Genomic DNA, 60,948 nt, shown 5'->3' with positions numbered 1-60,948 from the left:
ACTCTGTGTCTTAGTACACTCCCTAGACAGCACAAAAGGCAAAAACCTCCCAAATGGCAATCAGAGGAAACACCAAAAGGCACCTGCTAATTAACTAAGTAATGCGAGCAAAGAACAAGTGATTTCAAGATCATTACAAATGTACTGATTGAACTTGGATACTTAGAATAGCGACAATCTGTTAAACTGATAAATTAAGTCACTTCTAAGGTATGAGGAAAATAGTAACAAAAATAGAAAAAGTACTCTTCAAGTAAGAAAATTTAAAACTTTAAGATATCTATAGCAGAACAGCTTATGCATCAGCTTTCAAAATCTGAGTGGTTCACTTTCTGTTGAAAACATGGGGGGGAAAAAAACAGTGAGCAACTGGGACTGTTCTGCAAATTGCAAGAAATAAGATTTTTTTTTTAAAGATCGGGAAAAATGTCTGATTGATTTTAATGATTGAAACCTGAGTCAGTTTGCTGAGGTTTCAATCTATTCAAGAGCTCTGTGAGGAATGGGCCGCTTCGTTAAGCCCCGCCCACACTCCCGGAACAGGAAGTACCTGCGTGTTGCTGCTGCTGCTGACGTTGGTGCTGAAAGTGACGATGGCGTCCACAGATCAGTCCCTCCTGGACCTGACAGAGAAAGAAACCCGGGAGAAACTATCGTTCTGGGATCGCCGCACTGACGCCATGGCTCCTCTCACGGAGAAACAAATGGACACCGTGCTGGAGATCCGAGCGGCGGCTGAAACGCTCTCCATCCCGTCAGAGGTGAGCTGTGAGTCCGCAGCCAGCTAGCTAGCTAGCTAGCTAACAGGGCTGCTAACTTACTTTGTAAACGTCAGTTAGGTCAACTAAAACCTGAAGTTGCCTCTGTGTTAACTTAGCTCGCCTCTATTTTGTATAAACATGGTATTCAAGTCCTTATATTACTAAATGTTAGGCTAACTATCCGGCTTGCACTCCGCCACGTCGAGCTGTCAGCTAGCTTCATGTGAAGGCTTGTTTAGAAACAGAGAGCCCTGCTTTGTTTTGCAGTTGCCCATTGAGGACTTGTGCAGCCTTTCGTCTAGATCCTTGCAGTCCCCCTTCACAGCGACTGTGCCCGCGTCAACAGAGGACGTCCTGCTCAAAGGTTTCCAGATGCTTGACATGGAGAATGACAGGATAGAAACAGCACAACAGGTCTTTGCCTTCAGTAAACAGTGTTACAGCCAGTCACACATTATTCATCATGATAAGATGCATGGCTTTAATACGGTGTAATTCTGTGTTGCAGTTTTTTGCCTGGTTTGCCAAGTTACAAGGAAACATGGACCAGGATGAGAGTGCAAAATACAGGTGCATAAATGTTTGAAGTGCTTTACACTGTGGTGTCATGCTCAATTTTTGTGGCTGCTTGTTTAGAGCAAGGCAGGCATAAAGGGTTAATTATAATTAGGGGTAGAAAGATTTGGCATGCAGGTTCTTTTGCATTATAGGTTCATATGTCTTAAACATAACCGCTCACTTCAGTTTTTGAATAGGTCCTAGTATTTAGCAGCGAGTACTCCTTTCCATAACCTCAAATTTCCATCACATTTTCCCCATCAACACCGGGGAAGGCAGTTTGAAACACATGCAAAGAAAGTATCAGCATGGGAGGAACTTTTACTTTGAAAAATCTCAGGGAGCAATTTTTACTTATTCATTTTTATTAAAATTTTCACTGAACTTAAAAAAAAGTTGCTGGGAACATGCTGTATGTGATGGTTAAAGTTTCTGATTTGATTCAACATTCGCTAAAGGTATGTAAACAAAGTTTAGATTTGGAGTTTGTTATATTCCTAATTCTAAATTTCGACAAATACTGTAAGTGCATATTGGTTACAAATATCCATTATCAGTGTCATTAAGTACTAATACTCAGTATTGGCCCTGTAAAACCAATATCGGCCGAACCCTCATCAAAATTATACCACTTGGACAAGGCAAGTCAGTGTTATCTACAGTTAATAGCAACATCTTATGGCCAATATTCTCAGTGTACTTTACATTAAAATGTCTTTTCATCACACACCAACCCACTCAAACCCAAAAACCCACATCCACTCTACGCATCATAAACTAGCCTGGACTCAGACCTCTGAACTGGTGCACATATCTCAGATTTGTTCTGGTAATTCAGTCAGATTGTTGACATAAACCACAGACCCAAACATGCACAGGCACAGACACACAATAAGTAATCTTGAGCCAACAGAAAAGTTTCAAGATTGCTTTTATTTGACACAGATTTTATTCAAGAAACAAAACAAAGGGGACATTACCAGGTAATATGACATGTCAGCTTTTAATAAAGTTTGTATCATTTACCCCAATTATAAAAACAGACAGTAAAAAAGGGGAAGATTACATTTCAAGTAGTGAGAACGGGCGAGGCGAACCATCCAATACATATCTTATTCCAAAAAATATGATTTCCATTTTTTCCTTCCTGTAATGTAATTGTCCCTCCACAGTCTTAATAGGGAAGTGATTATTTCCTCTCATGAATCTTTTTGATAATTTCAAGCCAATTATCTCCTGTAGGCTGGTTGGATTGTAGCCATTTACAAGTGATCGCTTTTTTTGCCACTACTGTATACGATGTGCACCGTTTTTCTACATTATCCGGGTTTAGTTACCTTTTCTCTCAATCAGTGTCTGTGTCAAAGGTGTGACCCTGTCTCAGCAGTGATGTGTATGCAAACCAAATTCTGTTACTTTTTTTACTTACTATACATGAAAAAAAAAATCACACTCGTTTAGGTAATGTGAACATATGTTTCCAGTTGCCAAAAAGCCCCTTTGGAATAAAATGAGTATTAAAAGGCAGTATTTTTGTAAAACACAACAGGGTGTTTAATGCACCACCGTTTCTGCTTCCATAAAGATTTTGCTACATTTGGTCGGGTGTGTACACAGCTCTGTTGGCACAGATCTACTGGTCCATCCCTGTTGAAGGTTTGGTCAAAAGTGCATCACGTACACATCCTCTTTTCTGCACGGGTTAAAATATTATCAAATTGCTCTGCTAACCAGTAGATAGCGTCACTGCATCACCTTGTATTTGGGTAAGCACACATAGTAAATAATATGTCTGCTTTCCCTTCAGGAAAACCAGAGATGATCTAAACTGTTACCAGGAGCAATGCGATGCCATCCTGAAAGATGTCAGTGCTGCTCTGGAGCACTTGGACTCCCTTCAGAAACAGTACCTGTTTGTGTCCAATAAGACTGGCACCCTGCATGAGGCCTGCGAACAGCTGCTAAAAGAGCAGGTAAGCTGCATGCTGTTCTATCCACCTATTAACCCAAGCCCTATAATAAGCAGATCACTGAGTATTTGGTATTTGCAAACATGAATGTCACTCCCAAAACTCAGAAACTGCAGAATTAGCTGTCTGTACAGTCTAAAATCTGGAGCTGTTCTGAAATGTGCAAAAGCAACTGTGGTACCACCCAGAGGAGTCACCGGAGATGACTGGAAATAAGGGCGTACACTGTCTTGTTCAGAGCAGCATGACATAAATAAAAGCTTGTCAGATTGTAAGATTGCAAGCAAGCATTCTGCAGGTCAAGAAAAAAAATCAGTCTGCTTCTCGTTCTTTCTGTGGCATATTTAATATCTTAGCGCGGCAGTTTCATTCTTTTTTTTCTTGCCGATAACTGCTTATGTTCACAAATATATGTAGATTGGACTATTCGAGGAAGTTGAGCTGAACTGAACTTGAACTGAACTGAAATTAAAGTGTCATGTCGTATTGTGTCAACCGTGGTTTGTTGTTTTCTCTCTTCGCAGTCGGAGCTTGTTGACCTGGCAGAGAGCATACAGCAGAAACTGTCATACTTTAATGAGTTAGAAAACATAAACACGGTAGGCTGTTTCCTTTATCGTGAAACATTTGATAATGTTGTTGTTAATTCATTGCTGATTAGATATTATTATTATGAATTATTTTTAAAATCAGCAGTTATGCCCCATTAAAAACTTTATTTGGATAACTTGGATGTTAGGTTCATTTTCTGCTTATTTATTTCTAAAAAGGTTCCATTAAATGTACTTATTAAGTTAAGCTTAATCTCCTAAACCATTCCAATATCAAAGTAAATTCTGTAAAACTGGTTTTATAGATTTTACCTTGACAGTGATGAAACTAAAAAAAAAGGTGTTTTGAGTATAAAGCTGAAAGATTATGATTGTTTTTGTTTGGAATTACTTCAAACTTAGCTTTTCTTTGTCTTTGCAGAAACTGAACTCACCTACCTTGTCTGTAAATAGCGAAGGCTTTATTCCAATGCTGTCAAAATTGGATGACTGCATCGAATATGTTTCTTCACATGTAAGTAGCTTGCACTCTCTAAAAAAATCCCTTCTGTTTGCAGATCTCATTTGACTACCAGTGATTGCATATTTTAACATTAGGACATATTTTTAATTACTGTAGTACAATAAACATGTTTGAAAGCCTTCCGTGTAAATAATACATGTTTAAACCAAGACACTCAGTATGCCGCATAGACCTGTTTTAACTGTGTGATTGATGCACTGCAGCATATTATATGTAATCACAACTAAAGCTGTCTAACATCTACTTTTTTCTTTTGATTACAGCCCAATTTCAAGGACTATCCAGTGTATTTGGCCAAGTTTAAACAATGTCTTTCTAAAGCTATGCACTTCATGAAGATCCACATTGTGAACACTATGCAGAATCTCACAAGCCAGCTAACGAAAAGGGTAAGAAAAAGTCACATTTTCTCCTCCTACGCAGCCAGCAACAGTGTATAGAAGCATTTATGCTGTATGTGATAAACAACCAACCTAAAAGGCATAAGGAACTACCCCTGCGTCATGTACATAAAATTTAAGTGCTGTCTTAACAGGGCCAAGAAGCAGCTAAGATATCAAGAGACAAGGGTTAAGAGGAGAGGGTTTCAGGTTTTTTAAATTTCCATGTTTTGTTATTTCAAGTCTATACTTATCATTTATCCAAAATACATGTCTGATGCTTTTGCATGTAATCATAACAACACTTGAACTAACTTTAGGTTGGAGACCTAATTTACCTGTTGGGCCACAGACCAGCGAAAACTGGAGCTTGAGTTCATCCTAAACTAGCAGTTAGTCCTACTGGCAGTGAGTTGCCACTGATAGGTAACTAGTGGTAGATTTAGTTTCTCAAAGATGCTTGCAAAGACATGCAAAACATAAAATAAGCTCTGCAATAACTTCAGAAAGTTCAGACCATCATGTTCAACTATATCTTTACAGTTTTGGCTGAAAATGAAAAAAGAGAAAAAACATGTTTGCCAATTTCTCCACGATTCAAATTTAATTGAAAGTTGTCCTCCCTCAAGTGACTGTGTTTTTGTTAGCATGACATCTTGGGGATTTTGCCCATATATGTACAAACACAGACATTTCCAGTCCATTAGTATCCTGTATCCTCTCTAAGATTTTGCACCAAATCAGAAAAATTGCCATATTTGGGTAGTTTTGCTTTGGATGTTATTTACCCTGGTGATCATATTTTCTAAAGATGCAGACTCTGTCATGTGTCTAAGCCACTCTGTAAACCAGTCATACTCAACTTACAGCGTTCTGGCAAAATCAAATGGCCCGCAGTAGTTGCCAGATGGCGACCCAACCATTTTTTAATTCACCATGGAAGTAAATTGATTCATGTTGGGATTTTTTTATACTTAAATGTAAATAAGCCAGAGTACACAAAAAGCATAAAAATAGAGCTTGTTTATTAAAAAAAATGTACCGTAGAGGGTCCCCCGGAGCCTCTGACAGAGGTGCGGGCTTAACCCCAAATGCCCTCAAATCCCAAAGATTTACCTCAGCGTACACCTGACCGCAGTGGAGCTGCTGTGGCTGGCCCCTGGCATCCTGTTATTTTGCAAAAGTGGCCCCTGGGTAAAGCTGTTGAATTTCCCTGATGTAAACTCTGGCCTATATGGGCACTTTCAATTGTGTAGATGGAGCCTGGCCACTACAATAAAAACTGTTACAGTCAGTCTAAACTTTGCTCTAGTGAGGCTTGGTGGCGCAGGAGGTTTGTCCCCAAATTACTTGATTAAAACATTTATTTATTTATTTATTTGTTTCCCAGGATCCTATGGGCTTGGCCAACGCAGACAACGCCTTTACTCTTTACTATGTGAAGTATAGAGCAGCTGCACCTAAAGTCAGAGTGAGTATTATGTTTCTATTACCGACTGAAATTATGCATAGATCATTTTAGGGATTCACGACGATATCAGCATGTCATCAGTGTCGGCCGATATTGGCTTTCAAATTATATATTGGATTCAGCCAGCGTGCTGATTTGTGCAAATATCACAAACTAATATTTGTATTTTAGCGAAAGTGACCATGTACAAATTATCAACCTCAAGTTGCAATATTTTTCCTTATTTTGCACAATGAATGAATATAAAAACATTGAAAAGCATTGCATTTCATGTCTCTATCTGCTGGTGGGCCATCAGTATGCATTATATGATGTTCATTCCACTACAAAAGAGACTTGATGATCACTAAAATCATATTGGAAAAAAAGTGGATATATCAGTATCAGTATCTGTTATCGTCCATATGAGTTGTTTTAAATCAGCATATCGGATATATGCAACAAATCCTATATTGTACACATTATTATTGACATTTTTTCTTCTTCCAGTCACTGATTGAACAGATAGAACAGCGAGCAGAGAAGATACCAGAGTGAGTATTTATCATTTCTGCAGAACAAAGTTGCAGCATTCCCTATACAATTGTTTTCCGCAGTTGTGTCAAATTAACTCATCCCTCCTTATACTGACGTGAGCAGATACCATCAGCTCTTAGATGAAATCCATCAGTGCTACCTTGACCAGAGAGAGCTGCTTCTCAGTCCCAGCATTACATCCACCATTACAGACCTGACCAACCAAAACAGCAAAGACCACTGCGCTCTGGTAAGGCAGGACTTTTTCAAAGCAGAATTGCCCTTTAGAGAGAGTAAGGTGACATTTGAGCTTGCAAAGAATGCACAGTGGGGTCCCTCTGGGATATTTTCTGGAGTGTGTGGTGCAGACACAAAGCTGTGCACATGATAAATGAGATTGTGCACCCCAGGGATCCAAAGCTTACTCTTGTTTTGTTCACAAGTGAATTACTGTGCAGAGTGTTGTTTGTATACTCTGCGGTACCTCATCTATAAAGCGGAGACTATTGCGCTGCATTCCTCTACTGTTTAAAAATTTAACTGACCTACAGGTTGGCACAATAATTCATGGTGAAATATTTTTATTCTGATTTGGTACTTCAGAGATAATTTTGGCACCCTGACAGACTAAGTATTTTGAGGCTGTTGTGGCATTTAAAAACACTTCACTAATTGGCTTGATGGGGATGCCATAATTAAAGGTCAGAATTTCATACAACAAACGTCACAACAGCCGTGCCACCTGTCCGAGATTTTTCTTTTAATGAAACTTGAAAGGTTATGCATCTTGTTAATGATTGCCGTAATGGGTGCCTGCATCATTTATGTGGGAGGATGTGTTTGCTTGTTTGAAGTGGAGCCAAAGCAAAGTATTGGAAGGAGCTGCAGCGGGTGATCATTATGTGTATTTGTGCAGGTTCGTAGTGGCTGTGCCTTTATGGTTCACGTCTGCCAGGATGAACACCAACTGTACAATGAGTTCTTCTCTAAACCTACACCTAAACTAGAGTGAGTAGCGCCCGCCTCTGTAGTAACATGATCAATGAACACACACAAAGCCATTGTCTTGTAGCACACATGCAGGATGTGTTTGTTTAAGGTGTGATGCTTCAAATCGCATGAGTTTGCTTGACATTTTTAGTGTTTGAAATACCAATTTACACAGCATGGGTAGACAATTTTTATGACTGAAATTATGCATAGATCATTTTAAGAGCAAAACATTTTAACAGTTTGCATAATTATTTTTAGTCATCGCTTTATTTCTTAACTTGAAGGAAAAGTCAAAGCTTGAAATGAGCTTGAAGTGTAATTTTAGTCTTCTCTTAGTTGCACAAAGCAATTAAATGGTGTTTAATCTTTGACAGCGAGCTGCTGGAGAAGTTATGTTTATCCCTGTATGATGTCCTCCGGCCTCTAATCATCCACATCATCCACCTGGAAACTCTGTCTGAGCTCTGCAGCATCCTCAAGAATGAGATGCTGGAAGACCATGTTCATAACAACGGTAGGTTAGCCCTTTTGTTCTCCTCAAAGCTTCTCACTTGTCACATGGGGTGTTAAATGTAGAGTTACTAAGATGCAGCTCAGCTGGAGTTTTGGGACTGATGTTTAACCATAAAAAAGTTTGGACACCCTGCGACTTTTGGCATAGTTTGTGGTGGACTTTTGAATAAATCCATCTAAATTCGTTGCCTGGAATCACTAAATGTGCATACACAAACCCAAGTGTTTTCACAGTGGGTTATATATTGGACAACTTCTTGGTCTCAGGACCAGTTGCCCTGCAGCTAGTAGAGACTCCTGGATAATAAAACTCCCAAGAAATAGCTTTGCATAACCCAGGCAATTTGTATTTGTTACTTTACAGTTTTTGTATGGCTTGAACAGATAAGATAGAGCATGTTAAAGGTCCAGTGTGTAGGATTGAGGGGCATCTGTTGGCAGAAATGGAATGTAGTATTCATAAATATATTTTCTTTAGTGTATAATCACCTGAAACTTAGAATCCTGTTTTTGCTTTCTTTGAATGAGCTGTTTATATCCACATAGAGAGCGGGTCCAGTGAGCCCTACCAAATTAGAATCTATGTCTTGTCATTCTGTGTTCCCTCTCTAAATTCTTTCATTTTTGCGGGTCCATAACGGAGCGTAGACGGAACTGAGTTCTGTTTTTTTTCCTCAGCAGCTCATAGCTGATCAAAACAGATTGATGGGCTAGAGGAGCAGCTTCTGCAGCTGCGAGTGAATGCAGACTTTTAGACTTTTAGGGCAAATAACGTTTCAATTTCACTGTATCTGCAGTTCTTCTGCACCGTCTGTGCCCAGACTATGTGCTACGCTCCAAGAGTGTGGTGCAGTGAATAGCCGAATGGTATACATATATTCTGTCAGCACCTTTAATGATAGTTCAGCTCAAAAAGTAGAAAATCACCATATAAAATCCAATACTGGTCGGGCTGTTACTGCAGTTATTATGCAATGATTTTAATGGTCCAGCCCGCTTGACATCAAATTTGGCTGCATGTGGCCCCACACTCAAATGAGCTTGACACCCCAGGTGTAAGGGCTTTGCCGCTGCAGTTACTATCCCCAGTTGTGATAGATGGTGAACAATGAAACAACCAAAGTATCTATGGAAACTTTGGTAGTCAGGCTCTTAGTGAAACTGAAACAGCCCAGTAGTCTTTGTGACAGCAGCACCAACAATGATACCGCTTGAAAACACAAGAGGAGTAAAAGTTGAAAAGTTTCCACTTTAAGATAGTACTGAGGACCCCTGTTGTGATTTTGATATAGGTTTAACTGTTAACTGACCTCTGACCTCTTTTATGTAGCTTCTCAGCTGGGGGCCTTTGATGCAGTGGTGAAGCAGATGCTGGAGGATGTCCAGGAGAGGCTCGTCTACAGGACTCACATTTACATTCAGACTGACATCACAGGCTACAACCCAGCTCCAGGGGATCTGGCTTATCCTGAGAAACTGGAGATGATGGAGGTAAGTCTTTGTAACATCTTCGGTAACAAAAGCTCCACTAATTGTAATCAGTTGTGCTTTTTCTCAGCTGGCTTTAGGCAGCATGGATGTACTGCTGCAGAAAGTATCGATTCTTTTTATGCCTCCGTGCCAACTATAGCCATGACCAGAGGCATTATTTGGGGTCGTCCGTCCAGCCCATTCTTGTGAGCGCAAATTGGCTCATACATCCACTTTGAGTCACGTATGAACTGATTAGAATTTATTAGTCAAAGGTCTAGGTCACTGTGACCTTGTGTTTGTCTCATTCTCATGAATGTGATATCTCCAGAAGGCCTTGGGGGAATTGTCTCAAATTTGGCTCAGACATCCACTTGGACTCAACAATAAAGTGTTTAGATTTTGGTGGTTAAAGGTCAAGGTCACCGTGACCTTAAAAAAACATGAATTAATAGGCTAAATAATGGGATAAAATAATGATTATATAAAGTAATGACATTTTATATCCAAAAGGTCAAGACTCCTCTTCATTGTGACACCATAACTTTTCTGGCCGTTATTCAACGTCATAACTCAGAAAGAGAGGGCAAGACATTTGGTTAGATACTAAATTGGTGATACTAAATGTGAAAGCATGGTGACTGTATAGATTTGTTCTGCTGGGGGAAAGATGTTTGTGGGGCATCCATAATGTCTGACATTATGTCAGTTAAAGTAAATTAAAGCCATATAAGGTCCTCTGGCTTGTGAATGTGTGCACATGCATTGAAATATGCCTTTGAGTCTCGACTATTGTTATAAAGCTCTTAAATGTCTTCAAAGTTCCCACAGTCATGGAAAACCTCGAAAAGTCATGGAATTTTGCAATCACATATCCCAGGCCTGGAAAGTCATGGAATTGGAAAAAAAAAGTATTGAAAGTTTTGGAATTAAATCTTGTAGTGTGAAATGAATTTTTACAGTTAAAATAGTAACCTTTCATGTAATGTAACATAACATCAAATTTATTTTCAGCAGCTGACGTAATGTAGCTTGAAGATGCGTAAATGAAAACGGTTGTTAAACATCACATGCATATCTTTCTTTTTCTTCTCTCATTCTGTCTCTTCATCCGTGTATGCCTGCTTGCTAAAATTAGTTGTGAATAGATTTTGAACCTGATAAGTTTGAAAAATGCCAGGCAAGTGGAGTAAGGGAAAAATGCATGATGGGTCCTTGAAAAGTCATGGAAATTGTTGTCCATGACAGTGTGTGGGAACTCTGTGTATTGCGTTTGCACTATTTTCTCATTGTTAAATCTCCTTGTGTACTGGTCAAAGTGAAGCAAGGAAAGTTTTGCAAATTGAGTTTAATTCTCTGTTAATTTAGCCTTGAAGAAAACTGTTGGTAAAGCAAATTGAAAACAGAAGATTCTAACACTTTTACCTTTTAACTCTTGCCAATAGAGAATCGCTCAGAGCTTGAAGGAGGAGCAGATGAAGCAGATGTCTCAAGAGTCCATGTTTTCTGATGTTCAGCTTGAGGATCCTGATGGTAGAAGAAACAGCAATGCTGGTCGGTGTTTCCAGATTGTGACACTTGTTTTTTGTTTGCTTTTTTTTTTTTTTTTACAACTTTTGGTGTTACTGTTGCCTGATGGCTGTTTCTCCTTTGTACAATGCATGCAGGGAATGTAGAAGCATCACGCCTACAAACAACGGTCTCTCCTGCTGATCTGCACGGCATGTGGTACCCCACTGTCAGACGAACATTGGTTTGTCTGTCCAAGCTCTACAGATGCATAGATGTGAGTTTTCAATTTTTTTATTTGTCACTAATTTTTTAGTCTTCTATTCTAAAATATGGCAGGGTGTGTGATAAAGTTTTTCCACTTTTGCATTTCTTATTCCTGTGTTTTTCTGACTGACTTGGTGTTTTTCCAGAGAGCAGTCTTCCAGGGTTTATCTCAAGAAGCCTTATCTGCCTGCATCCAGTCCCTGCTTAAAGCTTCAGATATCATCCTTAAAAACAAGGTTGGCACACACGGTTACGAGCAGAGTATGGTTTTGTATTTGTATGAACTTTTCAGGTTTTTATTGTTATAAAAATAGCTGAAAAATGTGCCTTTTTCTTTTGACATAGTAAATAAGATCAGTTCCCTCTGAGATAAAATGTGCTCTGTTATTCAAATTCCTTCCGGCTACAGGATCCTTAACTAAAGCAGCTGGGATGTAATTTAAAGTTTATTTTAATGGGTGCTTTATTATGCTCCGCAGAGTGTTCAGCGGACCATCCTTTATTTATGGGCTTCTCTCACCTTCAAATTTGCTGTCTATCTGTGCTAACTGGCCCGTTTCAACCTAACACTTCAAATTAAAGCAGCAGCATCAATCTCAGAGGACGTGTTCCCACCCCATGTTGATGATGTCTTTTTCCAATGTTTTAGTCGCTAGCTGAGCAATAAATGGTTTCAGCTGGCTTTTTTGTCACCGTTATACGTCCCTCTCCAGCTATGGTTAATCAGCAGTTATCAATTAGACATATTCCCCTATCGTCTCTAAGCTTGTGCTTTTTATGTTCTCTGTAGCTTGGGTAGTCAGCAGATGCCCTTTTGTGTTGGCAGCCTGCAGTGTGGATTTAACAGTGTGCTATCACTTTCCGTAGACACAAATAGACGGGCAACTTTTCCTGATCAAGCACCTGCTGATAGTGCGTGAACAGATTGCCCCATTTCACACCGATTTTGCCATCAAGGAAATCTCACTGGACCTGAAGAAAACGCGAGGTAAGATAATTAAAGGTGGAGGGAACATTGGTGTTCGGCTCTATAAAGCCAGTCATTACATTCTCATGCTCATTAAGCAACTTGTGCCTATCACATGCACCGGTGGCAACAATTAATGTGGAAATTACAGTGTAATCCAACACCATAATGTACATTAACCAATGGCTCACAGGGCAGATTCGCTCCTCCTATCGCCATCATCTCAGTCAAGGTCATGTTAAATTTATAGCACTAGAGGGCACTCTAATTCTACACCAGCTCAGATTTAATCTCTCTGCTTTTGTGTGAAGATGCTGCCTTCAAAATCCTGAACCCTAAGGCTGTTCCCAAATTCTTCCGACTTAACAGTCACAACGCCATACTTGAATTCCTGTTGGAGGTAGTGTTTTTATTTTTTTGCCTGTTTTATTAAACCTACCATACACTTTATGCACTTTGATAGCACCCTGCCTAAGGGAAATGCCACTTGATAGTGCTAAACCCTTCGTCTCTGTGGCCCTTAGGGAACACCAGAGATAAAGGAGCACTACATTGACTCTAAGAAGGATGTGGACCGACACCTGAAGTTCAGCTGTGAGCAGTTCATCCAGCAGCAAACTCAGATCTTTGTGGGGAACCTTGAGGAGTTTCTCACCAAGGTAACTGTTAGAGCAGTTAGAAGGCAGACTTCGCCTCAGGCAGCGACGCCTCATCCTGACCTTCATTTTTTTTTTCCAGCGTTTACCTTTAAAAAAACCTTTAAAAAAAATCATTTGCTTATTCACTGATCACTGAAGGTCTCGGTACGCTTCTGACAACTGAAAATAAAATGAATGTTTTTCATCTAGGATATTTAATTCTCTTGCAATGTATTAGTGTGTATATGCATGTTTGGTTTTCACATTTCGTTGTGTTCTGAATCTTTTCAATGCAATGCAGTTGTGCTGCAATAATTTGCTGCCAGCCTTTTTTTTTGCCCACTTCACCCAGTTTTCTATTATAATTTAAGTAAATACTACTCTTTGTCGAATTCAGGGGTTAGTTGAATTTGCCAAATTGGCACCTTGGCTTCTTTGTGCATGTGTGTGTGGCTTATAGTAACACCAGCGTAAATGAAGTCTTTTCAAACTCAAGAGGTTTGACTGTGTCTGCACTCAGGTTGCAGCTCTTAAAACTATGGCTATCCAAGGTGGTCCCACGTACAGTCTGTCTCAGCAACCTTGGGCACAGCCAGGTAAGATTTGTCTCAGGAAATGCCACTGGCATCATACTGTAATTCATCAAAACTTGTATAGCGCATGCTAGAGGGCATGTCAATGTTTTTTTTCTGCTTTTCCTTAGTTCTTTTTTTTCCCTCTTTTTCAGCAAAGATCAACGATATAGTGATGGCTACCTACCGGGTGATGAAGAGCAAGCTGCCAAGCACTTTACAGAGCATGTCCTTGTACTTAGCCAATAGAGACACGGAGTTCATCCTTTTCAAGCCTGTCCGGGTGGGTGGCAGATTCGCTTGGATGTAGCATGTACTGCATGAGGCAGTTTCTTATTCTTATTGTTAAGCAAGAATTCTTTCTCCTGGTGTTTAGAAAGCAGGAATACCATGCACTTGCACTCAAAGGTCAAATCAGTAATCTTCTGTTAGAATAAAAATTAGATGTTGTTCACATGTATCAAAGAGGAGTGCATGTGTTTATCTGCCATTATAGATCTTGAAATTATAGGTTCATTGTGCAGACATAACAATGTAAACAAACCTTTTACAGCATTAGAAATATTTCATTGCTTTGATTTACTCATTAGCAAGGCTCACTCACTGTTGTAAAAGGCCTGTCAATCATTTTTTTTGAAAGAGATAAAGATAACAATCTCGTGTTTGAATTTAGTATCAGGTTGACCCTCTTGTTTAAATCTGGCTTTGAGATTGTGCCTTTTAGCTATAAATTATCAGTGCGATTGAACTCTAATGGAGAATTCTTTGTGCTGCCTGTGTACTGTTCATCAAGGTGCCAGGTGAAGCTGAATGAGAGGGAAACAAAATTCTGCGGTTGACATGGAAACAAGATAGCGAGGGGACATAGGCCAGATGGAAATGTAGCATTAATTTCCCTCCAGCACTCAGTAATAGGATGGCTTTTTTTCCCACAGAATAACATCCAGCAGGTATTCCAAAGACTGCACGCCTTGCTTCAGGAGGAATACAGCGGAGAGGACCTTCAAATCATCGCATGTCCATCGATGGAGCAGGTACAGTAGTGTGGAATCAGCACAGCCCGAAGGCACCTGACATAGTTTTAATAATACCGCTGCAACATCCAAAACTGCTGAGAGCAACTCAAGTGGAGAAACGTTAGATAACGTATGCCAGTTAAGTCACGGTAAGCACTCATCTTTTTTTACGGCTCTCTTTCAGATTAACCTACTGCTGTCTGTGAATAAGTAATGTCCAAGTTCAGTCTGGCGGTAGCTGGTGAAACACCCTCTGGATAGCAATGGGATGCTGCAGACTCTACCCATGACCAGGAGCTGTGAGGCTGAGTATGTGAGATGACCAGCTGCACCTGAGCTGCAAGTTTGACCGGGAGTGCTGAACAGACGGCGGAGGGAAAAAAAACAAAACTGCACAAGGCCAAAGATTCCCCGATGGAGGTCTCAAGTAGCTACAAGTATGCTGAGGTTCAGGTATTCATTTTGAAGTCCATAACAAACCGGGAAGTTGAGGGTGTTATTTTGGGTACTGAGTTGATCATGTTGTTGACTTAAATTGAAGTTGCTGTTGTGGTTAGGGTTGTTTTCATGTAGGAAAAATCCATTTTAAGGGGTGGATTTGTGATCACAGTTGCATCTCTCATAACACCAAATTGTTTTGAATAAAATAATTTGCACACTAAGTGAGGGGGGGGGGTGAATTGTGTTAAAAGTGTTGAGTTAAGGACACTGTTGGGTGTGCAAATCGAGGCACTAAAGGGTTGTTCATCAGCCAGGTAGCTAATGGCCAGAAAGGGGGCTTGTATTTAGATGCCTAGATTCCCTCGATGGGTTTGGAAGGATAATAAAATGCTGAGAAATGCTGCATAATATTTTATTCCTCTATTTTAAAAATGTAACAGCCTTTGTAACATTTAGTGGAACTCTATGGTGGCCAGATGTGCTACAGGACGCTCAGGTCCAATTAGGGCGAGGTATTGTTAAAAAAATTATAATAGCAGTACCGATACCAGTATCCTTTAAGTGATACCGATACCAATGAGTACTTCATCTGATACCCATTTTAAAGAAAAAAATAATTTCAATTGATAACCATCTTATGAAAGGAGGCATTCAATTGCATGAAATGTCACCACCACTCCTCCCCTTTGAGATTTGGGATGCACTGATTTATTCACCGAACACTTGTATGCACCGATATTCATCTTGTTTACTGTAACTCGCATGTTGGCAAATGAGATGACATTCAGCGATGGCGGTGGTCGATGTTTTTCTGTTGTCTCATCAGCTTGTGCAGACTGAAAAGCAGGGCGCGAGACTAACAAGGTCCCGTCGTCCTGGGGACAATAGAAAATGTGTCTGGGACAAAGATCTTCCTCAGGATGCCTTTGGGACAAAAGGACGCAATAAATTAATTATTGACATAACGCTACACAATGAACAACAAATCGGTGTTAAACTTGGCATAAGGAGAGCTAGTGAACATTAGCTGTTAGCTGTCAGTATCCTGTGGGTAGAACAGTTCATGGAGGTTGTGCTGAGTTACATTATTGTGCATTAACGCTCTGTTCAGTCAATATAAGTATTTGGCAAAGGTAAATGGTAATGTTCTCATTATGTGTTCAAAAATAGAGTATTTGGCTAGGCACTTGCAACAACAACAATAAAAAATAGATATTACTGAGCAAATTATGATGTGTGTGTATATATATATATATATATATATATATATATATATATATATATATATATATATATATATATATATATATATATATATATAGTAATAAGGCTTTTGAAGCAGTTGCTTTTCAAGGATGTTTTTTACATGAAAGGTAACGCCAATTTGTATGACTGGATTTGAGCTCATCTAAATGTAGTATACTGAAGGGCTTAATTACTTTAAAACAGTTCTGCTCTTGTTTATTTTTAATAATGAAGAATTTTTTATTTTTCAGGCATGAAAAGGGGAATAGATAGGCTCAAAATTTCACAATCAGTGCATCCCTAATCCAAACGATTTTTACACAAAACCATTTTCAAAAGTGTTCAAATTATTAAAACATTTACCGTCAGCCATACTCTAAACAATTTGGTGGCATCAGCATTAAATCTAAGAATGCTTACGGTGATTGGCTGAGAACAAAAGCATACCAGTAATCATTTTTTTCTACATCTTGGAACAAAGAGAATCAAATGCAGTTATCGCTTGACTGGAAAGAATCAATACGACTTGGTACAGGGTTATTTCGGCCAAAACCTTCAAGCTATCAAGTACCAATACTCAGCCCTAAGTCCAACAGGATTTCCGCTCTGATCATAACACAATCCGCTCTGCTGTTCTTTACTTGTCGGATGTTTTCTTAATGATTCTTCCACGTTCTTCTCGTGAATGTTTTGTTATTCTGTTGAAAATATGTAAAAAGTACAATGAAATCTTATGTTTTATACTTTCCTTTTTATACATAGGTTGGTTACAACTAATATGCTTTTACTCTGGCAAAATAATGGACCGTTGACTTTGGCAGTTTTGCACTGTATACTATGATTTATGGGTATGTTTCCTTGTGGTCTTTGCAGAGTAACAAAAGTAAAAGGACACTGACAATGTGACATTTGCTTTGACGTGTCCCATATAAAATGTACAGTTATTCTATTTATGAACATTCTGATTAAAAGAAAAAAGGTTAATTATGCTCTTTGTTTTTATTGCGAGAAAGCACTTTGTCATTGAATTTAAATTCTCAGAATGCCACAGCACGAGTCACTTCACACAAATGAGAAACCGCCACTCAAGGACACCGTCGGCTTTAGGGGGTCTTCTTGGCAGACCGTTGCTGTTTCATTGGCAGCCGCCGTCTTTCCATCTGTGTGATGAGGCTTTGCTGGGGCTTGACCTTCCGTGGACTGACAGTCTTTTGATAGGTGATGAGGGACTGGATGTTCTGGAGCAGGACATTGATCTCTGCACTCTTCTGCTGCAGATAGCTCTGAAGCATGTCAGGCCCCGGCAGCGTAAGACCTTTGCCTTGATTCGGCTGCGACAGCAAGGAAATATAAAACAAAGCAGAATCAGTGATTCAGCCTAAAACTGTGTCTGCTCTCTCATCACTTGTATTTCTGTTATTTAATTGTATATTTTATTCTGTTAGTTAATATCACAAGTCACAATTACTTACTTTCATTTTTGCCCCTACATTAAGCCGTACGCAGTGTTCACCAGATGTGAAAGTGATGCAGATGTGCTCCTGGGATTGGATGCGGATGTTGAGGTTAGGGCTCAGTGTCAGGCCGAGGGGCTGGTAGGGCGGAGCGTGAACGTGATGCTTGTTTTCCAGCCAGCCCCAGTGTTTTTTCATTTCTCCTGTGTCATTGCAGTAGGTGCCTCCCCACTGAGTCAGATTCACCCTAATAACGAGAAGCAGCTTGTGAACAATAAGCCCTTCAGGGGATTTATTCTCTCACCCAGGCAGGTCATTTCTTTCTGCTGCCAATTTTATCAGTAAATCAACTTGAAATGCTTCTGCAAAAAGCCGTTGGTAATGCGATGGATATTATTTAGATAATAATATGCTGATTTTATGTTAGTTATATTTATAAGATATTGGGAGTGATTATATAACCAGTAATACCAAATGCAGCCGTTGTTGTGATAACAGGTACCCTGTCCTCTGCTGGTGAAAACTGCCTGGATGTGAGGCTGCAGATGTTTGTCCTCCAGGACCAACACACAACACCAGTCAGCTGACTGTGCAGCAGATACAAGAATAGCAAGCCTTCCTGATGGATAGCTTTTAAACATGATTAAGGTGAACAATCAATTTTTAAAGAGGTATTGCACACTACATCACACATCAGCCCCCTCTTTCCTGCTAACCTTCGCAGCCTCTCCCAGCTAGTAGGTACACTTTAAAGTCCAGATGAAATGGCATTTTGAGAGTTTCTAGCATGTCAAATAGACTGGAGCAGGAACGAGTCCTAAAACACAAAAATTAGTTAGCATTTTACCACTCCCGGTTCCCTCGTCTCAAACTCAATGGGTTTTTTGAACAGGTTTTTGGTTAGATGCCTGAAATAAGGTCTGTGGAAAACACAAGCTTTAAGAGGCTTTCAGATTTTGTTCGGTGTCATAAAATATGTCAGTAAACTCCAAACTCATGAATTTTGAAGTTTTTATGTGTCTTAAAAAAGGCGGTTGCAAACAATGTCAGAATATCATAACGCTGAACACAGCTTTACAACCTTGTTGTGTTGGCTATGTTAAGTCATGCAACCTTGGTGTAATTGATTAAAAACTTAATGTTAGCATTTTATTTCTGACAAGTGATGCTTATCTGTGAAGATTAACTTGCTGAACAAAAAGTGTAAGCATAAATGTTTATGTACCACAGAGCTTATTTACTGCAATAATTGAAAATCCACAGGAAAAATTTCATTGTTCCAGGTTTGAATCTTGATGTAAAAATACAAAAAACAAGATTTTTCTTTGTTTGTTTATATTTTTTATATATTTTTAAAATCTAACTTTGTGAGACGGACAAAAAAGAGGCCCTTAAAAAAAGCAAGAGAAAATCAAATCCACATTTCTTTTTTTTTGTTAACACCATTACAGAAGTGTCTAATAGACCCATGTAAAAGGTACAGATAGAACAAGAAGTGTTAAAATATGTGACCTTTAAAGGATACCACACTTGCCCAGTTCCATCTGGAAAAATCACGATAAATGTTTTACCGTTGTTGTAGTGTTTAACAAGTGGTGTCCTCCTCTGTTGAACCAAACAGATTTTTAATTAGTGTCGGCTTCTACGCTCTCAGCTGTAGTCATGAATGCGTTCTGCAGCGATTTTAACATATGACAATACCTTCTGTCCAGCATTTCCTCCATTGAAAGAGAAAGTGTTTTCAAAGTCCATGATTTCTATTTCAGGGCATGAAGTCCAAGCATCATGTGGAAGTGGATCGTCTCGGGTGTGAGAAACTTGTCTGTGTCCTGTAATGTAGTTAAAGGTGTCACAGTATAGATGAACAAGAAGGAAAGATAAGTAAATTGAATCTGCATGACATGTATGTCTGTGGTAGATGGTGTGTGTGTGTGTGTAACCTGCTTTAGGGGTTTGACGATCTGAGCTTTCAAATTCCAAACCTTTCAACCTGCGGCGTATCCTGGAAAATGTAGCATCAGAGATTCAATGGCATAGAAATTTAATTTGAAAACCATTTAATGGTGGGAGCCAAATAATGGAGGAGAGCGATTCTGACCTTTGATCTTTCTGCATCGCAGGGCCCCTATCAGTCACGGTTTCTTTAGTGATAACCGCTGCACCCTTCAGCAACATCTCTGATGATTTCCATGCCTGCTCACAGCAGAAAAACTGACACAAAGAGAGAAAAAAGGCCAGTGTAAATGTAGAAATAGTACAAAAATTGGAAGTTCATATTTATTTTTACTCATCTCTATGAAAGCAAATAATGTCATAATTGAAAATCTATCCATTATTGAATACTTAATGTAAACATTAAGTTACCATAATTTTATTTTGCATTGAATTATGTTTTAAAAGTAGGTCGTTTCAAGTGGTTCTTGAAAAAAATTGATTTTACAATGTCAGTGTTATTTATATAGTGTTGCAGGCCCAGCACCATACCCTTTAATGTAATTTACAGACCCAAAAAATCCCCCATCAGCAAGCGTTTGTTGATGGTGGTGAAGAAGAATTTTCTTTTTAAGAGGCAGAAACCTCAAACAGAGTTCATATATTCAGACTGAACGGTTTTTCTGGTTGCTGAATGAGTCAAATTCACATCTAAGAAAATTAAAGGAAATAAATAGATAAATTTAGTCAAATAACCAGTTTGTTCAGATACGATTTGTGAATTTCAGACTGAAAAATACAAGTTAAAAAAGAAGTAGTGCTAAGGATACTTTTCTTCCTTTGATTTAAGCAAGTCAGATGCTCAGGGGAACACCTGATACATTCAGGCTTGATTACTTATCCTGTAACTTGAGTCACTGATTGGATGTCTACAGTCTGCAGCCAGTTTAGAGGCTATACCAGGCACAGCTGTGCTTTCAGTTAACATCATCATGCTAAAATGCTCAGAATAACAATGCTGCCATAGCCGCATTTAGCAGTTAAAATCTTGGCCCTTCTCAGGGTGCCGGGTAGCCCCCTGGCCGTTTTTTTAATTCACAATAAAAATTAAGTGATTTACACTAGGAATTGTTTTTATATCTTACGTTTACATAAGGTGCCAGAGTGAATGAAGCAGCATCAAAATAGACCTTGTTTATCAAAAAAAGGTGCCAGTGGAGGATCCCCCACATCCCCCACCCCCGACAGAGGTCCTTGCTAAGCCCCTAATGTCCTAAAATATCTTGAAATCCTAATAAAGTCAAAAAATCCTAAACATCCTAAAATCCAAGAAATGTCCTAAAATGCCAGAAATGTACTAAAATCCGAGAAACGTCTTAAAATCTGAAACGTCCTAAGCCCGAGAACTGTCCTAAAATCCTAGAAACATACTAAAATCTTAGGAATTTCCGAAAATCCTTGTAACCCTTATGGGGCTCCTGGCCTCCTGGTGTTTTGTAAAAGTGCCCCCCAAGCAAAGCACTTGAGCATATCTGGACTATGGTAGACTGAAGTGGTTGACAGACCGACATTGCCGGAATAATACGCCCCGGGCATTTCAGAAAAGGACATTTAAGGACATTTATTTTTTAAATTCACACAGTCTTGGTTATAAATTAGTGACATGCTATAAAGTTTTGTGTAATTTCGATTTCCACTTGAAGAAGTCAGTTCAATAGAGGTTTAATGTCTCAGGTTGCTCATAAAATGCTATGAATTATTATAGCTACTATTTGCTTCCATAATAACCATAAGTCCAAGCTGCCCACACTGGCATTAAATGTAACTTTTCATTCAGTAAAATGAGCAAAGTCACACTTTTTTCAGTTCCATCAGTTTTTATTTAACACAAGCGTGTCATCATATCAACAGTAGTGTTACTTGCACACTCACTTTCTCACCTCTTTTCGGTCGACACTGTTGGCTATCTGATCATCGGTCACTGGGGGTTTCTTCAGCTGCTGGCAGTGCTCACAGCAAATGTTCAGCACAGTCTGCAGCGACTCCTCTGATGAGTCTGATCCACTTGAGGATGAGATCTGAAAACAGTGGTTGGCGTAGACACTTATTTCTTTTTTTGAAATCATATTTTCTTTCTCAAAAAGACACTGTCACAAATACATAGTATCCAAATATTCCCGTTAATGAGGTATTCAAAACCCATGTTACAGTCTGGCATGTTTTGAAATGAGCAGCAGCAGTGACAGGCAAGTTTTGATACTAGACAAACGCAGACTAATTGCGTGTTCCATAAATGAATTCATATTTATACGAGAAAAGGAAAAGGAGCAGTTTAAAAGTGGCATTTTCTTCCATACCTTGTCCAGATTAGTTAAAGACTCCTCAGTTTCTCCTTGGCAGGCTGCGGGAGTTTGGGGAGTTTCCTTGCTGAGTGAATCCAACACTTCATTATCTGGGGATATCTCCAACTCAGACTTCATGTTTTTAGGAACGCTCTGAGGAGAAAAAACAAAGACACTTCATAATTTATTAACTTCTTTGAGGTCTTTAACTTGCGCTTCATGAATAAATCAAAACCATATCTCTGGATACCATGTCATATCATCTTTCACAAGATAAAACTTACACTGTGACAAGGATAGACAAGGCTATAAAAACTTCAGCATTTCTTTGGCAACAGTGAAATTAAATCTAAAACACACACAAAGACCTCATATGCTAACTGCATTCAGTCACCATTTGTCTAAGGTCTCTCTACAAAGTGCGTTTCAAATATGAGTTTAATGACATAAAGAGTCAAGTTCAGAGAAACCGCTCCTACTGAGTGTCCTAGCAAAGCTTTCAAGGACATCATCACTGCAGTTAGGGGGTGGAGGGTGGAGGGTGAGGGGGGGGATTATAACAAGAATACCTCACTGCGAGTTTGTAGTTGTAAACCATCTTCTGGGTATTTACCACACCGTGACACACTCATCTGCTCAAATGTCATCAAATTCATGGGAGGAGCTTTTCTTGTGTCTTGGTTTTGGTATTTATAGTCTGCAAATGCAGGAAAAATATAACCAGTAATTGTTTTTGACATTCCTTAGTTTACAAGCCAAGGTCAGACATTGATAATTAGCATGAAATGTGAAAAAACAGTACCTTGACTATACTTCTGCTCTTGTCTCCAGGCAGTCTGTGTACCAACGCTGATTCTGGTGACAACTCTCCCGTCAAACGCATGGATCGTCAGGTATTCAGGTGAGCTCACACTGGAACCAATTCTTTATTATCAGCTTAATTAGCCGAAAATATACACACAGAGGTGGATGCAATTGTTTAACAACTGCCTTTCGATGAGTGTTGTATGTGAATCGTAATGTTCATAAGGCGGGTCATGCTGGTGCTATCATAGGAAGCCAAATTTGCGACCAGGATAACCAAAAGTTGCTGATTTTTCCTTTGTTATTTGAATGTTGCAACACTTTACAATTCCTTTTTTTTTTTTTTGAACTTACTTTTTTCTTTTTCTTTTTCTTTTTCTTTTTCTTACTTTTTCTTTTACACATACAACCATACATACATACACACATAAATTTAACAAACACCACGGAGATGTATATTATATAAAGTTACACTTGCTTGGGATCCTTGAAACTGAAAGTCTTTTCTTTTCCTTACAGAGTACGTGTACTTTACAAAATAAAACAACTGTACATATTACAGATACTTTTCATGTGAGAAAAACAATACAACGTACGAGTACTTTACAAGTGTGAAAAACAACGCTCCTACAATTCCTTTTTAATAATGTGAAAAAATTTGTTGAAACAAGTTTGAGACAGAATTTGGTGCCGCGGGGCGACACTGTAACACATGATAACTTTGTTGTTTCAACTTGTCTAAAAACTAGTTCCACAAAATTAAAAAAAACAAAAACACATTACTTTTTTAAAAAAAAATCTTAATGTGTGTGTTCAGTTTTCTGTTATTGTTGTCCAAATAGATCATGGGTCTGCCCAGCAACTGCATAATTCACCTCAAGCCTCCGTTTGCTGCAAGAAAGCTACGTATTGAGTCATGACGAAATGGGGCGGGTTAGACATTAGATAGGTTCGGTTAACCAGATTAGAAAGTTACCAATTTACCAATCTCTTAAGTGATAAAGGTCCAAATGAACAGAGGCATATACAATTAGGAGATAATTTTGTGGCCGTTTTTTTCAGTCGACAGTGAAACAACAAACATATGTGTTGTAGTGTCATTATCAGTGCCCGCCCCTTTGACTTTGATAGAAGCGGCACCAAAGTGTGTCACCAATGCAAATTTCAAACGCTGTCACTGATGCCATGACCTTAACTTCTTTTTTAGTTTCATTGGTCTTATTGACGCTCAAGACAATTGTAATTGGTTTCAAGAAATTCAAATTTCCACTGTAGGAGGGTGATAGGCAATTTCCCCTCGGGGATCAATAAGTATTTCTGATTCTGATTCTGATAATACGTGCCACCCGTTGAAGTAAATGTACTAACTTTATTTCTAAGGTGCCTACGGACTTTTCTTTGGTGCTGACAAAGTGCTGTGGAGAAAGGTCTGGCTCCACAAGACCAATGATGCTGTGACTTAAGCCAATTTGTGACATTTTTCTTTCCAAACCTCTGTTTTTTTACAAGTCCAGAATCCGTTGCCGAATCCATTTCTGTTGATTTGCCTGGAGAGTCAAATGTTTGAATCTTCGTCACTTCTGGAAACACACCACCACCCTCATCAATCATCTTCTTGATATCCTTGACTCACTGTGAATCACAGGTGAGCAGATAAACCACAAATACATTAATTAAAGAAAAAAAACAAAAAAAAAACCTTGGCTCAGATACAGAATGTTTTGCTGCTTGTGTGCCATAGCAACTAGAACAATAAGCAACTGTTACTGTGGCACAATCATTAACAGAAATGGAAAAGGATGAGAAAACTGTACTGAGCTGCTGCAAAATCCGCCTGTTTTTTTCATTTGATCTCTTTTCTTCTCCAGTTCTCACTGCTGCCATAACATTCGGGTGTTCAAGATGAGACTTTTATTATTGAGATTCAGGTGCTGCAGCAGTTCAAGGTCAGAAATAAGCGCAGATAAATAAAGAAAAATAAAAGATAACTGATTAGAAGTGTCATTAAAAATAAGAATGAAAATAGAAACTATACAAGAGCAATGTAACTCAAAATAACAAGGCAAGCAGTACACATACGTAATGTCCAGTGTTAAATTTTTCTGGCACAATACCATCTCGAATGAAATGACATGGTATGATCCATATGTCAGTATATGACTTTGCTTATCATATATAAACAGTATATTTTTTAATGTTTTCAATGAGTCATTTTACTTCTTTAGATAATGTTCTTACAATTTGTTACCTATTTCTAAACAAAAAAATAATACAAATCTGGATTATCATACTGACATTGCAAACCTTGTGCCTGGGCAACACTGTGTGTAATTATGCTCATACCACTAAAGCAAATGTAAATCTGATTCAACAGAAAGCAAGAGAAAAGCAGGAAAAGAGAATATTATTAATATCCCTGCAGTGTTTTTTCAGCATCTGCAATTGCTGTTAAAAAAAAAACAAAAAAACTTAAGTGTAAATCAGCCACAAACCCACATGCAGTTGCCACATGAGCTCAATAATTTAAAAAGCCTGGAAATAACTCTAATTAACAGTCTGCCAGTGGACCATATATAGTAACTAGATAATGGAAATAAATCATTACAGTAGTCTGCTATTGAACCAGAAAACCAGACCAGTTATAGGAGAGTAGAAGAATGTTACCATCAAGTAAATTAAAAATGTATTTCCAGATCTGCTTCTTTTCATTATACATGTCACTGCAGGTACCTTTTGACACAACATGAATATGGCGAGTTAAAAGCCTATGTGATGTACACCATGATGTATCTGTTATATTTTAATAAGGGTACATGCTTTATTTATCACAGGAATCCTGGTGTTAATCTCTCTCTGTTTCTCACAGCTGTTACTTCTTCTCGACTGTAAACTAATTAACGGCATAAAAGCCCCAAACTTTTGGTAGAGAAGAGTATCACAACGTACCGGTATTGACAATAGCCATGATATTTAAAAATGAAATATTAATATCATGTTAATAATACACATGTGATAATATATGTCCTCTTATATCATTTCCATTTCTTTCTGTTCTTACTTCATCTCCCTTCCCCAACGCCATCTGCTTTTCTTTTCACCATCCATTAAGTGTAATTGCTCTCTTTGCTTAATTTTGTACAGCTATGGTTACAGATTCTTTCCATCTCCCTTCAGGCACATTTTGAGTTTAATTTATTTTCCAAAAAAGAGACAAAAATCACAGCCAACAAAAGTTAAATATGTGAAGGCATTACTGTTATTTTCAAACTTTCTATAGATATTGCAATAATATCACTATAATGAAGTTTTTTGGCTACGGTGATCGTCGAGTGAAAATCAGATGCCATACTAGCCCTAGTAGAGAAAAATGTATTATCTGTTTGCATCGGTAAGAAATTGATTGAAAAAGTATAATTTTTATTAAAAGTTATGGCTACAATATGTAAAGAGGTTGCGATAAATGGAAAAAATAGCACCCCTTAAAAGCATAGTTCTCTAATCTCTGTGTATCAATGAGCATTTGCAAATACATTATGTTGTGTTTACACTCCTCAAAAATCAAATTAACCAAACAAACAATAAAACTTAAAAAAGTAATGCAATACCAGGATTAAATTAGGTTTAGTGGTGAGGACACGTCTGACTGAGCGGTTATTTACAACCTCAATTTCAAAAAAGTTAGGAGTGGTGTCAAACAAAATACAAACAGAATGCAAATCCTTGTCAAACTATATTCAGTTGAATGCAGTACAAAGAGAAGATGTTTTGTGTTCAAACAGATATGAATTTTATTCTTGCAACACGTTCCAAAAAAGATGGGACAGTGGCATATTTACTGTGTTACACTGTCTTTTCTTTTGACAACACTGACTACGTGTTTGGGATCTAAGGACACTACTTGTTGAAGTTTTTAAAGTTAAATTTATTTCACAAGATTCAAGAAGTAGGCCCTCTAAAATCTTCCAGTTTTAAAGATCCCACCTGACAACTGTGAGAGATTGACTTCATTATACAGGAAGTGTGTTGAAGCTGGCACTGCAAACAAAGGCTTCTCAAAGTATTAAATAAATTTCAGCTAGCGTTTTCTATACTTTCCCCCTGGCCATTTAACTTGCACATCATTTTTATGGGTTGAAATGTTATGATTTCCTCAACACTTTTTAATTTTTTTTAACACTATTAGATTTTATTGAGTTAATAATGTCTGGTCTAAATTTTATGTGAATAGCTGCATCGGAAATATGTTTAATGAAAGAATTTTGGACATGTTGAATACACAAATTTGCAAATAATTGCATCCTTACATTTTTGGAATCGTGAATTGTGTGTAATGAAATTATTACAGTGATCGTCCAGGTATAACCCAACATGAAACGTAACAAAAATGCAACTTTATTTTCTCTAAGTTAGCTGTTGACACAAAGTAACTCAAATATGTATCAACTTAGGGCAACACAATATATTGTTTCAGCTTCGCCATTGCGATCCACAATAGACGCACCAGACGGTGTGCTATGTCAAGTAGAGCAAATTAACTCAAACTTGTTATTTGTTGCTCAATTTAAAAGGAAAACTTGCATGGCTCTCATTTGTCATGATTAATGCCAGCCCAGCCGTACCCTACATGACTGGTTACGTGTACATGTGACATAGAATGTGTTTGTAACGGGAAGTGAGACTCATCTGCCTGTGTATACAAAGGTACCGTAACAGGGCCCACAAGTGTCATATACACAGTAAAATCCACGCTTTTGCAAAAAGTTTTGAAATTTTGTCCATGTAAATGTGTGGGAACCCTGTATTAATACTGCTATTTGTAGTTTGTCTGTAGCTGGATTCCATACACAGTAAATGCAAAGAAACCACTGTTAGATGTGATGGAAGAAGTGTTTTTTTAACTTGAAGAATGGAGTTATATGTTTACGGTTGTTTACGGTGAATTGTCTTTTGTTGCCGATTTGTTTGTGCTCTAAAGTAAACAACAGAATGCAGCCCACAAGTTTTGTTTTTCTATTGGAAAACCAAGGACAAAAGCTATAATAGCTGCAACAAGAAGTCAGGTTTTAGAAAATTTGGTTTGGTCACGCTGTTAAGTAAGGTATTTAATTGGATTCTGGTCATCATTCACTTCTGTGGTGTAGCTATTCTCTTCCACTAGACAACAAGTGCATCTTCTCTAAGAGATTTTATTTTCTCTAAACCAATTGACCCAATCTTCCGTAATTCTTTTTCTATAGAGCTCAAGCTTTACAGCCTGAATGTTACCATGAATGACTATAAGCACCAGATACTCAAGATGTTTTAAATAATATAAGGCTATAAACTGTAACACAGCCATAAATGATATCAGCTTTTGCCAATTCTGTATTTCTCTCTTAATTTACATCGGCCTTTATCTTTTTGGGTGACTTCTCCTTTTCCATTTGTCTGCTAAGCTGCTGCGTCTGGGCAATGAAACTGTAATGTGGCTTAATGTTGCTCAGGCTTGCAGAGCGGTGGGACATGCAGGTCTGCATCCTGCCAAGGAGAGAGTAAATCTCTGAGCTCTTCGTTTGGATATATCTCTCCAGAACGTCTTGCACCGACTTGTCACGGCTCTCGGGATAAATGTGCTGCATTAAAAGAAAAATAACAAGTTGTCCAGAATTCTGTGCAGATATTGCAAATAATTACTGCTTTATTGGCTGCATACAGTTTGACATGGAGGCTCCTATATTTTCATGAGTAAGACAAAAACAAAAGGCTGCACTGGCATTCATAGGGCTATTTTTATTACCTACCTTAAACTTTGACCCCACATTGAAGTGCACGATGTTTTGCTTGTGTGCGAAGGTGATGCACATGCGTTCTTTTGAGTGTATGCGCACACTGATGTGTGGGCCCAAGACAAAGGTTAGAGGCTTGAAGGGAAGGTTACGTACATGAGGGTCATGATACAACCAATTCCAGCGTCTCCTCAAAGCTCCCGTCTCACTGAAGTAGAGACCTCCAACAGGGGTCAGATTTAACCTTCAGACACACCACAGAGATTAACAACACACACATGCTGGCCTGTAGCATGAGGGCAGCAGGTTAATAAAAAAAACATTTCTTGTCAAGAAGAATTTAAGAAACCTAAAAGGTCTTAAACATTTGGTGTCCACAAAACAAACGATGCAGTTTAGATTGAACTAATATGTTTCGGTTACATTCCTATTTATTGATTAAGTTCTAAGAATAGTTTGACATTTTGGGAAATATACTACCCGTCTCATATTTGCCTTAAATATACTGAGCAGCCAGCAGCCAGTTAGCTATTATACAGACATAAAAGAAGGGAAAACAGCTAACCTAACATGACAAAATACACCTACCAGCACATCGAAAGCTCACCTATTAAACTTTATATTTCGCTTGATTAATCCAGAGAAAAAAAATCTAAAAGTTGTAATTTTAGAGAGATATGTGCCAGATTTTTTTTTAATCTGGGACCTGGAATCTTTGTTTACCTGACATCTTCCCCTAGTCAAGAAATATTCTGGCACATAACCCACCACAAATTAGTGTTTTTACCAAAAAGTAACCCGTGGCTGAAAAACTGAAATCTGAAACTGATGCCAAACTGCAAAAATCTGCAGTTCATTAAATGGCCACTTGACTTGAAGGTCCCCGTATACTCCCATGTTAAAATGCCATGTTTACAGTATAGCACAAAAAAAGCAGTTTTAGTTGTTATAACTAATTTCTCTACGCATGACAACTGTGAAGGGGGTTAATGCACTGGTTTCATTTTTTAGGGTCCTGACATAAAAAGTCAACATTTAGATGTCAGTCAATGACAGGCCCTCAATAAACACCTGTTGCCCGTCTGTTGCCCCCCATCTGTTTTTGTGGTGTGCCCTGCACAGTTGGCATGGCCTGGATGGCTTTTTTCGTCCAATTCAGCGTGTTAAGTTGCTGTTGGAGAAGGCTGTGAATGAAATCACTCTGATTGGCATTTCAGCTCAGTTTAGAAAAGGAGAAGCAGAATTGAAGAAAACAAACAAACGGTGTCACAGCGTGCTCTGCCTCTCTCCTGCTGCTGTGGGTTTTTGTCCACTTACTCCTCCCCCACCTCTCCTCTCCCTCCACCTGGCCACTGCCCCTCATCAGCCTCATCACCTCTACCTGGTGCTCCTAGCTGCTCTTCATCTCCAATCAAGCCAGTATTTAAGCAGCCTCGCTCCACTCACGCCTACCATGCGTGACCTTCCAGCTCTCTCAGACTGTTTTCTTGGTTGTGACTCGGCTCGCCTCTGACCACCTCTCCTCGTCTCTGCCTCAGTAAACCTAACAGCCTTCTCTTTCCGACCACGAGTTTTGCCTGTGCACTTCCTGGTTCTCGTCAGCCTGCGGCTGTGCGGTGTTCTACTACTTTGGCTCCTTCAAGAGAGATCGCCATTTTTCTGGCTGTCTTCAAGCCTCCAGCCAAGCGAAACATCTCCTCCGTGTGAGTGCTGCCGGTGTTAATTGTTCTGATGGTACATCGATTCCCCACCTGTCCTCGTTGATCCCGCAGCCTGCTCCTACTGGATTCGTCTGCTCTGCTTCCCGTCTGCCTGACGCCAACTCTGCTTCCCCCTTGACCACGAGCCCTGCCTGCCCCTCTCTGGAGTCACCACTTTTCCCACAAGCTCCCTGCTGTAAGTGTTCTTGCAACTTACCTGATACATTCACCTGCCAGTCCAATCCACGTTCACAATTTCCCTACTCTAACTCTGAACCATCCTGTGAACATGAGCTCACCCCAGCCGCTCTACGAACTCTGCTCAACCCCAGAACTGATTACTGTCCCTGCTTACCTGCAACCTGTTTATACTCACCTTGTCTCCATTCAACCTGCCAAAAGATTAATTAAAGGTAATTACCAACTACTCACCTGCTCTGTTGTGCTGCAATTGGGTCCTACCATGCAGGTAACGTCAAAATAGTGTGAGATAAAAAAAACAACTTGTTTCATTAGTAAGATTACTAACGATAATATTTATTATTTCAACATCGGGTTGTGTTGAATGTGTTAACGTGGCTAACCAGTGTCTTAAATCCCTCCTATTGGTCTCTTGGTTTCACTTTTTGGAATGACAAATTAAAACTGCTGCCAGCTGCTATGAAGTTATTTCCTCTCACGCTAAGTGGCTGTTAACTGTAGTCTTTGCAGTTTGTTCAAGTGCGATTTTTTGGCAGCTTTTGTCCCCACTACCTCTCCAAACAGCCTGGTGTGTCTGGGCTTTAAAGGCTGAGAGTCGGTCTGTGAGTCAGTTTCACCCCTCATATATCCAAATTTTCAACTTCTGGCTCTAAAAATTTAAAGATGGCAACAGTCCAAATTGCCAAACCCAAAACAGCAGTACGCAAACCAAAGGGTTGTATGGAAAGCACAAACAAGATTTAACTATTGAGGTGCTGCTAGGCGAATTTTGCTACATTCAGACACAGCTTGGCTGCTGCTGGCTGTCATTTTATGTACTGTGCACATACGAGAGTGGAATCTGTCTTCTCATCAAACTCTGCCAGAAAGTGAAATAGCATGTTTCCCCAAATGTAGAACTATATTTTAAGGCCATATTTTAATAAGAGCTTTGTTTAAATGACTTTAATAGCAGTTGTTATAGACTAACAATTACCACATTGCTCCGCTGGGATGATAGCATGTGGCGCGGCCTTTATTTGAGAAAATGCCTTTGATGCTGGGCGCCATGTCCTTGTCCTCCAAGATTATGTAAGTGAAGTCAGCAGCTTCTGCAGAGGATATTATAATGGCTGCTTTCCCAGAAGGGTAACTCTCTCTGTTAGGGAACATTAACACTGTGCAAACCTTTTATCAAAGGGAACAAATGTGCGCCCTCTCATTAAGTACTTTGACCTAAACCTTGATCTTCCGCTTGGCGCACTTCTTAAAAGGATACAAAACATTACCTGTTCCATCTGGACACAAGGTGAGAAAACATTTTCCACTTTTGTAAAACTTCTTATTGACTTTCTTGTGCTGTGAAGCAAAAATAGTGAATTACATTTCTGTTAAATATATTGATAATAAAACACTTATTGTGATGTAGGTCCCTATTACAGCAATGTCATGAGACCGTACTACACTCAAACATACCTTTGGCTCACCATCTGTCTCTTCTTGTAGAGTAAACAAGTCAGTTATATTTTTGATATCTATCTGCGGGATGTGAGGCTCATCATTGATGCAGGGAATCTCTTCTGACAGCTTGTAGGAGGTCTTATGTTTGATCTCAGTATGGCCTGAGCAGAAAAAGGAGAATATCCATTTATTGATATTTTCTCATTGAGGAGTGTGAAAGACTGCACACTCCATATCTTCATTTGTACTAATTTGTCTAGTCTGAGGCCCCGGGTTGGAAACTTACCCAATTCTATAGCCAAGTTTTCTTCTTTGGGTTCTCTCCTGAGTTGTGCAAGTCTCAATCTACCGTAAATAATTGAAACTGAAATTATTTTTTCAGATGTGGAAGAAATGTACAATAGACTATGGAGGGCACAAGATACATATTCAGATAACACGTCACTTTACATGCTGCTAAGAGAAATAGAGTTCTCTTTACTGCATGCAAGTACGGTACAATCATTATAAACATATATGCAGCACAGTGCAGTTACATGTATGTCCTTGGCAGCCTTCCACATGATCATATAAAATAAATGCAGAGGGCAACAGAGCGTACTCACCTATCCCTCGCCTGCTCCTTAGCAGCTTCCCTCTCCTCTTCACTCATGAAGGGGGCATGCAGGTTCACATCAATCTTTCTATCTGACTCCTTCTGTGCCAATCTCTCTCTCTCTCCCATTATAAGCTCTCTCATATGTTTAGCTTGCTCGCAACAAAAGAGCTGCATAAAAGAAAAAAAATGATAACATCACACCTTCTTTTTTTTCCTTGGAGTGCTCAACAACTGTAAGCCTTTTTTCCCACCACAAATGGAGATGATTTTGTCAAGGTTATATCTGAACAGTCATTATTTCTGATGAATTTATTTTCACTTTGCTGCTGGAGGTAAACCAGCTACACTCACCCTCTCAGAGTCGGTTTTATTTTCCAGCAGTTCACTGTGTATGAAGGGCTGACAGAGCTGCTGGCAATAGTTGCACTGAGCAAGAAGCGCATCCTGTTTAGATTCAACCTCTGGAACCTACAGTGCAGCAAAAAACACACTCACAATCACCTCTGCACCTCAGATATTATAGCCTCCACTCGCTGCTATTACTGTGGAAAAATGAAAAAGGCTATCACTGTCATTTCCAGGCACTATGGGCAATATAGAGATACAGAACTAAGTCGACGGTACCTTTTCAACATGAGTTTGTTTTGGCTCTGGCTTGAATGCTATGAGACGAGGCAGACCCGCACAAGGTATTTCATGCTCCATCTCTGGCTTCTTTTCATCCTTTGGCTCCTGATGTGAAAACAAGAAACTAAGAAACCCAGACTTGTACAGACTGTTGGATGTAAGCTACACATAGGCTATAAAATTATGCTTGCAAATTTGTCTCAGGGGGACCTTCAATCTGTGTGTTGCATACTGTACATTGCAATGCCTTTGTCGAGACAAATTTGCGATTTTGGCAGTGTTGGCAATGTATGCCGGTCTTTTCCTTAAAAGCAGGGGTGGAGGTAATGAATGACATTCACTCATAGCAAAGATGTTTTTTTTGTGTACTTTTGTGAGGGCTGCCAACTTTTCAATTTAGTTTGGAGCAAGAGAGTAAAACTGCTTCAGATTCCGCATGGTCACTGTCAGTCATTCCAAAAAAGATTACATTGAAAGGTTCAGCAAACCTTTGGTAAAAAAAAAAAAAATGCATGGGAGTTTAAACACAAGGACATTTTTGTGGGTTAGAATGTATTTTGAAATTTTTCATTTTTCTCCCAAACTGAGAAAAGAGTGAAATAGCTTCAACTTTTTCATGGTCATACATAGTAAGGGTCATTCTGAACAGGTCAGGATTACAAAGAGGATTTTAGCAAACCTCTGAAAGAAAAAACATTTATTGAATTTATGAATGTATGAATGAGAAAGGCATTGGCAATGTGTTACAATATCATTTTAGCTGTCGTTATCTGTACATGTACAGTGAAACTACTTTAAACTGTATGTGCTTATTGTCAGAAACACTCATGGCAGCAAGACATGGCGCTGCTCAGCAAACGTGAAAAGTGCCGTTCAGATGTGTTCGTTCACTAGCTTGGGATTAGTGAACAGTTGCCTACATAAATGCACAACAATGCCATGAATGGAGATGAAAATAACCGCTTGAAACATGAGCAAATTAGCTGGATTTCTTCAAAAAACATGGGAAGAAGGCAATAACCAATGAAAGAAGAAACGACCCAAAAATGAGAATTTTGTTTAAAAAAAAAACAAAAAACACAAAACAAAACACAAAACAAAAAAGTAAAAAAGAAAAAAAAAGAAGAAAAAAACAACAACAAAGAAATACCTTCAAAAAGGTACTAAAAAAAAGAATAATGTTGTAACTGTTAAATCTACTAAACATCTAGCAGCAGTCATTGTTGAAATTCTTGTTGGAAATTCTTCTTGCTTGTCACCTTCTTGCAATGTTTTTGAAAGAGATCAAGCCAATTTGTTCGGGGTTCAAGGGGTTAATACACCTGGCCAGCACGCTACGTATATGTTACGTCACCAACAGGTGCACGCCGGATGTGGCCCATCACGCTGGCGTGGTGGAGCCATTCGCGTTACTTGTACGTCCAAACAATTTTACCTTCAGCGAGGTTTTTGATGCCTTTCTGCCGTTTGTAACCGCTGAATCTCTGTCAGTACAACATGTTGGAGAACTTTAAGGAGGCAGGGGCTTAGTGGACCAGTTATGAGTGGACTGGTAATACTGGGACAGAGAGGCTGAGTGGACCAGTTATTTTATATTTTGAGAATGAAGGAGCAGAGAATTTGAACCTGGGGCAGATTATGGAGGACTTCATAGTACACACAGGTGAGTACAACTTCAGCATGCACTGTCTTGCCTAGAAATGCGTGCGTGCGTGCGTGTGTGTGTGTGTGTGTGTGTGTGTGCTCGGCTGCATAAAGGCTGTGCAGCTCTGCAGATATGTGTGTAATTGTGGCTGCAGCCGCTGTGGAGGTTGTTTATGGCTACATCTTTGTTATCTGCCTCAGTGATGTTTTGTTCTGCTGTTGATTCAGCAAGAAAGCTATTTAATTTCTGTAGCCTAATAACGCTTGTTGCACGGTGTCCATGGCTCTCTATTATATATTGTCTGAGTTTGGTCTCTTTTCTGGTTAATTCTACTGGGGCTAAACTGAAGACAGAGGTTGTAGGATATATTTAGAATTGATAATAAGTAGAGCCCGAAAGATATACTAATAAGCCGATTTTATTGGCCAATGCTGGTGCATCACAGATATATTGGTATCAATATGCATGATATGAAAACTTTGTTTTCAACATAAAAAAAAATCAGAAAAAATTGTTTAGAGTAATTTGGAAATATCAAATTCCCATTGAAGTTTTCTATTCGGTGCACTGATGTCATTTTAAGGTTATTGTCGATCTTTAAAATATCCTGTCTCCATTTGATATTTTTGTCCCAAGTATTTGATAACCATATCTGAGGGATAATTGCATTGTTGCATACATATATGTAATGACAGCCAGTATATCAGTTTTGGAAGTTTTTACTCCCCAATATCAGTATTGGCATTGACCCCAAAAATCCAGTATCACTGGTGTGCTAATAACAAGTTATGTGCACAGGCTGTAAAGTGCTGTTTATAGATAAGGGACTTATTGTGGTTTTGGAAATGAGGCTTTTGTAGACTGTTTCAACAACCAACAGCCCCTGTAAGAAAGAAAGAAAGAAAGACAACGTGCAGTAACGTCTCCTCAGAGTGCATTCTGACCCATATTTTCTTGAATAATTTTTTTTTTTAAAGTAAAAGTACCATTACTGGAGTATAACTAGTACTTTTTCATCCCTAAAAGTAATAAGGGGCATATAGTCGCACTGAGCAAGAAGGGCATCCTGTTTGTATCATATCACAATATTGATATAACATCAGTATAGATGTAGAGGTAAAAAGTAGCATAAAATTGAACTACTGAAGTGAAGTACAAGTATCTCAAAAAGGACAATACTTGAGTAAATGTACTTATTTCTACCAACACATTTTGTGCTGTATAAACAGAACTGACCTTACATGACTATGCTTATTAGCCACATTTATAAGCCACATGAGCAGATTACCTCTGAAGAATCAGTGACAGTGTCCATGCTCACCTCCTCTGTCTGCAACAACTGGGAATCCTCAATTTCCTTTTGAACTGCACAAGAGAGAGATAATTGGGAATTTGACAGATGTCTAAGTCATGAGAGGCAAGAGGGGGCAGGCGCAGGTGACCCCTTCGCACCCAAACTGATGACAAGGCTTACCTTGACAGCTGAAAGAGAGGCTCTGCTCCACCCACTCCCAATCTGTCTGGGTCTGAGCGCTCGCCAAAGTAATGAATCTTCCATCCAGCGCTAGTACCTCCATGAACTCTGGTGAGACCAGACTGCACAGGAGAACAGAGACAGGAGACAAAGCATGCCTCTCCAGAACAACTCTATTCATCTTAGAGCTCAACAGTAATTGATTTTTGTCCTCTTGGGGGCAGAGGAACCCCTCAACCAGCTACAAAACTCATCTGACTTATCATCATCTCGTTATGTTGTTTTGGCAGTTGCTTCTTTATACATTCACCAGACATGGAGCAATGTTAGCAACAATTTGGAGGCATTTGAAGTAATATTTCTGGTCAGCTGATGAATGCAAGTCCATTATGAAGTCTCTTTTCAGCTGTGCTTTGCTTTTTATCAACTCTTAAGAAAATATTGTTTGGTGTTTAACTTGTATTTGTTGACTTCAAAAGCTAGTTAGTAACTAAGTTTATTAGTCTGAAGATTTGGTGCTGGTTAGGTAGCAGATACAGAGGTTGGTACAGCTGCCTGCTTGGGAGATTAAAGTTGAGGGAGATATATTTAGTGGACTTAAGGCCTCATTATAGCCCTGATATAATAATATTACAACAATAAACCTGATAATATATAGCACCTTTCTTAACAATGTTGCAGCTTTAGAACAGAAAATAAAACCAGACAAGCAACATAAAATAAAAGAATAAGGCCAAAGGACATGAGCATAGAGAAAGTAAAGACAATAAAGTCGATAAGCTCAAATAAATAGGTATAAAAAAAACAGTATAAATTAAAAAAATACATATTAAACATTTCCATAAACTGGTGGCCTGTTTTAGGACCATATAACTCACACAATGCATGCTGGGATAGTAATGATGGTTTTCAAGCTTTTTTATGTCTCTGTGCAGGCGGTAGCCCTTGCCGGAGGGATTTTGTTTTCGGGTTATCCGTCCATCTGTCATTTCTGCGTGTCTCATTCTTGTGAATACAGTATCTCAAGAATGCCTTAGGAAATTTCTTCCAATTTGGCACAAATGTCCACTTGGACTCATTGAAGAGCTAATAGGATTCCACAGTCATAGGTCAAAGGTCATGGTCACTATGACCTCTTCTGTCTCATTCTCGTGATTGCAATATTTCAAGATCACCTTGGGATTTTTTTTTTATTTGGTACAAATGTCCACTTGGACTCAAAAAAAAACTGATCAGATTTTGGTAATGAAAGCTCTTTGATGCTGTGACCTTTTACATGTGTCTCATTCTAGTGAACATGATATCTCAAGAACACCTTGGGGAATTTCTTCAAATTTATCACAAAATGTTCACTTGTACTCAAGAATGAGCTTATTAGAATTTTGTGGACGGATGCTGCGTAAGTGACACTAATCTTGGGTGCCCAGCTTGAAACTTGCAGATCTTCTATGGTGCAAGGATGACCATGCGAGTGAAGCAGCCGTGTTTTCACAGACATGTATATAATCTGTAAGTGCAACTCATAATGTAAATTAAGACTCGTGCTTTGAAACTAAGCAATATTCACATCATAGACCACCTCTGTCCATCGGAGGGGTTATCGCCAACTGTAATAAAGTCAACCATCCATGTATTCAAATGCATTCACTGCATTCACTTTGACTATGCCACTTCAGTTAGGGTGGATCAGATAACAGCATTAGTGCTTTCTTTATTTTTTGCCTTTAATTTTTTTTCTAACTGCTTTGACTAGTTGACTAGCTAAACTACTATTGTATGTCCATAAAAGAACAGCACAGTAGAGCAAAGGCAAAACATCATAAACTGGTTTCTGATCAATTCAACAGCACTCCATATCAAAAAGTAATAAAAATACCACAGGGGGTTTAAGTATAAAATGCAGGTCAATGATATGGTAACCAGAGAAAGACAGTGAATCCTTAAGGGCATGTTAAATGGATTGAATTATCATGTATATGGGTTGCTTATTATCAGACAGAATAGTCAACTTGTTGAACTCGAACTTAGTGGAGTGGGCGGATTCAATGGTCTGGGTTCAGGCAAGTTTTTAGGACTTTCAGACACGTTACTGTAAACTAAACATTTTCCTTACGGCTTCTTTTTCATAGGCGATGATGTACTGAAGCATCTTGGTTCCCTCCAGTGATCTATATGGGAAAAAAATTGTAATAATAGAGTACATATACAGCCTGGCTGTGAACAGTTGTCATACTTTTTCAAATCCAACTCACTTTTCTTAATCGGTTGTTCTTGTGGAATCATGCCAGCACAAAGTTTCCCAAGGTCATTTGCCACTAGCGGAGCACAGATTTGAGCGTTCAAAAGAGAGCTGGAGTAGTTGTCGGTTATGATGTTAACAATGGGATTTTTCTGGTTGTCACTTGTCTCGTGCTCCTCAAGGCTCTTCAGGTTGTCATAAAGCTGTCGAGGGGAGAAGTCACCTTCTTTGGGACTCTCAGGAGATGCAGAGGCAGACTCTCTCTGGTAGGATGAGGACTGACTCATGTTTAAAAAAAAAACATAAAAAAACGTGATATGTTATCTGAAGTAAAATCTCCAGAGGGCCCTCTCTGAATATTGCACTGTTCCGTTTGTATCATTTTTGTTATTGTTCAAGAGCAGTTGCCCAGCAGTAGTTTTGCATCAAACTTATGTACATCCAAAATGTCATAAAGTTGAGACAGTTTTTCTGTTCCCATTACATTCACTAATGATGACTTCTAAGTTTAGTGATAGAGGCTCTCTGGCTTAAGCAGAAAACCCCCCCCCATAATCTCTTCACTGAAATAGATATTTTACTACATTTAGATCAGCCCATTTGCCAGAATGAAATGTTGGTATTGTATGTTTCTGCAAAACCTGGATATGTTACATTTGTATGTTTCATACGTATCATACCAACATTACTAAAGTGAGGTAATTCAGAATGAAAATACACACTCCCTGCAGTTAGACACCCCATCCCCCTGAGAATTGTTCACATTGTATGTTTCAATCAAGCATAGGTACATTTGTATATTATTTTTTACTTCTAAATATTGCATTTTTCAACTACCCTGTGGTGAAACTGTAGTCAGGTTTAGATATAAAAAACCACTTGATTATGGTTAGGAAAAGACAATTTTTTGGCTTTGGCATGTTTGGCAGCACAAAAGCAGCTGGAAAAGCAGGGATGGATCTGTGAAAAATATTTTGGATCTGTTGTTCAAACGCTGCTGGGAAACTGACACTAACTGCAGGGAGTGTGTATTTTTGGAGAAATGGGACTTCGGAGCAATGGCCGTTTGTTTTGGGGATAATGGGCTGTAGGACAAATGGGCGTTGGGTCCAATGGTACATTTTTCAGACTAATGGGGCTGCAGAATTTTGGGCCGTCAAAACAATGGCATGGCACCATTGGAACAAAGACAACAAAGCTGGACAAATAAAGGTAAAACAGACAAACCAAAACAAGGTATTTTAAGCCAAAACATAATGTTTGTACCTAACCAAGTGGTTTTGTGCCTACACCTAACCACATGTTAAACACAGCGTCACAACATAAAATTGAAAATTGAAATGTTAAAAGAAAATTCAACATACAGTACAGTGCAAAAGTTTTAGGCCATCATAAATTCGTTGATATAGCAAAGTTGTTTATTTTTCTCAGTCTCTTTATTAAGATACAAACAAATAATACAGAAAACATGTACAATACACTGAAACCCCTTAACAGAGTCAGAACAAAATGGCTTCTTCAGACTGAAGTCAATATTTAGTGTGAAACATAGAATTGTATCACCATAACAAAAGGTAGCTCAAACGATCAATATTGAGCTTTGGACATGTCTTGAATTCAACCAGAAGATTAGTATTGTTTATCTCAAATTGTCTGCCTAAGAGAGTTCAAGATATGCTAAATGAAAAGGGAGGTCACACTAAATACTTGCAACTTTCACCCGTTGAAGTTATGTTATTCTGATATATTTGCGTTTTTAATACATAATACATATTTCCTGTGTGTAGTAAAGAGACTATTGAGAAATTAATATGTATGATAATTATAACCTTGCTAAAATAACAACATTTAAGGTGGCCTAAGGCTTTTGCACAGTACCATTTCTGCAACATATGAACAGCACAAATTAAACATATCTGTGGTTTTCCAAAACCTACAGGGCCAACATTAATGCTGGTAATGGGATTGTTTAGATTTAGTGTTGTTTAGATTTAGATAATGACCATCTTATAGTGATAGAGTTGAAAACAACGATAATACCCCTACTGAAGCGTATAAAATGACATCACTCTGTGATAACAGACATACACTTCACCACCATCCTTTCATTGAGGATGATGCATCAAGGGAAGTAATTACAGTCACTACTGACAGATCTATGACTTATGCTGACAACAATACCTTAGTCTACCTAAGTCTATAAAAGCCTGATTTACCTCTGCTGGGCTTTAACTTTTACAGGAGGTGCTGCAACAAAGTAGTCGTATAGCAGTGCTTTGTATTGAATATACAGCCTATTCTTTTGGTATTAGAGACTCATTTCATGCAGAGTTTATATGTGTGCATCTAAAGGTAAGCTGGCATAATTCAGTGTATCATATTGTATCCGTGCTGTGTTTTCATTGTTGCCTTTTGATCAGTGAATTAAATGAATCCTTTACCTCACCTAAATGCTTTGATGCAAATCTCAAGGCTGAGATGCTGCGCTAATTATTTTCACTCTCATTTTCACTTCAGTGCTGGCGAAAACATTTCAGGGTCTTTTGAGAGAATCATCAACAATGTGGACCATTGCTCTCGTTCTTTGTTTGGGAAATATTCTCATCGGAGGAGAGGCCGGTGATCAGCATTCAGAGCCGTTGCCTGTAATTGAACTCTCTGAAACGGTCTCCCCTGGTCTTTTAATACTGGAAAAACAGAAATCCAACAGCTCAATTCATCCACCCCAAGTAGCCAGACCAAAAACACTGCACCCTCCCATGTGCTTGGAGTCCGCTGGGATCAGAGTTGCCTTCAAATATGTCCATACAGTGGTCTCTGTTGTTGTTTTTGTTGCTGGAATAGTGGGAAATTCAGCTTTGCTGAACATCATATATGTAAACAAATGCATGAGAAGTGGCCCAAATATTCTCATTGCGAGTCTTGCTCTGGGGGATTTAATCCACATTGTGGTGGACATTCCAATCAACGCATACAGGGTGAGTTACTCACCTCTCACAATGAGAAAACAGTGTTGCACTTTATTCTGTTCTCTGCTCTTTTTAAAACTTCAATCTCCCCTTGAATTGATTGTGGGTGTGTTTTTCTTTTTCTCTGAAAATGTCTGTTGTTTTTTTCTTCTCTAGCTCATGGCAGAAGATTGGCCATTTGGTTTGGTGCTGTGCAAACTCGTCCCCTTCATACAGAAAACCTCTGTTGGAATTACTGTGTTGAGCTTATGTGCTCTGAGTGTTGACAGGTACGGAGATAAGCAGCACTGTCCTGTGCCCTACAAGAAAACAGTGTTCTCTGGCTGCTATCTGTATTTCATCACCCAGATAGATTTGTTTAGCATTAGCCCTTGAAATGTTCTTTAACTGAAAAAAAAGTATTATTATTTCAGACAAAAAGTCCCCCAAGCCATAACATTTTCCCATTGATTTTGCAGATACCGAGCTGTAGTATCCTGGAATCGAATCAAAGGCATCGGGGTTTCTGCGTGGACAGCAATCGAAATAACTCTGATATGGGTTATTTCTATCCTGCTGGCAGTGCCTGAAGTTGTCGGCTTTGATATGATAACAATGGACTATAAGGACAAGCATCTGAGAATATGTCTGCTTCATCCCATGCAAACCTCACCATTCATGCAGGTATTGTAAGAGTATCCAGCCAATGCAACAGGATAAAACAAACAGATCAACACGTGTTTGATTTGTCTTTTTCATATCATTTCACAAGTGCTGACAGGAAATGAAACGAATAATGGCTCCAATGTTATTTCATACAACTTCATCCCACAAATGCCCACACAGTATTGTAGACGTCCTCGTAAACCTATATGTGTATGTCTCTGATATTGTTTTATGCATGCTGTAACATAGAACCACAGATCATCATGTCATCTGCAGCACAGACTGACTGTGGGCTCCTGTCATGTTTAATCAACAGTTTTATAAATCAGTAAAGGACTGGTGGCTCTTTGGCTTCTACTTTTGCATGCCACTGGCTTGGACCGCCATCTTCTACACGCTCATGATCAGGAAAATGCTGAAGAATACTGAGAATACATTAAGCGACCACACCAAGCAGGTAATTAGTTTTAAAGGAATACTTCATCCACAAAATGATCATTTGTGTATCAGTTACTCACCTTATGTTATGGTCAATTTGTGAAGAAGACTTTGTTTTTCTCACTATTCGGTGAACGAATAATCCAAAAACTGAGAAAATTCTTGCTTAATGTGAGATAATGGGGGCCGCATTTAACAACAGCAAAACTATATCAAAACATCCATTTACAAACTCTCACACAACTCGTGTAGTATTATCTAAGTCTCATTTATCCATTTGTATAATTTTCACTAAAACCTAAAACACTTTTGCATTAATGATCTCACACACGGTTCAGTAGCTTTGGCCTGCGACTTGTTGATATGTTGATGTTATGTGTTTATGTTGTTAAATTCATTAAGCATTTTCTCCGTTTTTGGAGTCTTTGTTCACTGCTGAGTTTTCTTCAAGTTCAGTGTAACATATGTTGAGTAATTGACATACAAATGACCAGTTTGTGGGTGAAGTGTTACTCTTAGCAGATTTTGCAACTTTTTTTTTAGCACATTTCTCATGTTTTAGTGTAACATCAGCTTTAACACCTGTCATAACTTTTTTTAAGAGACGAGAAATCGCAAAAAACGTCTTCTGCCTGGTGATCGTGTTTGCACTTTGCTGGTTACCTTTGTACCTAAGCAGAATCTTGAAATCAACCATATATGATGAGAAAGACCCCAACAGGTGTCAACTACTGAGGTGAGCCTGAAAAATTTAGTGCCTTTTTGTTCATTGTTCATTATTTGGTCTGTGTTCTTTTGTCTCATTAATATCTCTTCTTCATTTTCAGTGTCTTTCTTGTCCTAGACTATTTTGGCATTAATATGGCATCGCTCAACTCGTGCATCAACCCTATTGCATTGTACATAGTCAGCAAGAGATTTAAAAGATGTTTCAAGGTAAGATACAGTCATGTCCTTTTTTGTTTTTTTTTCCACTTGTTCCTAAGTAGGGCACTATTCACTTTTAGACAAATCTAGCAGGGGTGAAAGCATTGTGATCCTCATTGGATGAGCTATCATGTGTGTCATCAAGGACATATGGAGTCATGTCTGTAAAACGGCCAGACCGGAGCGAGCAATGACCCGAGGGGGTAATAAGTGAAAATGGTCTGGAAAAACATCGTCTGAAGAAGAAAAAAAACAGACACTTGGCAATCTACCAGACAGTTTGTCACTGAATCAGAGTGATGTGTTATGGGGAAGAAAAAAATATGGCTTCAAGGCAATTTTCAAGGGAAAATTTCTTTAAAAGCCTTTATTGTATTACTAGCTCAGAAGGACATGTCTAAAACATACTTTGATTTGTTTGGGCTGTCATTGAGTTTGTGTGCACCCCACTGCATGAAGAAATACTCTCCCTCTCCGATAACAGTTTTTATATTGCATTTATTTTGTTTTTACATTTTCTGAATGTGTTTTTCCTTTTTAATATATCCCTTTCCTTTAATTAAAAGACAATCCAGACTCGAGATTACTCTCAACAAATGTCTCTACCAAGAGAAATAAAACAGAGCAGCTTTCTATTATGCCCTCTCTGAATTCTGCACTAAAGCAACAAGGCTTTTTACTGTAGGTCATTATTCAAAGACATACACACGCATTCACTCAGATTGTACTCCACACACAGATAAACTTCATAATGTGCCGTTTTCATCACGTCAGGCTGATGGTAAATGTTTGTTGTTCTCTAACCAAATGTCTTCTGTACGTGTGTGCTTGTGTGTGTGTGGTCTTTCAGGCATGTCTGTGCAGTCGGTGTCTACCTCTTCAAGCTGTTACCCATGACGAGTCTGTTTTGAAGTCCAGAATGCAGGATCAAGCCTCAGAGCAGAGCTGCAGCATCAAAGCTCCCAAGCCGACTTCCACACCCCTACCTGGGCACGAGAACACCTTACTGTGTTAACAAAACTCAGTGAAAATACTTTGTGAGTTCTTTAGTCTTTCCTTCTCAAAAATATATAGGGCTATCAAAGCGGGTACCTAAGCAGCTCTATCGGTAGCCCAGCAACCGTGACATACCGTCCTAATAATATAAAATACCTTGTGAATAACAGGCAGCACTGTCTTTTGTACTGCTGTCGTCAGTGGAACATCTGCTTTGGTATGAGCAACCTGGAGTCAGACTGTTCAGACTATTTGCCCCGGGGGCTTGACTCACTCCCAACCATTACATCAGATTTTACCTAGTACCTATCCTGTATCATGCATCACAGTTCTCAAATCACTGTTTTGGGCACGATGTTAACCTGGCAGCCATCAACAGAAATCTTGTCACGGCTTACCGCCTGCATATGTATTATTCCGATTCTGTTTCTGGATTCTGGAAAGACAGCGTGCCATACGAAATCAAGCAAATGGGAATTCAAAATTATCACGGTGGGTTTTATGGGGTACGGTGTATTATTAGCACATAAAATGCATGTTTTCATCTCTGTTGAGTTTCCCCGTATACACAAGGAGTTTATAGTGTTTCTTTCGTTCTTGAACCTTGAGAGAAAAATCAAATTGGTGCCACAAGTAGATTCTGTCTCCGCCACTGAATGACTGATTGATGGTGGCCTATTTTTAATGCATTGTTAAATGTGTAATGCATGGAGACACTTTATAAAAGACCTGAGAGTGGGGAAGAAGGAAAACGAAGATGACAGAATGAGGTCAGGAGGAGAGAGCGATGGGAGGGGGGGATGGGGGGTAGAGATGAGCACCTGATAGGTCTTCCTGTCACAGGACAAGGCAAGCACAAATAGAGCGCTGTTCTTCCAGTTAATGCTGTATCAGTCGGCAAAACTGTCTTGATACTGAGCGCTGGAATGCCTATTAAAAGTTTATCTTGTCTAAGTAAAGAGCACAGCCCTCAACTGTTTGAAGATTCAGTTGTTTGTTTGAATAAAAGCGTGTGAACGCTTGTGATGTTATGTGATGCCTAGAGACATGTAATAAGGATATGACCTTGTGATATTTTCTGAAGCCAATTAAACTTTACAGTAAAGTATTGTACATATTCACAGTACCGTCATTATTTTTAAGCACACATGGCATAAAAAATACCATATTTTCCACATGTACAATTCAAAAGGTCTTTTAACCTTTGTTGACGTAAGAGTTTGACGTCCCAAAGTCCTTTTTCTTTGATCTACCTTTACACTCTGCCCTAAAATGTTACGGAGCCCCATGGGGAAAAGGTCTTAAGGCACACCCAGTCATTGAATGAATCCCTATCCCTTTTTACACAGAGATTGCACAATAGGGTGGCTATGAAGTCCCTTCATTACACCGCTTTTGCTTTTTTACACAGATTTAAACCACGTTTCTGCCTCATTGTGTGATTTCAGTCAGTATGTCAACATCCTGGGAGCAGAGGAGGCGTGACGGGTGTGATGTTTAATGGCTTATCTATTCTCCCTTTACATACGAAAATAGATACATCTGTTTCAAACGTCAAAAGTTTCAGGCAACAGTAACTGAGGTGACAGTGGAGGAAGTCATAATAATGTATATTTTAAAGGATACAGCATTGTAGATGGTGGTGGTCATTTAGACCGCTGAATACATTGCAACGTGAGGACAGGATTCTTTAAATTATTTTGTCGACTGGTTCCATTTCGCTGTTTTTCAAGCGTCATCGTCATCTGCTATGGTTGTATCTCACCTGAACTTTGCCAGAGTGCTCCCGCAATTTTCCGGTAGTACTGCTTCATTTTGTCTGTATCTGTAAGGTTTCAGAAGACTTGCACAAACATGGATAAAATGAACAGAGACTATGGACAGAAAACTCCCTCTGTGTCCATATACATATCTAAATTTAAGAATAAATGAGCCCTAATACAACAGGGTCTGCCTCTATAGTGAGACATTTAATATATGCATCCAGCAATGCCTTTTAGGAAAATAACAATAGCATATCATGGCAACAACAATCATTTACTGACCCTGTTATAGGTTGATCTCGTTGTCTCCCCAATTTGCAGATGTTTTCAGCAGCTGTTCTTCTCAAGTTAGTTAGTGGCTAGCTAGTCAGTGGGTAACATAGCACATAGCACGTCGTCAAAATGTCACACCCGTCCTATCCATGGTGATGTCTTGCCAGCTGTCCCTTTTACACAGATGTTGATTCTGCGCTGTTAGACCACTACCTCCACTGCTGGCTCCGTCCTCCCATACCACAATCACACCTTTAATAAAAACTCATGGCGGAATAACAGCATGGCATTAATGCCTTAAACAGTGTAAAAAGGGCTTCTGATTCTCCCTTCACAGGTTTTGTGTCTAGGATTTACTCCAATCTAACAGATGCATTTGTAGGAGAACTTCCAATAGTTAGAAAATGGGAAGAAGATTTAACCTCTTAGGAAAACAAAATTAATTGGAGTACAATTTGGAACAGTATTTTAAAAATGTTCAAGAAACCCAAACCACCAGTTGATCCATTTCAACATATGCCAGAGGACATACTAGACTCTTCAGAGGAAGTTCACCACTAAAGCTATTCTCAACCCTTCTACGCTGGTCTGGGAATGTGAAAAAGTGCATGAATTTTGGGTTTGAACAACCTCAGTAATATCTCATTAGACATAAAATCCCAATAGACCCAATTGTTTTCTTAGTTAATGATGATTCTAAATTAAACTTGTTTGAAAAGTGGAGGAAAATCTGTCTTGCTGGCTCAGTCACAACTGAGAAAATGATAGCCCGACGCTGTTTCCCTGCTCACTCACTCAGCATTCGTCAGTGGTTAGCCTCTTTTGGTGATACAGTGATGCTTGAACTAACCGCAGCAAGGAGCAAAAAAGTGAAGTCCTTTACTCTCAGCTTTTGGAGAGACGCAGCATCACAGATTTTCAACCTAATATTCTCAGTGCTTCAGGAATCAGTGCTCCAGTAGTAAAGTGTGATATGTTTAATTTGAATGGAGACTGCGGGGGATTGAAGGGGTGTTCGGAAGGGCATTACGTGGGTGGGTGGGTGTGGGTGGGAGAGGGACAGTTCACACCATGTAATAGCAGTACCAGTAATATACCTGTGTTGAATGAAAAGTACCAGTAAAAAATAAATCACATAAATTATTTAAACATATATTAAAAGCCCCCACACTCCTTTCTTTCTTTTTTTTAATTAATTATTTTTATAAATGCTCTCAAGATTTATAATTTGAAATGAAAGCATGTATATAAAAATGGCAGTTTTGTTTTGTATCAAGACTTTTTCAAATGAGTACCACTGTGCAAAGTGTTTGTTGCTCTAATAGCTCTTGGCACATCAAATAGAGAGCACAAGGAAACGCTGTTTCCACATCACATCACATCAAACCAGCAGGCTGTCATCTTTATGTACCTAATCGATTATCCTTGCTTTCCTCCACATACAAACACTAGATTGAGCAAACGACAGTTGGAATCAGGTTTGGATTTGTTATTATGACAGATTAGCAAGAATTAATGTAATCCTTTTGAAATTTTGAGTGTGTGCATACATCAAATTGTATATTTAGCCATAAATCAAATTATTTCAAAGTTGTAGTTTAGAGGCAAATTTGAGCCATCTGACTCGGAAATGTGTTTGTGATTAGAGATGCCAAAAATATGTTTCAAGAGAACAGAGAGAGTAACATGCGTGCTTTCCAGCCCACACAGTCATATTGCCTGCTGCGCTGCACACTTGTGCACCTCTCTCTGTTCTGACATAAGAGAGATAGTGTCTCTGTGTCTCTCAGGCTTTGACTGTTGGATACAGCAGCGTTGGGCAGGATGCGGGAGTTCAATATGCTCATTTGCGCTAAAGCCAATTTGCACTGTCTGTGATCTCACATAACATGGTCCATGTATTTTATGCATATGCAAGTACATATTTTGGACTCTGTCCTGTTTGGTTCTTTTTCTTCTTATTTTGTATTTTTTTACACTTTAAAATTTCAAATTAAAATATGGCACTTTAGATCACTTTAATTGTATTTGTACAGTTAACTGACTTAATGGAAATCCAAGGTTTGCATACTGCAGCAGCACACTTCATCACTCGCTTCTGTCAAATACTAATTTGTGTCAAATGCTGTCAAACGCTTCAGTCTCCTTAGTAAATGTAAATGCCAGCACATAATCAACAAATGGTTCAGTGCTATCATGTTCCCGGCAGTAAAAGATCACAACTGCCAGATGACACTGAGACAATCATGCTCCTGTATCCAGAGAGGGGTGACGTCAGTGTCAACATCAGGGAGAGACCTTCTTTAGTAATCTCTGTACACACAAGGCTCAGATAGGGCTCCCCATGGTGCTGCCCAGACTCCCCAGACTGTGGATTTAATTAAACAGTGTGAAATTAATTAATCAGTGGGGTGGCAGGTAAAAGGACTTCTCACTGGAACTGCTCACACAACCAAGACAAGCATTTCATGTGCGCTGACAGTTATTAATTTGCAGTATGTTTTATTATAGTATTTCTATATAGAGATGCTGGAATTCTGGGAGATTAAAAAGCTTGGCATGGGAAAAAAGTCATGCAAATTATCAAAATAACAGCTCCCGAAAATCAAAGTGTAAACCTGTGTTTGATCTGTTCTATCAATTAATTAAAAATTTCAGTTCTGTATAATAATGTGGTGCAAATTAGATGGAAATGAGATAAAATATTCATTTAGTTATCTGGGGAATCTGCCTGGAGGGCTTTTTAGTCTTCAGTCTGGCTCAAAATGCTGTCCATATGGCAATTATGTACAGTAGTGTTGCAGGAGGATTGGTCTGATGCCTACTGGCAGAGAGGAGCCTGCTTGTGACAAACTGCTGCTAGGATCTGATGTGAGTTGAGGGCGATAATGAGGCTGTTGTAAGCCTTAAGTATAGAGCCTGCCCCCGGGGTGGCATATCTAAGGGCTCAGGCTCCCTCATTGTTGCACGTGCTGCTGAGGATTAAAAACACATTTACTTTTTTCTTCATAAACTTTGTCAGTACTTCCCGCAACTCTTTGGACAACTTCTGCTTTCATGTGGCAAGCCTCTTGACATTGCTTTGTGGAGGAGTCTTTTTTTCCCTTACAGTTTGTAGATGTGAAGTCTTGATTTGATTCTGCTTTGAGCTATCTATAGCTCTTTTTAAGCACCCCACCAGAGGACGTGTACGTTCTGGGGTACATCCTACTGTGACTGAAGTCTTCACAAATGTCATATTTTGATAGAGAATCTTTTAATATTGATCCCATCAGGCATGGCATGGCTTTTCAAATTAAATTTAACTGTCAGGTTAAAAAAAAAAAAAAAGATGATATGGGTGAGGAAGTATAATTTACATTGTTGGCGATACAGCATCCTCTGAGAGAGAGCCCATGGCTGCTGTGTTGTAAAGATAACTGTCCACCTCTTGTGAGGAACTCTTGACACCCACTGCAGGCTGGATGCGCACTAACTGTCACATATACACTGTGTCCCAAAGAAAACAATGGTGCAAATTCCAGCAGTGTGTCCAATTTAGACCTACACCACACTACAGGTTCTCTATTTGAGTGTAACAAGGACACCATGCAACCAAGTGCAATACACAGAGAGAAAAAAAATCCCTGCAGTGTGTGCAGAGTAATTGAGTCACCCGGGAGAAATGCTATAATGTTTCATAAAGTGTTATTCACTGAATGCAGGTAGGTCTATAGACAATATTTACAATCTTAACTCGGTGAAATAAACAAGACAGACTTCTTTACACAATACCAGCAGGCATTTAATTAATGGCCATTAGAGGCTTGCATACTAAGTAGGAGGGTGAGAGACAGAGAGAGAGAGAGAGTGGAGCAGACACTCCAGCCAATGGCAAGGAAACTTGAGAGAGACCTGCAAATGGCAGGCAGAGTCAGACTACTGGGCAGAGCTGCAAGTGGTCACTCAACCATGGGATTAAAAAGCATTTAAGCCTTGTACCAGCGGCCCCCTCCTCCTCCTTCTCGTCCAGCCATGTTATTTCGGAGCCATTCAGGAGAAAAGAAAAGACAAATGTTCAGTGCCTGGGTTGTTATTGCCGGCGCAAAACTGTGGGGTTACAGGTTCTTCACGATGCCAGCATCTATAAACGTATTGCAGCGCTTTCTTGCAGAAAAACATAATGAGCTAGCCTAAAAGGGTTTCTGTGTTCTGGTTAAGGTGCAAAATGGACTGTCACTACTGTTTATTTCATTCATGTCTGGATGTAATGGAAAAACATGCAATCAAATGTAGGACACGTTTACCAGAGTGGTTCACTTCACACTTCTATTCACACTCCTAATGCCTCTTGGGCAACAACGGGCAAATTTATGACAGGCGTATTGACGTATTTATAGGCAGCTCTAGTGAGTGCATGGGCTTGATTAGCACAAATCCATGCCACAAAATAAATCAGCAGCTAAGGTACCCCAAATGTGTTGTGCCGAGTGTTGGTGCCAAGAGGATGTTCGTGAAAAAAGCTTTTGATTCAGTGGTCACCGGAGTACCACAGACCCCTGCCTGACTGTGCTTGTTTTGATGGGCAATGATGAAAGCACAGGTGGATGCGAGAAAGCTCCCCTCCCTCGGCCGCGGCGGACTCCTCTTCTGTGGTTTCCTATTAGCACAAGAGTGGAGGTTTGCAGTCTGGCTGCTGGGCACAGTGGGTCAGTGCTCACAAAGCTCTGTTTGTTCCCTGGCCTGCAGGGCTCCCAGGGTAAGCCTGGCTCCAGAGGGGAGACAAACAAAAAGACACCACTGTCTCACACACCGAAGCTGCTCCCCAACACATTCATCTTTTCTACTCAATGGGGGTACATTTCTCTTCTTAGGAGAGGAATGGCAAAAGGAAACAAGTTTAAAAAAACCCCACAAAAAAACAAAAAACAGGGCCTCAGGATAACAAAACTGCTGTTGTTCTGCACTATGTATTTTTTCTCAGTTTAAATGCCATTTTGAGTTGTTGCTTGTGGTGATATGTTTTTTTGTTTTTTGTTGCTTTGTGTTTTTCATCTCCTTTTGTCTAGCTTAGACTCAGAGCTCTTTGTCTTGTGCTGCTGTATCAACAAATTCTGAGTGAAACCCAAGGAAACCGCCGACAGCAACAGGCACATAACACATCATATTTAAATTTCAGCTGCAGTTACTAACTTTAGCGATTACAGTGGAGTTCTGCTGAACCACAGCTGGTGCAGCTAAGATATAAAAAAAGGTCTCTCGATTAATTAATTATTTCAAGGTATCTTCTCCGTCCACATACGTGCTGTCTGTCTGTGATTCCTAAAGATGAAATATTGTGCAGGGTGCTCTTACAGCTGCTGTCAGGTCAGACATTCACTGTTGTGCTGCAATCTGCAGTCCAAGTATAACTCCATTATTGAGGGGACTTTAAAATGGGAGCTGTGTGACACACAGCGGGATGATTTAGTTTAATGACCATGGCAGTGACAGTGCTGTGATGGAAATTGGACTCCCCCTGCAAATTTACATCACTTGAGGGTACTTGGGGCTCTTTTAGCGGCTGCACTCCAGAGCACGAGCCATCAGGAGGTCCTGGATATGTCATGCTTGTCACCTTCCTTTAAGTGCATCTGCAGACGTGGGAGAGGGATTAATATTATATAGCCTACGGAAGCACAGAGGCCGTCTTATCAGCACTGCAGATGTGATAAGCACCTCTACCCCCATGAAAACCAGGAAAGATCTCCAAGCAAAGAGACAAGCATCTCTTTGTGTTGTTTGCTCACACTGCTTCAGAGTTTCAATGCGGCTTTAGTGGCAGATATGGTGCAATTTCACATCTGTTGTAATTTGATGTGCCTGGATCACCCTCTGTGAAATCGTCTTGATCGCAACATGGCTCCTTTCAATTATTTAGAAAGTTGGCATACGGCTTTAGAGATTGTAATCTGATTTCTTTTGATTTCGAGGTATTCAGAATAGCCTACACCACAAGCCCCAATAACAGCTGTGCGCAAAAGCCTGTCTCTATGATCATGTCATTCTGTAGCTTAGCATCCACACTCCTCTCTTTTCATAGAGGAAAAAATATAGGTTTATTTATTTAATAAAAATGTCACTTTTATGGAAATGTTTTTCCATCATTGCCATGACACTCATCTCACATTAGTTCACACCAATGCAGATGTCAGTGTGCACAAATTGCATTGCCCTCAAACTGATTCTGAGCTGTGAATGGAAGTTATGGCAACCATTGCTGTCACTTCAGTTTTATCAGAAAAGCACCCTGTGGAACCATGGAAACAAGATGTGACACAAAAAAACATCGACATCAAAGCCAGCATATACTGTAATTAGAATTTATTGAAGCCTACTCAGTCAGAAAAGGTACATGATCTGCTGAGCCTTTGGATTCAGTCCCATACCTTCCATTAAACATAGTAGCTCCAGCACATTAAGCTTTGGTATTACATGATGCAAAAATGCATGTGCTCATTTGTGAGTCTGTTGCTGCAAATAGGAAAATAGCATTTATGCACTCCAGTTTTACTGTATGTTAATAAGTTGCCTACAAAGAGAAAGCATTTGTTATGTAAAATATTTTGTCTGGATGAGAATTATAATATAATATCCACAGTATGCAAGGGGTTTAAGAAAATATCAATACATTTGAGTATTGTGAAAATATTATATATATATATATATATATATATATAAACATTAGCACTGCTTAATTTTAATATTGTCTTTAAATTTCTGTAATAATAATACATTATTAGGCTACATAACTTTGATGGTCTTGCTTCTAAATTTTATTATAGGCGCACTTCAGTTTGCACCAAAAATTTTCAGTTTCTTTTTAAGTTGGATTTGACTTTGTTTCAAACATGATGTTAATCGATAATAATTTTTCAGTGTTTTTATGCCTGCAAAATGTACTGTTAAATCTGAAATTTGATCAAGAAAAAAAAGTCTGACCGTTTGATCTCACTTTTCCTTCTTCGTCTTTGTTTTACAATACAGGAAACACTATGGTGCCCACTTCCTTTACACAAATTCGAACTGTTAGATCTAAACAGTGCAGTAAAATATGTGTCTTAAAATATCTTGGGGGAAAAAAAGTAATATGACAACATAATCTTTGTTTATATTTGATCAGCACTGCCTGTTTTTGCTGTTTAATTCGAATTTTATTATGAGTTTGCGAGCGAGAGAGGAGCGGATGTATCTCTTGATCTGCTTGTATACTCTTTGTGTTCGTGGTGACGCAAATACGTAAATACGGAAGTAGGCTACAAGATGTCGCGTGGAGCAATCCGTAGGAGAGCAGCAGGGCGATATGGACGCCGGTAAGACTGAGGGGAGTTTAAAACAATTCTCCAATACATATTACCCACGTTATTATGATACAAAAGTGAAAATTAGCGAAGTGTCCTTTTAATTTTTTAACCTAAGTTTCACAAAAAATAGTATTGTTTCCGTGAGTGTAATAAACAGGAAGGCTACCACTGTTTTGAGCGCATAAAAAAGTAAACTTTTTACGTATGTGGTGGTTTTTTTCTCTACTATGACATGTTTTGCTAAAATTAGCTATTAAAAAGTCGTAATTTGTCACCGTGCTTACAGTATCACAATATATTGCAATACGTTAAATTATAAGCCCTGAATTGTGATACTTTTCATATGGCTAGATTCACAGTAAACCCCAATCTGTGACAAAACACTTTTAGTTAAGTCCAAACAAATGTTCTAAACTGTCAAAATGACATAATGTTCATTTAACACAAAAGCTCATCCTTTGTGAGCCTCTTGACATACTTTTTTAAATATTAAGTCAACAGTTTTTGAACTTTGAGTTCATTTGACTAAAATGTTTAATTTTGTTTTTGCCGAATAAACGAAAAATAAACATCCTGAAACCTGATAATTTTATGTTAATATGATGTAGAATTTAATGCTCCTAAAACAAGCAAAAAAACTTTTATTGAACCTAAAAACATTTTTAGTCCGACGATGGTCGTGTGACACATTTATTTTCTGCCTGGTGTACTCCTGACGTTCATGCTCTCTACTGTGCAAAACTAAACGTTTTGAGTGGAAGGTGTTGCTAATGAATTTTTAAGTTGAGTGAGCGAATTTGGGGTTTACAGTATTCTTGCCAGTACACACTCCTGTAGAGTATTGTAGATATTATAATATAGATAATCATGACTTGCATTTCATGCTAACAGCTTTCTCTGGAGGTATTTACACTCAAAATCAGCAAATAAATATCTGCATGAATAAAAACGGAGAAGCTAAAAGTTTAGAGACCTTAGAGGTCTTTGGAAAAAAAAAAAAAAATGTATGTTCTCTTCCAAGTTTAGTGTGTTTTCTCACACAACACCTAAAATGCGTGCCACCCACCAGCGACAGGGCATAATGACTCTGCAAGCTACCTGGCATCCTCTGTAGTTGTACGGCCAGGGCCAGTAGCCGCGCAGAGGTTCGCATATTCTCTGACAGTGAGTGTAGCTGCGTTGACATTCTGAGCAGCAGATCCCCTGGTGGTCTAACATGGTGTCAAAGGTCATGGCGCCTTCCTCTCCAGCCCCTCCGCTGCGCTGCAGTTTTGAAGCAATGTTAATTTTGAAGAGCAGTCATTATTTCATATCTGTACTCATTTGCAATTCAAATGTTTTTAAAAAACTTCTCATCCCCCCCCGATCATGTGACTTCAGTTCTCTTAGGCAGCATGAATTTTTATAACCGATGGGAATTTTCACTTCAGTTCATAAGTTCATCAACTTGGAATTGCAGCTGTTACCCCCATGACCTGTAATCATAGCCACTAATATGATAGCTACTCAACAGCAGTGGCAGTACATCAGCTGGCAGAGGCAATTAATCCAGGTTAACACATTCCCACACCATGCACTCCTGTTTCTGTGAAAATACATTTTTAACAAGGCTGGCATCTTAGTGAAATGAAGTCATCTGAAAAAGTGTTGACAAAACTGTGAAACTTCAGTTCCTAATGTTACTTTAAGGGTTGCTTCGGGGCTCAGTTTGTGCCTCTTGATAGTTAATCAAAAATTCACCAGCTCTGGAGCCTTGTTTATCATAAACAGTGTTGTTGATGAAGTTGGTACTCACATGATAGGGGTTTTCGGGATTGTACGCTGACCCCGCAGCAGACTGCACCCCCTCCTCTTCCTCCCCGACTCTGGAGGTGTCGTCTTCTGCGTGACTCACCGGGTCCTTCTCCTCAGCAGCTGCCTCGAACTCCTCTGTGTTAAACTGCCGTTTGGCTCGCTGTGCGTCTCTCTTTCTCCTCTCCCCATCTGTTCCAGAAGCCACGAGAGGCAAGAGTATTGGGTCAACATCCACAAGACGCCATACATGTCCTCAGAGCTCAATCCTACATAGCTGGGCCCGTCTCAGATGTCCTGAATAATTAAATTAGCAGCAGTGATTTCAAGCAGTCTTGCATATTTCAAGATCATTCTTTTTTAATACAAGACCGGAGCCTTTTTTGGTGTACTCTAAATGTAGAGATGTTTCAAGTGTTTCACCAACTTCTCAGACAAGGCTGTACATTTTTACAAGTGTGTCAGCAGAAAAGCAGGGCAATCACAACCACACTTTGAATAAATTGCGAATGTACAAAAATTTAAATGCTCCGCGATAGCAGGCCATGTTTTATAGACTCTGAGGGACGGAGTACATCAGTGCATTCAGTAAGAGATAGAGAGAAGATAAGAAGGCAACCTTTAGGATAGATAGGTTGGAGCCAGTAAATGGGAAGTTCACCGCAAAGACCCAGAATTTTGTTGCTCAGGAAGCTGGTGTCCTTCAGTGGCTGCTCCTCAGACACCCATATGATGAACTCCTCATCAAACCTCACTGGAATGACTTCATCTGTCTGGCAAAAAGAAAAAGATAATGTCCTTGAATTACTAAAGATTGAAAAGAAATGAGCAGAGGATGTGCTTGCTTTAAAGTCATTTCGTTTTCTTTCTTCCAATTTGCAACGTTCTGCATAAAGTAGTGTGCATATACCAGGTCAAACATCAGCGACTCTTTGTTGTGAGCTCCCATGTGAGGAAGGCTGGCTTTGATTTGGGATTTTATATAGCACTTGTCTCCTCCAAAGAAGCGGATTCCGGTTATTCCCTGCACCAAATCACAGAGATGCCATGTTTACACTCACAGCTTTGCTACTTTGCTAAGCACACAGAAAGTCTCCGCTGAACTACCTCAAGAAGAGAGAACAAGGACAAACTCACTCACAATTTGAAAGTCATGAATCTCCACAGCTTCCTCAGCTCCACTCCCGGTTTTAAATCTCTGCAGGTTGTTGTCTGAATCAATTTCCACGGAGCCCTGCCTCACCTCCCCATTGATGTTCATGCTGTAACGAACATTATAAACCTGGCAGCATTCAGGGTGGAACGTTAAAATGACTGATTAGTCAAGTTATGTAAATCACACTGTAGCAAACACAATAGATGCAGAAAAACAAGCTTCATGCAATCCCCCTGCACAGTAATTATATGTGTTGCTTCTCTTACAGAAATCCAGTGTATTTTAAGCACACTGAGAGCTGAGCAAAGCACCACAGGAGATGCTGTTGCAGACCTTGATGGGGATGTTTGCACTACAGGTGAGCTCAATAGGACACATAAACTGTTTTCTATAAGATGGCGTTGAGCACAATTCATGTTGTTTTTAAAAGAATTAAAGATGCAATTTCACAGTCTGATGATGAATATGATTACTGATAGTCAGCCATTAACATAAATACCTCTTGTACAATAATGATAAAATGTTTTTATCACCAGGGGATCTACTTTGGATCCACTAAAAGCCTCCCGAAGCATCCTTGCATTCACTATCTGTTATCAAAGGGGAGCTGTAATAACCACAGCATAATCCTCCGTCGACACTTACATTTTTATCACTGACTTTCCACAGGTAGAGAGCAGCCATGGATGCACACAACATCAACACTGCGCCAACAATAAGAGCCACAGCTCCAAATCTCAGGAGCCGACTTGCCGCAGCAGAGGTCGGTGTGCCGCTTTGTTCCTTCACAAAGTTCAGAAGATGCAAAGTAAGTAAATGACGCACATGAAAACAACAACAACAACAACAACAACTAACATCCCTGGAAAGTTTGCCGAGCTTTATTTACATGTCATGGGTGTCAATTATATTTCCAATCAAAAAATGTATTAAGCCGGTCTTACCGGAGGCGTGCAGTGTTCAAAACAGCCAGATCCATGAGTGTTATTTTGGATTTTTTCCACAGCTTCTCTCATGATGTCCTCTATAATTCCCTCTGCTAATGCTGTTGCCTCTCTCTGGAGAATCAGGTTATTCTCCACCAGGAGGCTTTTTGACGTTTGAGTGTGAATGACGCACAGTTGATATAAATTCTTTGAGCTAAATTCTTCGTGTGAATGTTACCTGTAGGTCCAATTCCCCTAAAGCAAAGTGGCAATTCTGTAGTACCAAACTAAATACAGACAGTGTTGTGACTGGTGGCAGAAAGGCTGTTACTTGATCGTCTTTGTCAGTGATACTTTATGGCTTTCATTTAATCACTTCTTATAGTTGGATGTCAGCTATGATATATATATATGTATGTGAATACTGCAGATTTCCACCAGTTTTTCTCTTTTTATCGGTGTTGAATGAACAGATTGCACTCCCTGTAGTCAAAAGTGTATGCAAAAGCAAGTCTTCTCAGGTCTTTATACTCCTACAATGTGCTACAAGACAGCACTGACTTGCAGTGCCACACATAATCAGAGACACACAGAGACATAACCTTTGCTTAATTATTAATTTTCAGATTCTGACAATGGGAGAAAGGTAGTTTCGTGGTCAAGGTTACTCGCTCCTTACCATAACTTAAAAAGAAGGAACAGAGTAAGAAAAGAGATTCAAATGTGCAGTGCTGCTGTTGCTTGGAAACAGATTGAACCACATTTTTGGATAATTGGTAAGCTGGGAGGCAATCAGAAAAGGTGAGGGGATTCTTTGACCTTCGAAAAAAATATGTAATTGTAGGAGCATTTGATCAGCAATGCTGTATTTACATGCAAATTGAGGCAGCCGAGTAACTACATTATGTTCTATGAAAGGAAGATGACATTGGCTTATGCTTTCTATCAGTTTAACTGTGATCGTTGGAGGACCACATTTTATTTATTGTGGCTTGTAAGCCCTTAAGGCAAATGAAATACATTCAGTTGGCTAATTGAGGTTATTCTGTGAGCTTGTCTGAATATTTCCTCAGGACAATAGGTTACGCTCTTCCTATAAGATTACATTTGAGTCCTGTAAGCCCAGATAGCTGCATTTTTAAATTGTGGTTGAACAGCAAACAGCGTTTCCTTTTAACTGTTTTATTTGTGCAACAATGTGACAAAATCTACCACAAACATGGTAATCTTTCATATTGATTGTTTTCCACAGCAGAAAGGCCCCTCTCAGCCCAAATGTCCATAGGTCATGCCCCTTAAATAGTAACACATGCTTTTGAAAAGTCATAATAAAATTCTTTTTTACATTAAGTCATTATGAAAAATATATTATTAATGTACAAAATCTTGCATATTACACATGATACAATGAACAGTCGTATATGAGCCAAGAGACACATGACATACTACAAAACACTTCAACAATCCAACATAGAGTCAATTAAGATAAAAGCGCTGTACAGTATAAAGACAGATTCCTTTTTGATGATTTTTTTGATCTTTAAGAGTTTGTGTACTCTGGAATTGACATCTCATCCGTTTCCTGTATTCTGGCCGGCGTCGGTGGACCGACAAGAATATAATCAAATTCCTGGTGTTGGACTTTTTCGTACACACTTTGCAGGCCGTTGGTTTTGGGTATATGAGCTGGATAGTAGTTTTCCCTTCCGGTGTTCCGGGGAAGTGAAGCTGTCTTGTTGAATGTTGACAGATGCGGTCCGCAGGCCATGCTTGTGTTGGGCCTCGTAGCCGAAGGGCTCCAGCATCGGTCCGAGTGTCCCAACACTTTGCACTCACTCGTACATGCCCAGAGACCTGTGTAAAAAAGCAGTGTTGTCAGGGTGTAATACATTTTCTGGCTCACCTGGTTGAGGTTGTTTGCTGTTGAGAGACCCCATGAGCTCAGGTAGCATCTATCACGATGTGTCCAGTGTTTTAGAAAATGTTTTGTTGTAACAGGGTACAATCTGGTACATGGTTTAGATTCAAATATAACACTATGGAGAAAGGAGTGCATGTCACAACACTGCATGGGTTTCACCTTTGCATCCTTGTGTTTGACCAATTTCTCTGAATTTCTATTATATTAAAAGTGGCAGATCTTCTTATCGCTTCCCAGAGGTGGGTGCCAAAATAGCCTCACCCTCTGCTTTGCTGTGGCTCACAACAATGTCTGCACACTTGGAATAATAATTCAGCTAATTAACCAATATGTGTCAATGGTAGTTAACTGTTTGCTGACTAGTTCACCTCGCTGTTATGGAGGTCGCTCACATGATTGCTCAAGGAATCATTAATGTTGTGTACAGTAAAAAAACAATTATGAAAAGGCCAATTTATCTTTGTTTATCTTCATTAAATCAGTTCATGTTAATGACATATAACCCAACTTTAATTAAAACCTAAAACAATAAACAACAATTTGCATCCCTCAGACATATTTTAAATAATAATAATAATAATAATAATAATAATAATAATAATAATAATGATGATGATGATGATGATGATGATAATAATAACAATAAACAACTATTTGGTGATTTGGTGGCCCCCTGCAGTTACTCTGAGCCTCCCTTGGGGTTGTCGACCCACTGTTGAAGACCAAGGTTCTATAGCATTGATAGATATGGTGAAGGGGACTATATGTGGAGAGCATTAGTGTAAGAAAAGATGAGTTGGCAAAAGCTAAACAAGCCTCAGAAAAAAAAAACCAAGAATGACGTTGAAATTTGCACATACCATATCATATTATTGTTCGATATTTGTTATTCTTGTTTCTTAGCTAAAATATCTTTTTTTTTTATTTTTTACAAGTATCTTTTGTTTTAGTTTATAAAAAAATATAATAAATATGAAAAGATAATATATTTCTTTTCGGGGGGAGGGGCCCAAGGAAAGTTTGCCCAGGGCCCCACATGTGCTAGGTCTGGCCCTGTTTATTATTATTATTATTATTATTATATATTTTTTTAAATTAGGTTTTTGTGACACTCACTGTTTGTTGGCGGCGACTCTTTTTTGTGCACGTCTCCACTTATGTCAGAATCGCTGTCATTGAAGTCGCTGTCCCCTTTGCCACTGTCCTTGCCACTGATGTGCGGATCTCTCGCTGAGATTG

The 60,948-nt window shown here is 39.1% G+C and overlaps 6 protein-coding genes across 6 annotated transcripts in view; 2 read left to right on the top strand and 4 right to left on the bottom strand.

Moving 5' to 3' along the window:
- Window positions 1-556: 556 nt before the first annotated feature.
- On the top strand, window positions 557-17,345 carry cog3 (component of oligomeric golgi complex 3). Its single transcript, XM_042495231.2, has 23 exons — window positions 557-761; window positions 1,029-1,175; window positions 1,270-1,331; window positions 3,127-3,292; window positions 3,814-3,888; window positions 4,262-4,354; window positions 4,627-4,752; window positions 6,134-6,214; window positions 6,704-6,747; window positions 6,854-6,980; window positions 7,647-7,738; window positions 8,098-8,237; window positions 9,567-9,727; window positions 11,152-11,260; window positions 11,374-11,492; window positions 11,629-11,718; window positions 12,350-12,470; window positions 12,761-12,849; window positions 12,974-13,108; window positions 13,608-13,683; window positions 13,815-13,942; window positions 14,595-14,693; window positions 14,860-17,345. The coding sequence occupies exons 1-23, from the start codon at window positions 594-596 to the stop codon at window positions 14,887-14,889; spliced, it is 2,478 nt and encodes an 825-aa protein (XP_042351165.1). The 5' UTR covers window positions 557-593; the 3' UTR covers window positions 14,890-17,345.
- Window positions 17,346-17,451: 106 nt separating this feature from the next.
- On the bottom strand, window positions 17,452-25,956 carry LOC148188515 (uncharacterized). Its single transcript, XM_088082713.1, has 11 exons — window positions 25,952-25,956; window positions 22,892-23,001; window positions 22,716-22,786; window positions 22,105-22,242; window positions 21,688-21,825; window positions 19,914-20,026; window positions 19,517-19,805; window positions 19,341-19,420; window positions 18,287-18,445; window positions 17,834-18,062; window positions 17,452-17,692 (listed from the first exon to the last, which is right to left on the bottom strand). Exons 1-11 carry the CDS (start codon window positions 25,954-25,956, stop codon window positions 17,465-17,467), a joined length of 1,560 nt encoding a protein of 519 aa, XP_087938839.1. The 3' UTR covers window positions 17,452-17,464.
- Window positions 25,957-26,986: 1,030 nt separating this feature from the next.
- LOC121949183 (glutamate-rich protein 6-like) lies at window positions 26,987-38,989 on the bottom strand. The gene is made up of 13 exons (XM_088083293.1): window positions 38,596-38,989; window positions 38,457-38,511; window positions 36,344-36,465; window positions 36,158-36,234; window positions 33,222-33,329; window positions 32,949-33,065; window positions 32,605-32,765; window positions 32,286-32,344; window positions 32,015-32,160; window positions 31,818-31,897; window positions 31,536-31,691; window positions 28,674-28,902; window positions 26,987-28,505 (listed from the first exon to the last, which is right to left on the bottom strand). Exons 1-13 carry the CDS (start codon window positions 38,867-38,869, stop codon window positions 28,269-28,271), a joined length of 1,821 nt encoding a protein of 606 aa, XP_087939419.1. The 5' UTR covers window positions 38,870-38,989; the 3' UTR covers window positions 26,987-28,268.
- A 1,836-nt stretch (window positions 38,990-40,825) lies between these two features.
- Window positions 40,826-45,645, top strand: ednrbb (endothelin receptor type Bb). Its single transcript, XM_042494804.2, has 8 exons — window positions 40,826-40,934; window positions 41,100-41,560; window positions 41,708-41,820; window positions 42,010-42,214; window positions 42,513-42,653; window positions 43,237-43,370; window positions 43,462-43,570; window positions 44,412-45,645. The coding sequence occupies exons 1-8, from the start codon at window positions 40,919-40,921 to the stop codon at window positions 44,574-44,576; spliced, it is 1,344 nt and encodes a 447-aa protein (XP_042350738.2). The 5' UTR covers window positions 40,826-40,918; the 3' UTR covers window positions 44,577-45,645.
- An 8,944-nt stretch (window positions 45,646-54,589) lies between these two features.
- Window positions 54,590-57,878, bottom strand: LOC121949598 (leukocyte cell-derived chemotaxin 1). The gene is made up of 7 exons (XM_042495329.2): window positions 57,807-57,878; window positions 57,508-57,645; window positions 56,848-56,988; window positions 56,617-56,730; window positions 56,326-56,479; window positions 55,711-55,898; window positions 54,590-55,178 (listed from the first exon to the last, which is right to left on the bottom strand). The coding sequence occupies exons 1-7, from the start codon at window positions 57,876-57,878 to the stop codon at window positions 54,951-54,953; spliced, it is 1,035 nt and encodes a 344-aa protein (XP_042351263.1). The 3' UTR covers window positions 54,590-54,950.
- Window positions 57,879-58,781: 903 nt separating this feature from the next.
- Window positions 58,782-60,948, bottom strand: part of pcdh8.2 (protocadherin 8, tandem duplication 2) — a 4,950-nt gene continuing 2,783 nt past the window's right edge. The window contains exons 2-3 of the mRNA XM_042495260.2: window positions 60,826-60,948; window positions 58,782-59,642 (exon numbers count right to left, since the gene is read on the bottom strand). The exon at window positions 60,826-60,948 is cut by the window's right edge and continues 76 nt beyond it. Coding sequence (XP_042351194.1) covers window positions 59,329-59,642; window positions 60,826-60,948 — 437 coding nt within the window. The 3' untranslated portion in view covers window positions 58,782-59,328. The remainder of the gene's footprint in view (window positions 59,643-60,825) is intronic.

Source organism: Plectropomus leopardus, chromosome 10 (assembly GCF_026936395.1).
Source record: "Plectropomus leopardus strain MGB_pleo_1.0 chromosome 10, ASM2693639v1, whole genome shotgun sequence".
NCBI lineage: Eukaryota > Metazoa > Chordata > Actinopteri > Perciformes > Serranidae > Plectropomus > Plectropomus leopardus.
The sequence above is the reverse complement of the archived record's forward strand: the minus strand, read 5'-3'. Positions and strand labels throughout refer to the sequence as shown.

What these genes read in the sequence shown, in the direction of transcription:
- LOC148188515 (XM_088082713.1), bottom strand. An exon ending in CTTTAACTAATCTGGACAAG is followed by an intron (nt 21,826 to 22,104) that starts GTATGGAAGAAA and finishes CACTGTTTTCAG; the next exon opens with ATCTCATCCTCAAGTGGATC. An exon ending in ACAGTGTCGACCGAAAAGAG is followed by an intron (nt 20,027 to 21,687) that starts GTGAGAAAGTGA and finishes TCTTTGTGTCAG; the next exon opens with TTTTTCTGCTGTGAGCAGGC.
- ednrbb (XM_042494804.2), top strand. An exon ending in AACAGGTGTCAACTACTGAG is followed by an intron (nt 43,371 to 43,461) that starts GTGAGCCTGAAA and finishes CTTCATTTTCAG; the next exon opens with TGTCTTTCTTGTCCTAGACT. An exon ending in GATTTAAAAGATGTTTCAAG is followed by an intron (nt 43,571 to 44,411) that starts GTAAGATACAGT and finishes GTGGTCTTTCAG; the next exon opens with GCATGTCTGTGCAGTCGGTG.
- LOC121949598 (XM_042495329.2), bottom strand. Translation starts at nt 57,878, where the DNA reads ATGAGAGAAGCTGTGGAAAAAATCCAAAATAACACTCATGGATCTGGC. An exon ending in GGAAAGTCAGTGATAAAAAT is followed by an intron (nt 56,989 to 57,507) that starts GTAAGTGTCGAC and finishes GAATGCTGCCAG; the next exon opens with GTTTATAATGTTCGTTACAG. An exon ending in CCAACCTATCTATCCTAAAG is followed by an intron (nt 55,899 to 56,325) that starts GTTGCCTTCTTA and finishes CTTCTGGAACAG; the next exon opens with ATGGGGAGAGGAGAAAGAGA.
- cog3 (XM_042495231.2), top strand. Translation starts at nt 594, where the DNA reads ATGGCGTCCACAGATCAGTCCCTCCTGGACCTGACAGAGAAAGAAACC. An exon ending in AGTTAGAAAACATAAACACG is followed by an intron (nt 3,889 to 4,261) that starts GTAGGCTGTTTC and finishes TTGTCTTTGCAG; the next exon opens with AAACTGAACTCACCTACCTT. An exon ending in AGAAACTGGAGATGATGGAG is followed by an intron (nt 9,728 to 11,151) that starts GTAAGTCTTTGT and finishes TCTTGCCAATAG; the next exon opens with AGAATCGCTCAGAGCTTGAA.
- LOC121949183 (XM_088083293.1), bottom strand. Translation starts at nt 38,869, where the DNA reads ATGAGTCAGTCCTCATCCTACCAGAGAGAGTCTGCCTCTGCATCTCCT. An exon ending in AAACTTGGCTATAGAATTGG is followed by an intron (nt 32,161 to 32,285) that starts GTAAGTTTCCAA and finishes TTTTCTGCTCAG; the next exon opens with GCCATACTGAGATCAAACAT. An exon ending in GATGGAACAGGTAATGTTTT is followed by an intron (nt 31,692 to 31,817) that starts GTATCCTTTTAA and finishes TAACAGAGAGAG; the next exon opens with TTACCCTTCTGGGAAAGCAG.